At 42.7% G+C, this 72,089-nt stretch overlaps 1 pseudogene; it reads left to right on the top strand.

Moving 5' to 3' along the window:
* The first annotated feature begins 34,321 nt into the window (after positions 1 to 34,321).
* LOC130277944 (U2 spliceosomal RNA) lies at positions 34,322 to 34,392 on the top strand (annotated as a pseudogene).
* Positions 34,393 to 72,089: the final 37,697 nt, after the last annotated feature.

Here is a 72,089-nt window from a genome sequence, read left to right as displayed (position 1 = left end):
TAAAACACCAGCCGGTGGATACTATTGTTTGGACTTTGACGGTATGGAGCACCTTGACAACTTAACAGGTACTAAATTGTACAATACTTGGATGTACCTATGCAGTATGCACTGATGAGGGCAGTAATATGCGTAACTATACGCAGAAAAAACTCTGTATTTTTGTAAAACACCAGCCGGTGAATACTATTCTTTGGACTTTGACGGTTTGGAGCACCTTGACAGATTAACAGGTACTAAATGGTACAATACTTGGATGTACCTATGCGGTATGCACTGATGAGGGCAGTAATATGCCTAACTATATGAAGAAAAAAATCTGTATTTTTGTAAAACACCAGCCGGTGGATACTATTGTTTGGACTTTGACGGTATGGAGCACCTTGACAGCTTAACAGGTATTAAATTGTACAATACTTGGATGTACCTATGCGGTATGCACTTGTGAGGGCAGTAATATGCCTAACTATACGCAGAAAAAAATCTGTATTTTTGTAAAACACCAGGCGGTGGATACTATTGTTTGGACTTTGACAGTATGGAGCACCTTGACAGCTTAACAGGTACTAAATGGTACAATACTTGGATGTACGTATGCGGTATGCACTGATGAGGCCAGTAATATGCGTAACAATACGCAGAAAAAACTATAAAAAAAACAAAACAGCCGGTGAATACTATTGCTTGGACTTGCACAGTATGTAGCCCCTTGACAGATTAACAGGTACAAAATGGTACAAATGCACTACAGTCCACTGAACAATCACGTATTTCTGAACAGCAGTAAGACCCAACAGTGCAGCACCACAAAAAAGCAAAAAATACAGGGATTAAACCCTAAATTGCACTCTGTCACACAATTCTGAGCAGCAGAAGATTTGTGGAGCAAAAAAAAAATAAACTCAATTGGGCTGAAAAATGAGGAGATAAGATGCTTGAGAAAGTTCAGGCAGCTTAGACATCTGTATGAGGCAGCTGACAGCTATCTGCCCCTCTCTGCTGCAATGCTCAATAACGTGAATAGGAGGTTTAGCTATCAATGATCCTTCTCAGTGTTAACAGCAAAGCACTCTGCACTCCTGTCTTTCCCTAATGCTGATGTGACTAGCAGTTGTAGTGTAACGCTGTGGTATGGGCTATTCACACACACACACAGTCCCGTCCTCTCCATCTGAGTGCATAGATGAAATGAAGAGAGGCAAGATGGCCGCCGATTATATAGGGGCTGTGACATCACAGGGGTCAGTGAACACTGATAGACTGCATCTCACATGTGATTCAGGGTCAGCCCGCCTACCTTCATTCCCGCTGCTGTTTCCCACCCTCCCATAATCCCCTGCCCCATGTACTCACATGTGGATCCGCAATCTTAGGTCTCCAATAGCCTGGAATGCTGTAAAATGAAGTTTAACAAAGCGATTCGTGCAATAGAATCGCTGCGATATTCGTATTAGTTGCAAATCAAATTTTTCATGAAATTTGTAACAAATTCGGGTTCGTCAACTTCGATTCGCTCATCTCTACTGATGTTACCAACTCTCTCATTGTGCCATGGATACTGCAAAACATAGTTAAGGTGCTGGTCCCCAGTTTCAGAAATTCCTCTGTATTAGATAGTTACATAGTTACATAGTTAGTACGGTCGAAAAAAGACATATGTCCATCAAGTTCAACCAGGGAATTAAGGGGTAGGGGTGTGGCGCGATATTGGGGAAGGGATGGGATTTTATATTTCTTCATAAGCATGAATGTTATTTTGTTCCAGGAATGTATCTAATCCTGTTTTAAAGCTGTTAATTGTTCCTGCTGTGACCAGTTCCTGAGGTAGACCGTTCCATAAATTCACAGTCCTCGCGGTAAAGAAGGCGTGTCGCCCCTTGAGACTAAACTTTTTCTTCTCCAGACGCAGGGAGTGCCCCCTCGTCCTTTGGGGGGGGTTTAACCTGGAACAGTTTTTCTCCATATTTTTTGTATGGGCCATTAATATACTTATATACGTTTATCATATCCCCCCTTAAACGTCTCTTCTCAAGACTAAACAATTGTAACTCCTTTAATCGCTCCTCCTAGCTAAAATGTTCCATGCTCCATATTAGTTTAGTCGTGCGTCTCTGCACCCTTTCCAACTCCGCAGTGTCCCTTTTATGGACAGGTGCCCAAAACTGAACAGCATATTCCAGGTGAGGCCGTACCAATGCTTTATAAAGGGGGAGTATTATGTCCCTGTCCCTTGAGTCCATGCCTCTTTTGATACATGACAATATCCTGCCGGCTTTGGAAGCAGCAGCCTGACATTGCATGCTATTCTGTAGTCTGTGATCTACAAGTACACCCAGATCCTTCTCTACCAGTGACTCTGACAGTTTAATCCCCCCTAAGACATACGACACATGCATGTTATTAGTACCCAGATGCATAACTTTACATTTATCCACATTGAACCTCATTTGCCAAGTGGATGCCCAGACACTTAGTCTATCCAACTCATCTTGTAACTTATGCACATCCTCTTTAGACTGTACCGTGCTACAAAGCTTGGTGTCATCTGCAAAGATAGAAACAGAGCTGTTAATGTCATCCTCTATATCATTGATAAATAAATTAAACAACAGCGGGCCCAGTACTGAACCTTGGGGTACACCACTAATAACCGGGTACCAATCAGAGTACGAATCATTGACCACCACTCTCTGGGTACGATCCATGAGCCAGTGTTCAATCCAGTTACAAACTAAAATTTCCAAACCCAAAGACCTTAACTTACCTGTCAGACGTCTATGAGGGACAGTATCAAATGCTTTAGCAAAATCCAGAAACACTATATCCACAGCCATTCCTCTGTCAAGGCTTCTACTCACCTCTTCATAAAAGCAAATTAGATTGGTTTGACAACTTCTATCCTTAGTAAACCCATGCTGGCTATCACTTATAATACAATTATCCCCTATGTATTCCTGTATGTAATCCCTTATAAGTCCTTAAAACAATTTACCCACAATGCATGTTAGACTTTCCGGTCTATAATTGCCTGGCGAAGACCTAGAGCCCTTTTTGAAGATTGGCACCACATTCGCCTTGCGCCAGTCCCTTGGCACAATACCAGACACCAAAGAATCCCTAAATATCATGAACAGGGGTACAGATATTACTGAACTTACCTCTCTAAGAACTCTTGGGTGTAGTCCATCCGGCCCTGGGGATTTGCTTACATTTATATCACTTAACTTACCTTGTACCATCTCTACATTAAGCCAGTTCACTACATTACATGATGTGTTACCAGCACTGACCTGGCCAATGTCAGCTCCTTTTTCCATAGTGTATACAGAGCTAAAGAACCCATTCAGTAGCTCCGCTTTCTCTTGATCGCCTGTGACAACCTCCCCATTATCATTATTAAGGGGTCCTACATGCTCTGTCCTTGGTTTTTTTTGCATTTATATATCTAAAAAAATATTTAGGATTAGTTTTGCTTTCTTTGGCCACCTGTCTCTCGTTTTGAATTTTTGCTGTTTTTATTACATTTTTACAGATTTTATTAAGCTCTTTGTACTGTTTAAATGTTATAGCTGACCCATCAGATTTGTATTTTTTGAAGGCTATTTTTTTGTTGTTTATTGCTCTTTTAACATCATTTGTCAGCCATGTAGGATTTAGTTTTAATCGTTTATATTTGTTCCCCTTTGGTATATATTTAGCTGTATAGTTATTTAGAGTTGATTTAAAGATGTCCCATTTACCTTCTGTATCAGTATTTGACAACACCTCCCCCCCAGTCTATGTCCTGTAGTGCAGCCCTCAGCCCAGGGAAGTTTGCCTTTTTAAAGTTATATGTTTTTGCCTTCCCCGTCTGTCTTTGTTTTCCGCATTTTAAGTCAAAAGTAACTATATTGTGGTCGCTATTACCAAGGTTTTCCCGCACAGTTACATTACCAACCAGCTCTGCATTGTTGGAAATGATCAGATCCAACAAGGCATCACTTCTTGTTGGGTCCTCCACAAACTGGCCCATAAAATTATCCTGCAATAAATTTAGGAATTGTCACCCCTTTGTAGTTTTAGCCAACCCCGGACCCCAATCTATATCTGGATAGTTAAAATCTCCCATTATTACCACTGTACCTGCCCGGGCGGCCCTCTCTATTTGTTTATGAAGCCGAACTTCTATCTCTTCAGTGATATTAGGGGGTCTGTAGATTACCCCAAATGTTATTTTTTCAGTATTTCCCTCCTTTTGTAATTCTACCCACAGTGATTCCACCTCCTCAAAATCATCACACACTATGGCATCGTTCACACTGACTTTCATACCACTTCTTACATACAGACAGACTCCACCACCTTTTCTGTTCATTCTATCCTTGCAAAACAATGTAAACCCCTGCAGATTGACAGCCCAGTCATGTGAGGAGTCCAGCCATGTCTCAGTGACCCCAACTATATCAATATGTTCCTCCAGTATCAAGGCCTCAAGCTCCCCCATTTTATTTGCTAGGCTGGCATTTGTGAACATACACTTTACATTTCCATCCTTTATGTTATTGGGGTTAATGGGATTCAAGGGTGTAAGTTTTATTTTCCTATGAAGCCTATTCCTATTAACTATTCTAACCCCTCCCTCCGCTCCACCCCCAGGTACATTTATAATTCCCACCTCTCTATCTACACTATCTTCCCCCTCTTTGCTGTAGGTTCCCTCCCCCCAAGTCCCTAGTTTAAACACTCCTCCACCCTTCTAGCCATCTTCTCCCCAAGCAAAGCTGCACCCTCCCCATTGAGGTGCAGCCCGTCCCTACGGTAGAGCCGGTAACCGACAGCGAAGTAAGCCCAGTTCTCCATGAACCCAAACCCTTCCTTCCTACACCAGCTTCTGAGCCACTTGTTTACCTCCCTGATCTCCCGCTGCCTCTCTGGTGCGGCTCGTGGTACTGGTAGTATTTCAGAAAATACTACCTTGGAGGTCCTTGCCTTAAGCTTGCGGCCTAAGTCCCTGAAATCATTTTTAAGGACACTCCACCTACCTCTTACTTTGTCATTGGTGCCAATATGTACCATGACTGCTGGGTCCTCTCCAGCCCCGCCCAGCAACCTGTCAACCCGATCTGCGATGTGCCGAACTTGTGTGCCAGGCAGACAACACACTGTTCGGCGATCCCGGTCTTTGTGACAGATTGCCCTGTCTGTCCCCCTAATAATTGAGTCCCCCACCACTAGTACCTGTCTGGCCGGCCCTGTACTCCTTCCTCCCTCCTTACTGGAGCAGACACCCCCCTGGCGGTCAGAGGCGGTATCCTGCTGCAGTTCTGCTAGCTCTGTAATGGCACAAGTAAGTGTTGAGGAAATGTATTAGCTAAAACTTAATTTTTCTTAGGATAAAATATATGGACCCAAATTTAATTTTAAATCTAACAAAAGGAAAGGTGTGCAAAAAAACACCATGTTCCACCAATACCACAAAGTATTTATGCGATGCAAAGACCTCTAAAAGGTGGAAGGGAACAACGTATTGTCCATTGTGACAGGTGGGGGTAGAAACTTCCCCTGTTTGGCCCTACTCTCACACTATTAATTCCCTTCTTGGCAAGTGTTACTAGTCCTAAAAAGGGCAGCTCCACACAGGAACCTCTCCCTATTTCCAACTAAAAACCATGGGAAATGGCAGTGTTTTTAGTTGGAAATAGGGAGAGGTTCCTGTGTGGGGCCGCCCTTTATAGGGTGAGTAACACTTGCCAATAAGGGAATTAATAGTGCGAGAGTAGGGCCTTATAGGTGAAGTTTTTACCCACACCTGATACAATGGACCATACATTGTTCCCTTCCACCTTTTAGAGGTCTTTGCATCGCATAAATACTTGGTGGTATTGGTGGCACATTATGTGTTTTGCACACCTTTCCTTTTGTTAGATTTAAAAAAAAAATTGGGGCCATAGATTTTTTTTATATTTTTAAGACTGAGACCCTATGGTCGTCTACGTCATATTACCTGTGAAATTTTCACAAGAATCCAATGAAACATCTTGGAGCGATAACAATGAACCATAACTGACTATGAAACATTCGCACTTTCATAGTCAAGGGGCTGGAACAGGTGGTATCTCGCCTGGCGGAGGACCGACAGCTCGATGCTCACCAGAATGGGTACTCAAAAATGTAAACAAATTTAAATTAAATTAAACTAAATAAAAATTACATTAAAAAATCTCTTTATTCTCTTCAATTTTGACACCATATGGTCTCCCTGCTACCACATCGAAGCTCTGCAGCAGTAATTTTAATAGCAATGCCTGTAATCTGCATGTCATACTGAATAACAGTATTACGGTATTTCACTAACACAGGACACTCCCTATGCGAATTAGGACAAGGCAAAGTGCTCTACACCCCAATTGAGGGTCTCTGTAGGCCAGAAATATCCGTTTTTAATAGCAATTCAACACAAATAAATTCAGCACGAAACCGATTTTTTTCTGAAAATTTGGTGAATTTGGTGAAAAAGCAGCACTATCCCCATCCTATAATACAGCAATGCTGCTGTCTTGCCTACTATCCTACAGTGTTGTCCAATGCCCAAAAAAACATTCTCTGAATATAATGGAGTTTGAGAACAGGGATAGAGATCTTACTGGGGCAAAAACAGGAAATTATAGGCCCTTGCTGAAGCACAGAAGTAATTTAGAGCCCAAATGAGACCTCCATACTTTGTTCCCCATAACCCCTCTCCCCCCTCTCATACAGACTGTTGCTTGTGACCTCTTTCATAGAGTCCTGGAGAGCCCCGAACCCTTCCTGACAGACTCCCTTTGCTGCTACAGCTAGCTCAAGGCCTTTGGAGGACATCATCACTGGTCCTTAAAGGGGTACTCCACCCCTAGACATCTTATCCCCTATCCAAAGGATAAGGAATAAGATGTCAGATCCCCGGGGTCCCGCTGCTGGGGACCCCGGGGATCTACCATGCAGCACCAACCTTTAGCGGCTTCCGGAACCGCTGGAGGTCCTCAGGCTGAGTCCATCTCGACAACGAGGAAGGAGCATAGTGACGTCACGGCTCCATCCCTGTGTCACGTCACGCTCTGCCCCCTCAATGCAAGTCTATTGGAGGGGCGTGACAGCTGTCACGCCCCCTCTCATAGGCTTGCAATGAGGGGGCAGAGTGTGACGTCACACGGGGCGGAGCCGTGATGTCACTATGCTCCATTCCCGTGATCGCCAGTAATCAGACCCGGAGCGAACACGCTCCGAGGACTGATTCTAACGGGGTGTGGCGTGGAAGATCACGGGGGTCCCCAGCGGCCGACCCCCGCGATCAGGCATCTTATCCCCTATCCTTTGGATAGGGGATAAGATGTCTTAGCGCCGGAGTACCCCTTTAAGATTCTAAGTGCTGGTTGGCCCTGTTGTGCTCTAGCTAGAGCCCAAGGGTTTTGATGACATAATGATAGGTCTAGCTGCAAAAATATGTGTAAAACTTTGTGCAAATCATGGCAAAATACAAAAACAGTCCAGGTTTTAATGGCGGGGAGGAGAAGGAGAGTGGCCGATAGAGGACACCGGTCCATTTGGCATTTGCCAGTATTGCCAGATGGGCAGTCTAGCCTTAATTTGTAGGATAGCCTGTGAATATTCTCAAACAAAAAATAGGGCAAACAAAAGGTTATAAACTGTACTAAGCTACTGCAGTGTTTATATTTAATAATAAACTCCAAACTAAACACTACAACACATAATTATAATGCTTATAAATCTTTATTTAAAAAAAAATTCAAAACATAAAAACATATTAGTGAAAAAATATAAAATGTCTCCAAAGACAATCTCTTTAGGAGCACACAGACAAAGAAAGGCAAAATAGTCAAACATATGATTATGGCACCCCATGTATGTAAGTTCACACATCTCCTAATGGCATGAATAAAGTGTATAGAGAAACAGCATAACAAGCCTATTGGAACAAGGATAGGAAGTAAGAAACCAAATATCTCAGCATCTATCATATACACAAAGCCTTACCAAGTAGTGTGCAGACCCCAACATATATTTCACTCATCAAGAGCTTCCTCAGGGGGCGTCAAGGCTGTCTGGCCTTCATTTGTAGAATAGCCTGTGTAATTTCTATGCATGTATAGGGTGGGAAGCCCCATTAAGACAATATATTCTATATTTCTCTAAACTAGGTACAAGTCTTAATCACACATATATAGACAGGACCCAGCCTTCTTAGTTGGGAGCAGACATCGTACATGATAAAGCTGTCTGTTTTCCATTGTTTTTACTTTAAAATGTAAGCGGTGTATCATTTCTCCCGCTTTGTTTTGCAGTCGGATTTGCCAAGAGCGTCTGATATTGAGTTGCCTGCGACAGACAGCCCCTTTTATTTCTTCAGACAGCTTCTGTAAAGCTTGATGTGGAATTTACATAATCGATGAGGTAACCCTGTCACCTTATACATAGAGTCTTTAAAGAGAATAGTTTTATGCAAATTAGATATTGATGGCGTAATGATTAATTGGACCCCAGGCTTTGTTAATATGCAATTGCTGTAGTGCAGTTACGCATTTATAATCATCATTTAGACTAGTGGTAGGCCTAAAGTTGCAGACTATTATACAAGAGTTTAAGCTAGATAGAAATTGGAATTGTTATGCTTTGTTGTAATATTTAATATTGGTTCCATTAAGTCATTGTGACCCCCAAGGGGATTGTGGCTAGACATTTACCCTGGTTGCTGTGCTCCAGATAGTACAGACAAGACACTCTGCCTACGTCGGGGTATTTAGACACAGGTCTAGGACAATAAACTGAAAGTATGAATAAAATAATGCATAACTATCTCTCTTTTGACCCAAAAAGTGAATTTGTACAGTATGGTATGTGCTACAAATTATTAAAAGGGAGGTTTTATACGTTAAGGCCCATTGTCCACATGTCATAAAAACAGCCAACATGTGTCATGTGTACCATTTTACACAGACATTACCCAGCCTGTCAATTATATAGGAATCTATCAAGCAGATGTAACAGAGCTCAATGTATCATTGTTTGTGCATTATTTTAACAAAAAAGGTTTATTGCCAACCCTAGGTAAAGCCACAGGTAAAATTAATTTTGATTTCATGATGGACGGAACCAAATAATAAACTGGTGTCTGCATTTGACAAAGAGCATTTGCATTCATATTATGAGAGTTATAATGCACAATGGATAATATTTATGGTAATATTAATTAAGAAGAAAATTGTGCTAAAGGAATACAGTATCATGGTGTGCAGTAACCAATCCAAACAAGAAGATTTTAATTGGAATTGACTCATAGCCATGGGCAGCGTTGTTTTTTCTCTCCGTTTTCTCCCTTAAATGCTCATCACTGGCTCTACCCATCATTAACGTCACCTAATTAATCTATATACAGAGATACTCGACACCTGATGACATCTAATTAGTATTGCAATGTATAGCAGTAATGCAAACTACCCCATGTAATGCTACTTATAGAAAAAAACTGGGCAGAAAAACAAGAATAAACTGATGGTGTCCTCAGAGGGTAGACAGCTCATTTTCATAGGTTAGAGATTTATTACACCAGTTTAACAACTTATATGAAGGGATAAATCTTTAAAGGGGTTCCCCATTTTACGAAGTGATGGCATGTCTTGTTAACCAACAATAAAAGGTAGGATATATTTTAGTAAGATGAAGTAATAAATATTGTTTGTTTATAGTCTGCAGTCATGGCAACTAATTTTTTTATCTGATTTAAAAATATCCAGTTCACACTAGCCAGTGGAGCACAGATAAAAGGCCAACATTTCCTGATCTCTGAAGCTTACTTTTCAGCTTTGCTGTTTAGCATGGGTCATGCTTAGCAGAGTCATCTCATTATCATTAGATGGTTGAGGTTAAATGGCGGTGGTTTAACCCCTTAACTACAATTAACGTAAATGTACTTCATGGTGCGGTGGTACTTAGGGCACCATGACATACATTTACGCTCTGCAATGACTGTGAGCACTGGTCATGCACGGCATGCACGGCAGGTCCCGGCTGCTATCAGCAGCCAGGGATCTGCCGCTAAAGGCACACATCAGCGATTGCACAGATCATGGCATCTGCAGCAGTGCAGTACTTAAAATGGATCATTGGATCGCCTGCAGCACTGCTGCAGGGATCCGATCATCCAGCATGGCGGCCGGAGGTCCCCTCACCGGCCTCTGCCCATCTCCAGGTATCTTTTGCTCTGGTCTAGCACTGAACAGTATTAGCAATCAAATGATTGCTATAAATAGTCCCCTGTGGGGAAATAAAGTAAAAAAAAAAAGTAAAAATATTTGAAAAATCCCCATCCCCAATAAAAATGTAAATAGTCCCTTTTCCCCATTTTACCTCCAAAAAGCTTTAAAAAAATGAATAAACATATTTGGTATTTCCACATAAAAGTCTGAACTATCAAAACATATTGTTAATTATCTCTTACGGTGAACGGCGTAAATGTAAAAAAAAAAGTAAAAATGGCTGCTTTTTTGTCACATTTTATTCCCAAAAATGTATAAAAATTCATAAAAAGTTAAATATAAGCAAAAATGGTACTGATAAAAACTAGAGATCACAACACAAAAAATGAGCCCTCTTACTGCCCCGTATACGGAAAAATTAGAAAGTTATAGTTGGTCAAAATAGGGCAATCAGACTTGAAGCAGATGATAGGGGGTGCTGCATGAGAGATTGCGGGGGTTCCCAGCGGCAGGACCCCCTTGATCAGACATCTTATCCCCTATTCTTTGGATAGGAGATAAGATGTCTTAGGGCCGGAGTACCCCTTTAAAGAGAAAAAGCATGTGTGATCTATTGACACTTCATTTATTTCATAAACTGCACTAAAATATTACACAGATTACTAAGTTCGGCTAAGTTTCCACTTGTTTTTTTTCTGGCAGTTTTTGGAATACTGCCACTGCAGTTTTTGAGCCAAAGCCAGAAATGTATTCAAAAGGAATAGGACATATAAAGGAAGAACTTAAACTTCTCCTCCCTTATGGATCCACTTCTGACTTTGGCTCAAAAACTGCAGTGGCAGTATTCCAAAAACTGCCAGAAAATAAACCAAGTGGAAACTTAGCCTTCTACAGACATTTTTGAAACTACAATAAATTTATGATGCATTCCCTTTAACAATGTAATATTCCCTCATCCTTAAATTAAACGTATATTATATAATCAACTAACTTTTAGCATTTATCAAAGGGTTAATGGACAATTTCCAAGTTGGTTGATATGCACTTTAAAAGTCTAGTGTTGTGCTTTTTGTGAGTCCCCTTACAATCAGCAAAATAAATACTATCACTGTGCCATCGAAGCCATGATTAAAGCAATGATATAAAGCCGTTCTTAAGCAATTAATATTCATGACCATTTTATGAGTCTATAAAAATATAATGTATAACAATATTTTCCCTTAAGATAGAAGTGGTGCCAAGTCACACAATGATATGTTTAGCAAGTACACTTCTCCAAAAAATAGTCAATCACACTTCTGTGAAATCCCACTGTTCACTCAGGAAGCAACACTGATTGACAATCAATTTCACATGCTGTTGTGCAAATGGAACAGACAACAGGTGTAAATTATAGGCAATTAGCAAGACACCCCCAATAAAGGAGTGGTTCTGCATGTTGTGACCACAGACCACTTCTCAGTTCTTATGCTTCCTGGCTGATGTTTTGGTCACTTTTGAATGCTGGCGGTGCTTTCCCTCTAGTGGGAGCATGATACAGAGGCTACATACAACCCACACAAGTGGCTCCGGTAGTGCAGCTCATCCAGGATGGCACATCAATGCGAGCTGGGGCAAGAAGGTTTGCTGTGTCTGTCAGCGTAGCCTCCAGAGCATGGAGGCGCTACCAGGAGACAGGCCAGTACATCAGGAGACGAGGAGGAGGCTGTATGAGGGCAACAACCCAGCAGCAGGACCGCTACCTCCACCTTTGTGCAAGGAGGAGGTGGAGGGGCACTGCCAGAGCCCTGCAAAATTACCTCCAGCCGGCCCCAAATGTGCATGTGTCCATTCAAACGGTCAGAAACACACTCCATGAGGGTGGTATGAGGGCCCGACGTCCACAGATGGGGGTTGTGCTTACAGCCCAATGCCAGAGAACACCAAGATTGTCAAATTCGCCACTGGCGCCCTGTGCTCTTCGCAGATGAAAGCAGGTTCACACTGAGCATATGTGACAGACGTTCTGCTGCCTGCAACATCCTCCAGCATGACTGGTTTGGCGGTGGGTCAGTAATGTTGTGGGGTGGGGCCGCACAGCTCCCCATGTGTTTGCCAGAGGTAGCCTGATTGCCATTAAGTACCGAGATGAGATCCTAAGACCTCTTGTGAGACAATTTGCTGGTGTGGTTGGCCCTGGGTTCCTCCTAATGCAAGACAATGCTAGACCTCATGTGGCTTGAGTGTGTCAGCAGTGTCAACTATGTAAAGACGAAAGTATTTCATATGATTAGTTCATTCATTCAGATCTAGGCTGTGTTATCTTAGTGTTCCCTTTATTTTTTTGAGCAGTGTATAAAAAACAAAGTTGTAGAACACAGTTTGCAACAAGGAACGTTAACAGATTATCGGATTACAAGAAGACAGGCTGGGATTAGAAAAGAACACCTCCTTCGATTCACCACAAGCAAAGAAGGCCCATATACCTGTGCACCCCTTATATCTACACCCATGCATAATAAAAGTGATGTTCTTCCTTTAATTAGAAAAAAAAACATCGGACCATCGGAAAACCAGCATCGGAAAACATTCTCCGTGCCATGTTTCTGCTGTATTTACTTGTCTTCCTGCTCTGTTATCTGTTGCTGCAATTATCACTCCTGCCATAGGGGCCATGCGCAAGCACTGTCTCAGTTTTATAGAGACATCATGTGCTCCTTAGTAGTTCCCCCTCCAACTCCTGCCTTGCACTCCCTACATAAGTCAGCCACACCTGTTGCCTGATCCCTCAGCAAGGTTGCATTCTGGTTGTTCATCCTACACTGCTAGGTCTCTGTAACCAGCCTGGCCTACAGCCTGTCTGTCTCCCTGTCTGTATGCTGATCCTGCCTGTCTACTGGACTTGCCTGTTGCCTCATCCTTTGTATTTTTTAATCTTTGTATCTTTAGTGTCATTTTGCCCCATTCTGCCTGTCTGATCGGCTGCCAATTGTGGCACAGTGGGTCCACACCCGTGGGGCATTACAGTTAAAATATATATTTCTATAAAAAACTAAAATAGAGAAACAGAAACACAGTTGCACATCCACAATTTGTATTTTGATCTACTTGCTTCTCAACATAATTTCAAAAACTAACAGGTTATACATTTTGATCAAAAAGTACAACCCCACTCACCATGTCAAGGCCACCTAGTCAGAGTGGGTCCCTAACCTAACACTAGCGTAGCGCCTGGCAGCGACCACTTCCTCCACGACACCAAGCCCACAGAGGGAATGACCAACTGTGTTGTGTTGCTGTGATTCTCTGTCTGTGGGGTAATGTGGCCCAGAGCCGGGGGCTTGGTCGGGCAGCAGTGGGGATGCCTGGCCACTGGGTCATTCCACCTGAGGGCTTGGTGTCGTGTAGGCAGTGGTCACCGTCCGGCATTATGCCAGTGTTAGCTTAGGGACCCATTCTGACTAGGTGGCCTTGACGTAACGAGTGGGTTTGTACTTTTTGATCAAAATGTATACTAACAGCCTGTTAGTTTTTGAAATTATGCTGAGAAGCAAGTAGATGAAAATACAAATTGTGCATGTGCGGCTGTTTCTGTTTCTCCATTTTTGTTTTATATTTGTAGTCTGTCCCCTCTTTCATGGCCAGGTCTCCACTCCACCCATTCAGCCCAAGGGTTTTTAATTAGCATGAGACTCCATATGGGTTTCCTCCTACCATTCTCCCAGCCCTCTGGCAAGGAACAAATGGTAGGTGTTCAAACTGGTGTGGTGCTCTGTGGAGGCCATTGTTGCTGTGATTCTTTGTCTGTGGGGTGGCGTGGCTGGGAGCCGGGGGCTTGGTTGGGCAGCAGTTAGGTTGCCTGACCACTGGTCATTCTACCTGTGGCCTTGGTGTCGTGGAGGTAGTGGTCGCCGCCCGGCGCTACGCCATTGTTACCTTAGGGACCCACTCTGACTAGGTGACCTTGACGTGGTGAGTGGGTTTGTACTTTTTGATCAAAATGTACACTAACAACCTGTCAGTTTTTAAAATTATGCTAAGAAGAAAGTAGATCAAAATAGAAATTGTGCATGTGTGGCTGTGTTTCTGTTTCTCTATTTTTGCTTTATATTTCTATATAAAATTGAGGAAAATTTGAGCATTCAAGTAGGTTAAATAAAAGAAAGCTATGGATGATGGAGGGAAAGGAAGGAAATGGAGTTAAGCTGGTAATACACTTCTGATAACTGTTGGCCGACTACTTGTTTGGTCAACATCTATCTTTCCATATATATTCATGCTAAGCCAAGTGGAAATGTGTTCTGAATGGGGATACTAAAGAAAGGCACTGCCAGACACCTCTGGTGGGGGCTCATCTCCCTGAGAACATAAGGATTGAACATGTTGAAATCCAATGTGCCATTCTAGAGAGTTAGGCAATCCAACCTATTTGAGTTAATTTGCCCAACGATATAGGGGTATTCCCATAGACTATATGTCTATGTGAAGAGCATGGCAGCATAAACAAGTTTGCAGCTGGCTTCATTTGGCATAATTGCCTGGTTTTGTAGATATCTCTTCTTTTCCTGTCCTTTGTTGACAGTTGGTAGTCACGGTTCCCATCCACAAGCTCTGCTATAGAAGCAGTTGTGATTTGGCCGGAGGAGCTCCTGAGTGCACATGAGGCTCTCTGCTTGAGCTTATCCTTAGGCATAGTTGTTTAGCTTGGGAAATGTCAGGCACAGAAGCAAATGACCTGCCTCTGATCCCAGTACCATCCACTAGCAATCCCAAGAGAGCAGTAGCCAGATGAGAATACCCCTTAAATCTAATATGTATGGCCAGCTTTAAGTCGCATGCATACCATATATCTGCTCCATACATGATTTTAACAGTACAGAGCAATAATACAGTCCCTACAGAAATCTATGGACACTATTTGTACCTCTGTACTGCTTCAATTTTATACAGGCATATTACAGCACCTCAGCTAAACATCAAAAGATCGTTTAACTTGTGTATTTCCAACATCTACGTTCACGAAAGGGATTTTTCCATAAAGAATAATAGGACTAAACTGATGCATTATGTGGAGTTAAATAGGCACTGTCAGATTCAAAAACCTTTTATATGTGGTACATCTTGACAAACCATTAACCTTTCTAATATACTTTATAATAAAAGTTTATTTCCATTTTATAGAAATCATGGCTTATAAAATAATGACTTTGTCCAAGCTGAAGCACAGGCATGGACAAAGTAGAGTAAGTGAGGGTGGGCTAGCACTGTCCTGTGCTCTGTCCTGTCTGATAGGACTCCATTGTGCTCTCTCCTGTCTGATAGCACTCCTCTGTGCTCTCTCCTGTGTGATAGCACTCCTCTGTGCTCTCTCCTGTCTGATAGCACTCCTCTGTGCTCTCTCCTGTCTGATAGCACTCCTCTGTGCTCTCTTCTGTCTGATAGTACTTCTCTGTGCTCTCTCCTGTCTGATATTACTCCTCTGTGCTCTCTCCTGTCTGATAGTACTCCTCTGTGCTCTATCCTGTCTGATATTACTCCTCTGTACTTCTTCCTGTCCGATAGTACTCCTCTGTGCGCTGTCCTTTCTGACAGTAGTCCTCTGTGCTCTCTTCTGACTGATAGTGCTCCTCTGTACTCTCTCCTGTCTGATAGCACTCCTCTGTACTCTCTCCAGGCTGATAGTACTCCTCTGTGCTCCCTCCTGTCTGAGAGCACACTTCTGTGCTCTCTCCTGGCTGATAGTACTCCCCTGTGCTCTCTCCTGTCCTAATGTACTTCCCTTTGCTCTCTCCTGTCTAATGACACTCCTCTGTGCTCTCTCCTGTCTGATAGTACTCCTCTGTGCTCTCTCCTGTCTGATAGAACTCCTCTGTGCTCTCTCTTGTCTGATAGGACTCTTCTATGCTCTCTCCTGTCTGATAGGACTCCTCTGTGCTCTCTCCTGTCTGATATTACTCCTCTGTACTTCTTCCTGTCCGATAGTACTCCTCTGTGCTCTGTCCTTTCTGACAGTAGTCCTCTGAGCTCTCTCCTGTCTGATAGGACTCCTCTGTGCTTTCCCGTCTGATAGAAATCCTCTGTGCTCTCTCCTGTCTGATAGCACTCCTCTGTGCTCTCTCCTGTCTGATAGGACTCCTCTGTGCTCTCTCCTGTCTGATAGGACTCCTCTGTGCTCTCTCCTGTCCGATAGCACTCCTCTGTGTTTTCTCCTTTTTGATAGCACTCCTCTGTGCTCTCTTCTGTCTGATTGTACTCCTCAGTGCTCTCTCCTGTCTGATAGAACTCTTCTGTTCTCTCCTGTCTGATAGCACTCCTCTGTGCTCTCTTTTGTCTGAAAGGACTCCTCTTTGCTTTCTTCGGTCTGATAGCATTCCTTTGTTCTCTCTCCTGTCTGATAGTACTCCTCTGTACTCTCTCCTGTCTGATAGCACTCCTCTGTGCTCTCTCCTGTCTGATAGCACTCCTTGTGTTCTCTCCTGTCTGATAGGACTCCTCTGTGCTCTCTCCTGTCTGAAAGCACTCCTCTGTGCGCTCTCCTGTCTGATAGTACTCCTCTGTGCTCCCTCCTGTCTGATAGCACTCCTCTGTGCTCTCTCCTGTCTTAATGTACTCCCCTTTGCTCTCTCCTGTCTAATGACACTCCTCTGTGCTCTGTCCTGCCTGATAGCACTCCTCTGTGCTCTCTTCTGTCTGATAGGGCTCCTCTGTGCTCTCTCCTGTCTTAATGTACTTCCCTTTGCTCTCTCCTGTCTAATGACACTCCTCTGTGCTCTCTCCTGTCTGATAGCACTCCTCTGTGCTCTCTTCTGTCTGATAGGACTCCTCTGTGCTCTCTCCTGTCTGATAGCATTCCTCTGTGCTCTCTCCTGTCTGATAGTACTCCTCTGTGCTCTCTCCTGTCTGATGGCACTCCTCTGTGCTCTTTCATGTCTGATAGTGCTCCTCTGTGCTCTCCCGTCTCATAGTACTCCTCGGTGCTCTCTCCTGTCTGATAGTACTCCTCTGTACTCTCTCCTGTCTGATAGGATTCCTCTGTGCTCTCTCCTGTCCGATAGGACTCCTCTGTGCTCTCTCCTGTCTGATAGCATTCCTCTGTTCTCTCTCCTGTCTTATAGGACTCCTCTGTGCTCTCTCCTGTCTGATAGGACTCCTCTGTGCTCTCTCCTGTCTGATAGTACTCCTCTGTACTCTCTCCTGTCTGATAGCATTCCTCTGTTCTCTCTCCTGTCTGATAGGACTCCTCTGTGCTCTCTCCTGTCTGATAGTACTCCTCTGTTCTCTCTCCTGTCTGATAGGACTCCTCTGTTCTCTCTCCTGTCTGATAGGACTCCTCTGTTCTCTCTCCTGTCTGATAGGACTCCTCTGTGCTCTCTCCTGTCTGAATGCACTCCTCTGTGCTCTCTCCTGTTTCATAGTACTCCTCTGTACTCTCTCCTGTCTGATAGCACTCCTCTGTGCTCTTTCCATTCTGATAGTACTCCTCTGTGCTCTCTCCTGTCTGATAGCGCTCCTCTGTACTCTCTCTCCGGTCTGAAAGTACTTCTCTCTGCTCTCTCCTGTCTGATAGCGCTCTTCTATGCTCTCTCCTGTCTGATAGGACTTTTCTGTGCTCTCTCCTGTCTGATAGGACTTCCCTGTGCTCTCTCCTGTCTGATGGCACTCCTCTGTGCTCGCTCATGTCTGATAGTTCTCCTCTGTGCTCTCCCCTGTCTGATAGTACTCCTCTGTGCTCTCTCCTGTCTGATGGCACTCCTCTGTGCTCTCTCCTGTCTGATAGTACTCCTCTTTACTCCCTCCTGTCTGATAGTATTCCTCTTTGCTCTCTCCTGTCTGATAGCACTCCTCTGTGCTCTCTACTGTCTGATAGGACTCCGATGTGCTATCTCCTGTCTGAAAGCACTGCTCTGTGGGCTCTCTTGTCTGATAGTACTTCTCTGTGCTCTCTCCTGTCTGATAGTACTCCTCTTTGCTCTCTCCTGTCTGATAGCACTCCTCTGTGCTCTCTCCTGTCTGAGAGGACTCCTCTGTGCTCTCTCCTGTCTGATAGTACTCCTCTGTGCTCTCTCCTGTCTGATAGTACTCCTCTGTGCTCTCTCCTGTCTGATAGTACTCCTCTGTGCTCTGTCCTGTCTGATAGGACTCCCCCGTGCTCTCTCCTGTCTGATAGTACTCCTCTGTACTCTCTCCTGACTGATAGCACTCCCCTGTGCTCTCTCCTGTCTCATAGTACTCCCTGTGTTCTCTCCTGTCTGATAGCACTCCTCTGTGTGCTCTATTGTCTCATAGTACTCCTCTGTGCTCTCTCTTGTCTGATAGTACTCCTCTGTGCTCTCTCTTGTCTGATAGTACTCCCCCGTGCTCTCCTGTTTTATAGTACTCCTCTGTGTTCTCTCTTGCTATTTTATTATGAAGTATATTAGATTAGGATAATGTTTTGCCAAGATGTACAACATGTACTACTCACGTTTCAGAAGACAGGAATTAGGTGGATTAGGATCCGCTGGACCTGTGTGGCAGATGACTCCAGGGAGCAGAGTCTAAGGTGCCGCTGGTTTTCACCAAAGCTTGCCACAAAGCAGGATGGACTTACTGCGGCAGGCGGCACCCAGGTCGCTACCCCTGGCATGGCTTGACCACACAGGCAACTAAGGAAATGCAAGGCACAGGAGGGCTAAGGCAGCTCATAGTCAGGATAGCAGAAGGTCGAGGCAGGCGGCACAGTAGCATAGTCAGGACGTAGCAGGTGGTCAATAGGCAGGCAGCAGAGGAGCAAGGTCAAGTGACAGAGCAAAGGATCAGATGCACGGCAAGGAAACTCTCAGGTATGCTTTCTCTCAAGCACAAGGCAACAAAGATCCGGCAAGGAAGTGAGGAAGGTGGAGGAATTTATCAATGAGCCAAAGGGGAATTACACTAATGAGCGCACTGGCCCTTTAAATCTTAAAGCTCTGGTGCATGTGTGCATGCCCTAGGAGATGGGGACACACGTCCGGAGCAGAGATGCAGAGGCGGGGGCAGGAGAAGCACCAGGTGAGTGACGGACTGGGGCTCACATGCGGGCGCGTCCTGCGATGCGAGTCCCAGCCCCTTTGGCAGCAGCAGGCAACGGGACCATACGCTCACTGCCAGTGTCTGCGTGTGGAGCGCATAATGTAACAGCCCCCCCCCCTTTGGTCTCCCCCTCCTTTTACGAGTCAGAAAACTCCTGAGAAAGTCACAGTCCAGGATATTCTCCTCAGGCTCCCAAGATCTCTCCTCAGGACCGTAAACCTCCCAGTCTACCAAAAAAAATTGTTTACCTCTAACAGTTTTTGTAGCAAAAATCTCTTTAACCTTGAAGATGTCAGAAGATCTGGAGACAGGTGTGGGGACTAGATTCTTCTGAGAAAACCGGTTTATGACAAGAGGCTTGAGGAGAGAGATGTGGAAGGAATTGGGAATACGTAACCTAGCAGGTAGACGGAGTTTGCAGTACACAGGGTTGATTTTTTGTAGAACCTGGAAGGGACCAAGGTAGCGAGGACTGAGCTAGTAACAGGGGATCTTGAAGCAAATGTATTTGGATGAAAGCCATGCCAGGTCACCAGAAGAGAAGGACTGAGGAGGTCTTCTACTTTTATCAGCTTGCGCCTTGAAGAAGCCTGGGATAATGACTGTCAGGTCTGTTGCCAGATTGTGGAGAAGTCACGGACCAACTCATCAACAGCAGGCACTATGGAGGAAACTGGGAGAGGAAGAGTAGAACGGAGATGGAGTCTGTAGACAACAAAAAAGGGAGATGACCTCGTGGACTCGGAATCCTTATGATCATAAGAGAATTCAGCCAAGGGGAGAAGGTTGACCCAATCATCTTGGCGAGCTGAAACAAAATGCCGAAGATAAGTCTCAAGGATTTGTTTAACCCTCTCCACATGACCGTTTGACTGAGGTTGGTAGGCTGAGGAGAAGTCCAGCTTGATGTCCAGACAGTTACAAAGAGCTCGCCAGAACTTAGAGACAAACTGCACACCATGATCCGAAACAATATGCTGAGGAAGACCATGTAAATGAAAGACATGCAGCACGAAGTACTTTGACAGCTATGGAGCAGAAGGAAGACCTGGTAGAGGAATGAAATGAGCCATCTTGGAAAACCGATCTACCACGACCCAAATGACAGTGTTATTATGAGATGGTGGCAAATCAGTAATGAAATCCATGGCAATATAGGACCAGGGAGTCTCCGGAATGGGTAAAGGCTGTAAGAGTCCTTCAGGTCTCTGTTGAGGGGTTTTGTCACAGGCACAAGTTTCACAGGAACTAATTAAATCAGAAACATCACGTTCAAGATGGGGCCACCAGTAATGCCGGGAGATTAGAAGTAGAGTTTTGCGTATTCCAGAATGTCCTGCTGTCCAGTACCTTGCGTCTCAATCTGGCGGGCACAAAGGATTTTCTCGGAGGAACTTGCTGTATTTTGGCAGGAGCAGCAGGAATGAAACGGTCAGGATGAATAATATGCCTAGGCGTGGAGTACAAACCAATGACGTCAGAGGACCTGGAGAGAGTATCTGCTCTGATGTTCTTGTCTGCTGGAAGGAAGTGGATGAAGAAGTTGAACCTAGAAAAGAACAGTGACCACCTTGCCTGGCGGGGGTTCAAATGCTGAGCAGACCGAAGGTATAGAAGATTCTTATGGTCGGAGTAGATGCAGACCGGATGAGAAGAACCTTCCAATAAATGTCTCCATTCCTCCAAAGCTAGCTTGATAGTGAGGAGTTCACAATCTCCATTGGAGTAATTCCTCTCAGCAGGAGAGAATGTCCTGGAGAAGAACCCACAAGTAACAGTCTTGCCCTTGGCACCCGCTCCAATAGATGAGGCATCAACATCCAAAGCAAAGGACCTCTCTGTATCAGGTTTTGTAAGCACGGGAGCAGAGGCAAATGCAGACTTTAAACGGGAGAAGGCCTCTTCAGCCTCTTGAGGCCAAGACTTAGAATTAGAAGCCTTCTTCGTGAGAACCACAATTGGAGCAACCAAGGACGAAAAATGTGGAATAAATTGACGATAATAGTTAGCGAATCCCAGAAAGCATTGAATAGCACGTAAGCCCGAAGGACGAGGCCAATCTAACACTGCAGACAATGTATCTGGATCTATCTGCAGGCCCCAATGAGAGACAATGTAGCCAAGAAATGAAAGACTAGACTTCTCAAACAGACATTTCTCCAGTTTGACGTAGAGATGATTCTTCCATAGTCGCTGAAGAACCAGACGAACATGAGTACGAAGCTCCTCTAAGTTGGAAAATAAGATTAGGATGTCGTCTAGGTATACGACAACACAGGTGTAGGTGTAGAGAAGATAACGGAAGATATAATTGACAAACTCTTGAAAATGGCTGGAGCATTGCAGAGACCAAAAGACATTACGAGATACTCAAAATGTCTGTCACGAGTATTGAAGGCTGTTTTCCATTGATCTCCCTTGCGGATTACGCTCTACGTAAGTCCAACTTGGAGAAGACCTTGGCACCACGTAGACAGTGTTCTGTAGACAAGTTCTGAGATAAGAGGTAGTGGGTAACGGTTCTTGACCGTGATTTTGTTAAGTCCCCTGTAGTCAATGCATGGGCAGACTGAGCCATTCTTCTTCCCTACAAAGAAGAAACCAGCTCCAGCAGGAGAAGAGGACTTACAGATAAATCCCTTTTGGAGATTCTCCTGGATATACTCAGCCATGGCTTTGGTCTCGAGAACCTGTAGAGGGTATATCCTTCCACGAGGAGGAGTGGTACCAGGCAGAAGATCAATAGGGCAGTTGTAAGGACGATGTGGAGGCAGAGACTCAGCCTGTTTCTTGCAGAATACGTAAGAGAAATCTTGGTAAGGTGGAGGCCGACCAGGCATAGGAGGAGGACGAGAAACAACCTTAGGCTGGACTGGACTGAGACAAAGATTTTGACAGAACTGTCCCCAGCTTATAATTTCTCCAGTTCTCCAATCTAGTTGCAGAGAGTGACGCCGGAACCAAAAAAGGCAAAGAAGCAGCTCAGAAGTACAGTGAGGCTGTACATAGAATTCAATATTTTCTTTATGCAAGACACCCACTTGCATGACGAGAGGCTCAGCACGGAATAGCACCTTACAGTCTAAATTTTGTCCATTAACAGAGGAGATGAACAAAGGCTTGGCGAGCCGAGTAACAGGAAGATGATATTTGTGGACGAAAGAAGCATCAATAAAAGTCACCTGCAGATGCAGAAACCAAAAATGCTGTAGCGCTAAAGGAAGACTAGGCAGAAGCAAAGACTTGTACAAAAATGGTCAAGCGAGGAGAGGTGGTATTCACACTTAGGGACGCCTCTCCTATGTGCCCTAGGTGTGAGCGTTTTCCCAGATACTGTGGACGAACAGAACAGTCTTTGAGGAAGTGCTCCGGGCTAGCACAATACAAACACAACTTCTCACTGCGTCGTAGTGATCTCTCCTGTTGCATAAGACAGGAATGATCCACTTGCATAGCCTCTTCGGCAAGAGGCACAGGAAGCTGCAGAGGTGGACGTTGAAACACGGGTGCCAGGCGAGGATATCTCCATTTTCGAGCAGATTCCCTCTTTAAACGCAGTTCTTCTTGCAAAACGCACATCAATACGTGTGGCCAAGTGGATAAGTTCAGTCAGAGAAGAAGGAGGATCACGTGCAGCTAGGGCATCTTTAATCCTGCTTGACAGTCCTTTTTTGAATATGGCACACAAGGCCTCATCATTCCATGCAATTTCTGAGGCTAATTTCAGAATTGAACCGCGTAGTCATCAATGGAAGAATTCCCTTGACAGATGTTCAGCAAAGCCGTCTCAGCAGAAGAGGCACGTGCGGGTTCCTCAAAGACACAGCTGCCAGAAAAGCCGTCAAGTTGGAAGCTACTGGATCACCGCGGACCCAAAGGAGTGTAGGCCAGGGCTTTCCAGGACAGTAGGCTAATAACAAAGGCCACCTTAGCACGTTCCGTCGGAAACAGTTCAGACATGAGCTCCAAATGCATGGAGCACTGTGTAACAAAGCCTCTGCATAACTAGGAATCATTGTCATATTTAGAGGGTAATGGCAGGCATTGCTGGGGAAGAAGAAGACAGAAGACACTGCAGAAGCTGGAGGAGGGAGTGGGACAGGATGCGGGTGCTGCTGCTGTTGCAAGGCCAAAAGCTGATGTATCATAGCAGACAGTTGGGTAAGTTGCTGCGCCTGTCTCGCCAATTGCAGAGACTGAAGTACCACAACGGAGGGAAGATCCACGACTTAAGGCAGGGGTACCTCAGCGGGATCCATGGCCGGATCTTACTGTAGCACTCACGTTTCAAAAGACAGGAACTCCGGTGGATGTGGATCCGCTGGACCTGTGTGGCAGATGACTCAGATCGTACCAGGGAGCGGAGTCTAAGGTGACACTGCTTTTCACCAGAGCCCGCCACAAAGTGGATGGACTTGCTGCGGCAGGTGGCACCCAGTTCGCTACCCCTGGCATGGCTCGACCACACAGGCGGCTGAGGAGATGCGAGGCACAGGAAGGATAAGGCAGCTCGTAGTCTGGATAGCAGAAGGTCAAGGCAGGTGGAGCAGTAGCGTAGTCAGGACGTAGCAGGCGGTCAGTAGGAAGGCAGCAGAGGAGCAAGGTCAAGTGACAGAGCAAAGAATAAGATGCACGGCAAAAAAACTCAGATGCTTTCTCTCAGGCACAAGGCAACAAAGATCCGGCAGGGAAGTGAGGAGGGTGGAGGAATTTATCAATCAGCCATTGGTGAATTTCACTAATGAGCGCACTGGCCCTTTAAATCTTAAAGCTTCAGTGCGTGCACGCCATAGGAAACAGGGACACATGCGCCGGCACAGAGGCAGAGGCGGGGGCAGGAGAAGCACCAGGTGAGTGATGGACTGGGGCTCACATGCAAGCGCGTCCCGCAATGCGAGTCCCAGCCCCGTCGGCAGCAGCAGGTAACGGGACCATGCACTCACGGCCAGTGTGTGCGGCCGGAGCGCATAATGTAACACAACATATAAAAAGTTTTTGTATCTGACAGTGCCCATTTAAACATATTTACAAACACAAGTTATTATCATGAATGAATCTTTTTTTTAAACCCGGCCCTACCAACACAGGCTGCATGCTCTCTTGTTTCTGCTTGTTGTCATGTGATACGTCCTGTAGGCAGTTTATTCTTCTGGTCAGGCATGCTGAGTTGCCCAGTTGTACACACATACACACTAAATATACAGCCACATAGACTGCAGAATACAGCTGCTACACTGCATAAAGTTTATTTACATAACTATGTATGAGGGAGTCTGCTTGTTTGGCTGAATATTTACTGGCCAGGATGAGGTAAATATAAATGATATACTACTATAGCTGTCTATATTATGGCCTGTAACACTAAATTCGCTAAGCAGGAGGGGAGGGGGAAGGTTATTATTCTCAATAATAACACTGCATGCTGTGTGAGGAGAGATGAGATAACTCTACCCTTATGAAGATTAGAATCTTGATTCTGCACAGAAATGAGCATTTGCAATAGTGACTGCTGGGAAATGAAGTACCAAGCAAATCATGTGACAGTTAGAAGCTCCACCCACCACACATATTTTTATTTGAAAAGAGAGCATAAAAAGAACATAAAAACAAGAAAATAAGGTCAGGTCTGTAATTTTCCAAAGGCAGACAGCTAATTTCATTCAACCTAATCGTGGGAAGTGGAGAATATTAAAACCCCTTTAACCTATAAAAGAATGCAAAATACCAATGCAAATCAAGTCACCAACTTGGTAAGTTGGCACATGCACAACTGGGCACTAGGGACATAGAAGAAGAGGTGGCAACTGTAACATCTTTTTGTGTAATCCTTGGTATTCATACAGCATAGGCTGGTGATCCCCAATGTATATCCTCACCATTGTGTCTCAGGTCATCCTAAGAGTTGTAGTTGTGAAACAGCTGGAGAACAACATGTTGGTGATCACTGTCCTCTAGAGTGTAGAGACACTAGACACTAAGGTCACTAAGAAGACATTGCAGCTGCTAAAATTTGCATTGTTACCTGACAGCCACTGGCAGGGTATTGAGATTAAGAAGAAAAAAAAAGACCAGTGGGCTGAAAACTTACTTTGTGATCTGGTGGTTGGATAGGAGGAATTCTTGGCTATGAGGAGACAGAGATTCAGATGTTTTAACCAAGCCTTTTCGTGTCATTGGCCAAGGATGCTCTAATTCAGCATGAGGGCGTCTTTAGGTCCCTTTGCCGGCTGGGTATTCAGATGTATAAGTCCATCTGGCCTAGGGACAGAGATAGAGAAATGGGGACTGTTAGAGCTGGAGACATGGCGAGATTGGGACAAACCAGGAGAGACAGAATTAGTCTTAGCAGGGGAGATGGGGAAAATCAGAGGAGGGGAGATGGAAAAAAAACAACAAACACAGTAAGATGGGTAAGATGGGGACAGAACAAAAGGAATGGGACAGTCAGAGCAGGAGAGATGGGAAAAGAGCAAGGGACATGGGCAGATGGGCACAGAGCTGGGTAGATAGGGCCAAATCAGATAACATGGCCAGAAAGAAACAGAGCATTGAACATGATAACGCCAGGCCTTTGTGGTGGGTTCAGGTGGGAGGGTACTAGTGGGGCCACCAAAATGCACCTCTGCCTCTGTAAACCAAAATACTTGCACCAGCTCTGAGTACATATTTAATAGATAAGTGCATTGTCTGCTTTCAGCATGAAGCCAGACTGTTCAGGGAAATGCTTAAGGTTTGAACAAACTAGTAGTGTAGTAGAATACATTCAATAAGCCCACAAATTTGATGTAGGAGCCAGGAAATAAAGGCAAATTCTTTCCAAAGAGGAGTGGGCATCTATAGTTCACTTCAAGTTCAGGTACAACCATAGGAAATCAGGTTCCAATAAAACATGGGTGGTAGCTTATTGGAATTCTTGTTAAAATTTCAAACTCTGGGCAGAAAAATCCTATCGTAGACTATGATATTAAGCTAAAGCATAACCGTCTGCTAGGAGTATTTATTAAACCCAACCAAAAATGACATCTTCAAATTGTCATTTAACCCCTTAAGGACCGGAGGTTTTTCCGTTTTTGCATTTTCGTTTTTTGCTCCTTGCCTTTAAAAAATCATAACTCTTTCAAATTTACACCTAAAAATCCATATGATGGCTTATTTTTTGCGCCACCAATTCTACTTTGTAATGACGTCAGTCATTTTGCCCAAAAATCTATGGTGAAGCGGGAAAAAAAATCATTGTGCGACAAAATTGAAAAAAAAAAACGCTGTTTTGTAACTTTTGGGGGCTTCCGTTTCTACGTAGTACATTTTTCGGTAAAAATGACACCTGATATGTATTCTGTAGGTCCATACGATTAAAATGATACCCTACTTATATAGGTTTGATTTTGTCGGACTTCTGGAAAAAATCATAACTACATGCAGGAAAATTAATACGTTTAAAATTGTCATCTTCTGACCCCTATAACTTTTTTATTTTTCCGTGTATGGGGCGGTATGAGGGCTCATTTTTTGCGCCGTGATCTGAAGTTTTTAACGGTACCATTTTTGCATTGATAGGACTTATTGATCACTTTTTATTCATTTTTAAATGATATAAAAAGTGACCAAAAATGCACTATTTTGGACTTTGGAATTTTTTTGCGCGCACGCCATTGACCGAGCGGTTTAATTAATGATATATTTTTATAATTCGGACATTTCCGCACGCGGTGATACCACATATGTTTATTTTTATTTTTATTTACACTGTGTTTTTTTTTTTATTGGAAAAGGGGGGTAATTCAAACTTTTAATAGGGGAGGAGTTAAATGATCTTTATTCACTTTTTTTTTGCACTTTTTTTTTGCAGTGTTATAGGTCCCATAGGGACCTATAACACTGCACACACTGATCTTCTATGTTGATCACTGGTTTCTCATAAGAAACCAGTGATCAACGATTCTGCCGGATGACTGCTCATGCCTGGATCTCAGGCACTGAGCAGTCATTCGGCGATCGGACAGCGAGGAGGCAGGTAGGGGCCCTCCCGCTGTCCTGTCAGCTGTTCGGGATGCCGCGATTTCACCGCGGCTATCCCGAACAGCCCACTGAGCTAGCCGGGATGCTTTCGGTTTCACTTTAGACGCGGCGTTCAACTTTGAACGCCGCGTCTAAAGGGTTAATAGCGCGCGGCACAGCGATCAATGCCGCGCGCTATTAGCCACGGGTCCCGGCCGTTGTTAGAGGCCGGGCCCGACCCGCTATGACGCGGGGCCACGCCGTGGCCCCGCGTTATAGATCGGGAGTGGACACATGACGTTCCAGTACGTCATGTGTCCTTAAGGGGTTAAGAAAGGATACATAGATCAACAATGTGCATCTGTCAAGGCTGGCAGACACAATGACGAGAGCTGATGTGGCAGGGCCTGTCAGATGGAGGCTATGGCTGAAATGCACACATCTAAGGCCAGGTTTAATGGAAACATTGAAAGGAATAGAAAAGCGCAGTGCATCTCCAGGTTTCTATTGAAGTGTTTGTGACAAGGGTGATGATTGTCAATGATTATGACACCAAACCTCTCACCTGTTCACTCTGTTAGAATTCCTTCCAGACCTTGAAAATTCACACACAAAGCTCTCCTATATGAATTTATAGTCCTGTAAAAACATATCAGTGCAGACATTTCACATGTGCAATGCCTTGGAATTATATAATGGCAACATTTATCAAACTGGGAGTAAAATGATCCAACTGATGTTCGCTTTATTTTATTTATCAGCCAGAATTGTATTAGAGTGGTTACAACTGCCAGAGGAGGGGGTGGGTGGGATTGATTACCCTTTACCCCTTCATTGGCCCAGCCTATTTTGACCTTAAAGGGGTTATCCACCATAAGGTGATTTTAGTACGTACCTGGCAGACAGTAATGGACAGGCTTAGGAAGGATTTGCGCTTGTCTTGGGGCTAAATGGCTATTTTGTGAGATTACCATAATACCGTGACTAGCTTTTTGTGGACTGGTATTTCCTGTTTGACTTTTCTTTTTTTGACTACAAATCCCATAATTCCATTTTCCTCCCTCCCGCACATCAGCCACCCCATCCATTGAAACATAAATGAGCTGCATCCATTCAAAAGACCTGTGGTTTTCAATCAGGGTACCTACAGCTGTTGCATTAGTTGCAGTTTGATCTCTCTCCCACCAAGCAATTCCTCCACCCATTGAAGCAGACAGGCTCCCTGTCATCAGCTGACTAGTGAGTCAGGTCTCGGCCGCATTGCAACCTGGGAAAATTCTGAGACAGCAGTCCTTTTGTATGCTGATAAAAATAAATGTTGGGGTGAAAATCACATAAGAATTGTGAGAAAACCGTCACACACAGGTACAAACAGTATATTATGAACTACACTAACTTTACAGCCTCTTAAGCATAGTCAAATAATAAAAAAAAAACTGGAATACCCCTTTAAGGACTAGGACAATAATTTTTTTTTCCTTACCTTCTAAGAGACATAACTCTTTTGTTTTTCCATCTACAGACCCCTGTAATGGCTTATTTTTTACATTTCCAGTTGTGTTTTGAATTGACCAAAAATGTAAAATCGCACAACTGAAAAAATAGGGGAAATAAAAAAACAGCGTTTGCGTTTTTACGCAGTGCACTTTAGGGGAGATTTATGAAAACCGGTGCAGAGAAAAAGTTCACCAGTTGCCCATAGCAACCAATCAGATCGCTTCTTACATTTTGCAGAGGCCTTTTAAAAAATGTAAGAAGTGACTTGATTGGTTGCTATGGGCAACTGGTCAGCTTTTCCTCTGAAGAGGTTTTGATAAATTTCCCCCATTATGTAATTTTTTTTGTGGGTCACTAAACTGAAACCAATAGCTATATTTACATAGCTTTTCTATTAATGTTTGACTTTAAAAAAAAAAATCTGAATTTTATAACAAAATAACTATTCTTAAGATTGCCCTATACTACCTCTATAACATTTTTACTTTTCTGTCTCTGGGGCTGTTAGCAACGTGATCTGTAGTTTGTACCTGTGGTAATATAGAAAAAAAGGAAGACCGCGAACGGCGCCTTGTGTATTACCCTTGGAGTAGGTGTGAAGCAATATAGCCCCTTATGAGTGGCTGCTCACCTTGGAAAAGAGGAAATAGAGCATATCACCTCAGTAAGAGGTATATAGGTGGAGCAGGCTGCTCAGCCGGAGGGTCCGCAGGGGTCAGGAAGTCCTGTCCTGTAGGAAAGTGCGAAGTGGTAGAGAAAAAGGACCAACTGTTTCCAGGCGCTGCTAGCTCAAAACACCAGAGGCACGAGTAGTAGGTGAAAGATCCTTGCAGGGATCATGTTTATTAAAAAGTAACAAATATGGGATGATGCGTTTCGAGGGTAACCCCCTCTTCCTCAGATCAACTGGAAACAGTTGGTCCTTTTTCTCTACCACTTCGCACTCTGTAGTTTGTACGGATTGGTTTAGGTGAGACTTTTTGATTATTTTTTATTCTGTACGGGATCAATAATGTTATAATTTAGTAATTTGGACAATTATGCAAGCAACAATACCAAATATGTTTATTCATATTTTTGTTTACAATGTTTTAGTCCCTCTTTGAGACTTTTACTTTGCTTATACTGATCATTGCTATGCGCAGCTTCTGCACTTGCTTCATAGGCAGGATTCACTGCATGACGGATGTATGGCATGGTGTATTAAGACACAGGCAACCATGCCAGTCATTTACATTCATTGTTGGAAAGGAGTTAAAGGGGTACTCCGCCCCTAGCATCTTATCCCCTATCAAAAGGATAGGGGATAAGATGTCAGATCGCGCGGGTCCTTCCGCTGGGGACCCCCGAGATCTCCGCTGCAGCACCCCGCTTTCCTTACTGCACAGAGCAAACTCGGCCCCGCCTCATTGTGACGTCACAGCCCGCCCCCTCAATAACAGTCTATGGGAGGGGGCGTGGTGGTCGTCACGCCCACCCCCATAGACTTGCATTAAGGGGACTGGTCGTGACCTCATGAGGGGCAGAGCCGTGACGTAACGATGCTCTGGCCCCTATATTGCCTGTCATTACCCACAGAGCGAATTTGCTCTGTGCAGTAATAAAAGTGGGATGCTGCAGCTGTGATCCCGGGGGTTCCCAGCGGTGGGACCCACGCGATCTGACATCTTATCCCCTATCCTTTTGATAGGGGATAAGATGTCTAGGGGCAGAGTACCCCTTTAAGGTAGAATATATAGAATATAATGAAATTCTTAAAAGCGAGATTAATCATTGGCAGGGTTAGACTGACATACCAGGAAACTCTGTTAGGCCCTGACATTGTAATGTGTCATTCTAACTGCTTCCATCATTTATTTATTTATACAGCACCAACATAATCCACAGTGCTGTACAAAGGTTGTTGACTCATATCAATTGCTGTCCCGTTTGATTATCTAAATTTCAAATAAATATGTCAGTATGTTTTTTCTCCTAGTAATATTGAAACTAGTGTCTCAAGTGCTGCAAGGCAATAATGCTGACCACTAAGCCATATTAGATGTATAATAGATGTACCTATACTGTAATAGGTAATGATCAGTCATAGTCTGTAACCCAATTATTTTGGATTCTTTAGTGTTTTGTTCCAGACAAGAGAGGACAAGAGATGGATGACACAGGAAGAGGTTGCAGTAGTACCTAGTCCTTAGAGCCTAAGTGGGCTCAAAAGGCCCTTCTGCCTTATACATTAGTCAAATTCCACATTTTCATGAGGTTCTTCATTATATTGTATGATATATATTCCATTGAGTGTATCAAATAAAATTGCCCCTTAGTCCCTGATCCAGCAGTCAATACCTTCATTTCAAAATCAGTCTTCAGAAACTTCCTCTTCCAAATTGATGGAGGTGTAACTTGATGCTCCTGTGCCCCAATGCAAAAACTGTAAAAGACCCCCCCACCCTACTATCTCTGCACTCTCCATAGCTTTACCACTATGCAGATCCTACTGGACAAGAGGGAGCTGACATTTGGGCATGTATGAGCTTCTACATTCATATCTCTCAGAACCTAGATTCGTAACATGGCTTTTTCACTTAATAGCTAAAGATAAGTGGATGCCAGGTGAGGCTCAACATTTTGTCCCCAGGTACCTTGGTATGAGCCATATAGCATTATAATGAAATGTTTATATGTGTGTTCCCCTTACTTTTAGACTCTGTTGTAGGCAGAAATAAGCTGGATACAAAACCCATAGCTAATGTATAATTTCTCACAATAAAGCAAAACACAAAGAAAATGCTTATCTGATCAACACCAAATCCTGTCAGAAAGTTGACATGTTATTCTAAACAACTTCCTGATGTCACGTTGCATAGTCTCACAGAATAGGAGAGTTAATTATCTTTGACAACTTTGCCAGATAATTTCCCATTTTCCGATACCAAACCAGGGCCCTTCTTCATACTCTCTTGTCACAGTGAATTCATCAAGTAAATCAAGGCCTACGCTAGACTGCCAAAGTGTTCTGGCATCCCAAGGGGGGTTATCTGTTTGAAATATTTCCAACTACCTAATGACAGCAGCACTGACATTAGACATAGTAGGTAACAATTTTTTTTTCTTTTTCTTTTTAACTTCTTTGTTTCTTTTTCAATTCCATCTTCCTACGTGTACAATGCGCAGTCCATATTGTGTAGTTATTCGAGTCAGCTATCACAAACTGCATTAGAGGAAAGCAGCAATTATGTAAAACTAGATCAGTTCTAGGTGTATGAACTCTACAGTCCTAAACACACATGATATCAAGGAACTTGCACATGACCAGAGTCATATAAACATATTGGTGGACCCAGGGCAAATATTTCACAAATGACCCTCTTTTCTCTAATTTTAGACAATGTAATAACCCACACTACATTTTTTCACCTTCATGCCCCATGATGTACTGTTACATCATGGCACGGGGTCTACTAGTGTACCATGACATAATAGTACATCCTAGTGAACAAGCAGGCATTGGAACTGTGTTTAACTGCAATGATCGGGACTGGAGATAACTCCAAACCAAACCATTTAACCCCTTAGGTGCAGCAGTCAAAAACAACTGTAGCATCTAAAGAGTTTGACAGATGAAGACAATTCCCTTTATCAACCAAATGCTACCTTTTGTGCCTTACACAGTAATAGTGATCCTCAAACAATAATTAGCCCCCCCACACACACATAGTAGTTAGCCCCCAATAGTGCCTCCACACAGTAGTTAGCCCCCAATAGTTCCTCCACACAGTAGTTAGCGCCCAATAGTACCACCTTGTTACCAACAGAAATCAGGGACAAGCCGATGGGGAGTGCCCCAATAACTTGTGGTTCAGGCTGCCTACAAGTGATAAGAGGGTCTCTTTAAAGATATACCATATAAGCTTACATAAGATAAAAAATTGCAGTAACCATTCTTTAAATGCAGTAACTATTCTATAAATATTTATAAGTATTTATTATACTCTCCCTTTTAACAGGAAATCTTCAACTAACAAGGCTGACCTCATACTCTATAATGACTTTATTCCACATAGTGTTATTAGGGTATTACAGACCCCATTGGCCTCTCTATTAAGTAATGGACTTTTGCTGTGTTGCTCTCATAGTTTGTGAAAAAATGATATTTGAGGGGAAAAAAATAGAAAGACAGGCTGATCACAGAGGGATCACAAAACATTGATTCATGCTGTAATGCTGCCTTCCAGATCCAAGTTAATAAGATCTGCATTTATCACAGTAAATTATGACTCATTGTTGGGATGAAAAGTGTGAAGTCTGTTTCCTACTTTCCTCCTTGTTAATGGTTACATTTTCTCAGCAGACATTGCTCCCAACACTGTTCCTTCTAAATATTTACAATAAATCTCGCCAAAACCTTGATAGGATTTGACATATTCTGAAAAAATGATGGAATGTTAAAATACATTTCCATTAGTGTTTAATACGACCAGTGCTGGTTTCCATCAGTGATTGAATAAGATTGGGTTTCTTTTAAATGTGACTTAATAGCTTTTCATCACTGCCTGTTATTGGTGATTTAAGTCCAAGCTTGCACGTTGGGAGGACTTATAGCAACCAAATAGCCTTAGACTTGGCTGATAGAAGCCGATTACATACACGCTGTGGTTATTTAATGAATTATTTTTAAAGGGGTTCTTAACATCAAGCCTGAAGTATTGGCACAGTGAATATGACCTTATGATGATATCATATGGGGCCTAAAAACTGATTTTAGCTTATCCATTACTCTTAAAGTTTTGCTAACTCTATTTGGTACTTGAGTGTGTTACATTGTTAGGGTGTGTGTGCAGTTCAAGAGGAGCAACAATGAGATTGGGGAATTTGAAGAGGATCAATCGACCCTTTTATAGGTCTATTTTTACTCAATACTTGTATTCCCCCAAATTAACAATGCTTATTCATCTTCCTTAGAACTCGTCCTTAGAACTCTTAGAAATGTAGGAAATAATTGACAACTGTCATAGTGTATAGGGGAATTCCCCATTTATAAGGAGATTGACATTGTTTAGTTGTCAATTTATTCATACATTTACAGAAGGAATACTAGAGGAAATGAGTCCTAAGTATAGGTGACTTAGATTTTTTTTTATTTAACTAGGGAACTTAAAGAGGTTATCCAGCTGTTGAAAACATATCCCCTATCCACAGTACGGGGCTTGAGACTCCCTACCTTTACTGAACCCTCCAGCCCTTACCTTCTGTGACGTACTCATCTTTGCAGTGACGGCCTGCTCAGCCAATCACGGAGTAAGGCAGGACATCATTGCAGCTGACTGACTGAGCAGGCTGTTATCAGGGAGAGTTGGGCCCTGTTTTGGAGAGAGGGTATACCTTTTTTAATAGTTAGATAACCCTTTTAGCTACTTACTATAAGAGATTGCTGACAGGTCATCTTTAACCGCTTTATTAAGCCATAATTCTCTAAATATTTAATCTAAAGGGCCATATTAGGGTTTGCATTATGCTGGACCATTTGTACTTTGCAATTACACCATTCATTTTACCACTAAATCTACAGTGGTATCAATTCTCGGCCTTTTGGCTAAGATCAAGTGTAGTATCTGTTCTTATCGGTGGTCTAGTCCGAGCCATTGATGTAGGATGGATGCTGCATGGAGGGGGCAGGTGTACCGGGGTGTTCCAGGGCTGGTTCTGAGGAATCTGCTCGATGGCTGCCCAGATGTGACCTGTTTCCCTCCGGGTCACGCCATGAGGCTGAGAGGGTCTAGAGCCGGGGTACTTTAGTGCCTCGGGGAGTGGTGACCCCGAGGTGCCGAAACTCGCTGGGTGTACTGGCTCACTGAGTGGAAGCACTGGCACCATGAACGCTTCACCTTGTGGCACTCACCTCTTGATTCCCGGCCTTCTGGCTAAGATCAGAGAATTGTTTATAGATACGGCTGGATGTCCGGGCAGTATATCTGCGCCCATTCACTTATTTATTTCTTTTTTTTCACTGTGTCACTTTTTGTGTGTCCACAGGATTGTTAGGATGTGGTAGCCCTTCTTGGTATTCGTCCTAGCGGTCTATCGGTGTGTTTGGCCATTAGGTTCCACACCTCCCTGCAAAAACCCTGGGTACTCCTGCATGGGCAGGGTACCAACCTACCAAATTACGGGTCTGCGGGCAGACCCGTACCAAATGCCAAGGGGGATGCTGGGAGAATCTGTTGTCCCTTAGTAGCTTCGGTGAAAAGGGACATCGAACCTGGAATCTCGAAGGTACCTTTTGGTCCAGAAGCGAAGGGTAAGGTTTGTTGGGGGACCTCTCTCCTGTTGGAGAAGGGCTTGTGATAGGCCGCATCCTTTGTGCATGTTTTTTTTTTAGTGTAACACGTTTGCACTTTTTCTTGCACTTTGGGTGATTCGAGAGCACGTTCCTCGGCTCTTAGATTAAAAAATTAAATAAATAAACAAATCTAAAAAATATTTGTGGGGTCAAATTTGGGTAAACAGTACAGTTTTTAGGGGTTTTGTTTTTATACAGAGCATGTTAAAGTAAAATTGACATGTTATCTTTACTATGTAGGTCAATGCAATTACAACAATATATAATTTATATAGGTTTTGTTCTACTTTAGTACTTTTAAAATAATGAAACTAAAAAAAAAATGCTATACAATAGCTATAAATTATTCTATAGGGGTTCAAGTCAGGGTACAGCTGTGTTTTTCTCAGAGTGTTCCCAGGGTGTTCTATGTGTATAGCAAGAGAAACAAAGGTTGTCTGGGGTCATATAGGTATTGCAAGTGGGAAATTTAAGCTTTCAGGGATCATATAGGTATTGTACATGGTAAATGTAGATCGTCAGGGGTTCTATAGGTGTTGAACATGGGAAATGGAGGTAGTCAGGGGTCTACACAGATATAGTAGATGTATGACATCTTCTGGGAACATGGTTATGGAGGTTATCAGGGTAATTAAAGTATTGTACATGGGAAATGAAGGTTGTCTAGGGTCACATGGGCATTGCACATGGGAAAAGGAAGTTATCAGGGGCCATTGAGGTATTGCACATGGGAAATGGAGGTTGTCAGGGATCCTAAAGATGTTGCACATGGGAAATTAACATTGTCCAGGGTCATATAGGTATTGTACATGGGAAATGGAGGTTGTCAGGGGTCCTATAGATGTTGCACATGGGAAATGGAGGTTGTCAGATGTCTATACTGATGTAGTAGATGTATAACATCTTCTACGCTGGCTAGAGTTATAACATTTTATGTATGAACGTTTAGGTTCACTTTAGAGGGGATTCCTCCAGATAGACATTGGTGGAGTATCACTGGGATATACCCCCAATTTCAGAACAGTGATGGTCAAACTGTTGTGAACTCAATCTATAATTTATATAATGTAGCAGCAGTGCTAGGACAGTATTGTGTCACTTTATTCGGCTTAGATTTCAATCTCGTATCTATCTGATATTTTTTTTGTCTAAAACGTTACATTATTTATTTTTAATCAGGTTGAGTCCAAACCTTCTCATCTATTTCCAAATGTTAGAACAAATTGTAAATGTGTACACATAATTTCAATTGACTTGAGAGCGAATTTCCTCCTTAACTAATTTGCACTTGCATATCTTTTAAAGTTAATTGAAATATAGCTGTCTATAAATATAGCTCTGTGTGCTGCTGCACAGCGTACTGCTCAGTAAGTGTCGTAAATCTCACAGGCAAGCGCCATGGAAAACGGATATTGATGTCAGCTCAAAAAAATCAGAAAATTGACATGTTACCATTAATACCCATTAACATGCATCCTGAATCACTATTTACTATCACTCTCGGTCTCCTTTGTTCTTGTTTTTTTTTTAACCAACTTTCAATTTTGGAGAATAAGTTAAGAGAGAATATATGAGAAAAAAGGAATCCATACATACTGACAAGATTGTTCTTAATGCAGTTACTCACCCGAGTATTTTGTGCTTTTGGGCCACTCTAAATAAATGTATACATCTTGTAAATAGCCCGAACATGATCGGCGTACATTCAGCCCATTAAACTAAATTGGCCCACCCCTGTACACCACAGTATTTTTGATCATTGCCTTTTTTCCAAGATTCTGAACTGTTCCCTATAAACCCGGCCTAAAAGAGAGGCTCAGACGCTACAGCAAGCTCAAAACTTTGCCAAAGTGACTGCAGGTATAGGTTTACAAGCAGATGCATAGCTTTTAGCTTCTGGGCCCGAATGCAAAATCTGTAATCATGTGCCATTCATACTACTGATGTCTTCTTATGTTCCCCCTTCGTCACAGGGTCTATGGACAACAGAGTGGAGTGCTATTGTGCTTGCTGTTGAACTCTCAAAGATCAAGAGAAGCTACATATAAATCCAGCAGATCATGGAACACAACATTGACTAGACTTATGGTTACACTTCCAGTCAAGATCTTTATATTGATACAACTACTGTACCAACCTGACTATTATATCTTAGTTCATGCTAGTTAAACAAACTAAATTTGACACGTGACCCCTCAATATAAAAGGCCATTTTTTTTTACATATGCTTCTTATCTAATGATCAATCACGTTTTCTCTCCAGATACCTGAACCACCACTGCAGTAGCCCTTAAGCAGAGATTGTATGTTGCATGCACAGTAACATTAGTTTTCTTGTCTATGAGCCAAAGATAAGATGGCTCTACTATTGAGAGCAAGAATAGAATTCTAAAGAATTCGAGAATTTTGGCTACTTCTGTGAGGCTATGTTTTTTTTTTTCTTGACGTCCCAAGCAAAGTACACTTAGATATGATCTTAAGATACATTTTTATGGCAGACGGATTAGAATAATAGAGACAAAAGTAATCTTCTCGAAGCTACTTCTTGCCGAGCTCATGTAACAGAGCTTCTTTGTAGCAATCTATATATACAGCTGTGTCTACTGGATTGTGCCCAAGGGGTTGTACATCATAGTTTACTAAATTTTAATCATGCTAATGTTTGCATTTGTGTAGAGTTCACATGTCCCACAAAGCTCTTAATCCTCAGTTTGCAATGCTAGGCAGAATGCCCAGACTCACTTGGGTCCTCCCTAGCAAATGACACTTTTTCTATTCACTGCTACAGCGAGTAATACATTTATGTATCAGATAAGAGCTCAGCCAGGAGAACTGCCCCCATTAGGCTATAAGCCTCTACCTCAGTAATATTGGTAATTAATTACAAATTAAAATGGACTTTGCTTTTTTGTACTGTGGATCGAGATAGACTGATCATAGTGCTGGAGAGCAACAGAGCAGGTACTGGCTTGCCAATTTAACTCTGTAGCATACATTTAGTTTGGTATCACAGTTTGGTTTCACAGTTATTTTTTCCACAGTTTTTCGATATTTCATACATGAACAACTATGGGGGAAATGGGCTTTTAGACACTCTAAGGCATCTGCTTCTGGTGAGTAATAAGTATAGCCATGTTAGATTTACTTGAGTAAAGATAAGCACAAAATATTGTGCACCCCTAGTGCAGTATTAACCCCTTAAGGACCAAGCCCATTTTCACCTTAAGGACCAGGCCAATTTTATATTTGCGTTGCCATAACTCTTTTATATTTTCATCTACAGACCCATATAAGGGCTTGTTTTTTGCGTGACCAATGGTACTTTTTTACCATAAAATGTACGACGAACCCCCAAAAATATTTTATGAAATTTAAATGAAAACCACAAATGTGCACATTTTGGAGGGTTTCGTTTTCACACTGTACAATTTACGGTAAAAATGACATGTGTTCTTTATTCTGTGGGTCAATACGATTAAAATGATATCCATGGATAGATACTTTTATATTTTTGTACAGCTTAAAAAAAATCTAAAACTTTTTGTACAAAATCAATCATCTAAAATCGCCCTATTTTGACCAGCTATAAATTTTTCATTTTTCCGTATATAGTGTGCTCATTTTTTGTGCCGTCATCTGTACTTTCTATCGATAGCACATTTGCATATATAAAACTTTTATATCATTTTTTATAAATTTTTTGGGGAATAAAATGTGACATTTTTTTTACTTTTTATTTTTAACTCTTTTTTACATTTTTTTTTTTTACACTTTTTATGTCCCCATAGGGGACTATCTATAGCAATCATATGATTGCTAATACTGTTCAGTGCTATGCATAGGACATAGCACTGATCAGTATTATCGGCTATCTCCTGCTCTGGTCTGCTCGATCTCAGACCAGAGTAGGAGATGCCGGGAGATGGACGGAGGCAGGTGAGGGGACCTCCGTCCACCATTACAGATGATCGGATCACCGCGGCAGCGCTGCGGGCGATCCGATCATCTATTTTAACATGGTAATTGCCGCAGATGCCGTTATCTGAACTGGTCATCTGAGGGGTTAATGGCGGACATCTGCGCGATCGCGGATGTTGGCCATTACTGGCTGGTCCCCGGTTGCTGATAGCAGCTGGAACCTGCCGTGTATGACGCAAACACCGCTCCGATACTCGCGGTCAAACACAGGACGTAAATGTAAGTCCTGGTGTGCGAAGCAAACCCAAACTAGGACATACTTTTACGTCTGTGGTCGTTAAGGGGTTAAGAACAAGATGTATGTTCTTACTGGTTAACATTGACCTGTGGGCGCAACACCAATGTAAACCTTTGGAATCAATGTTGTGTTAGCTGCCTCCGATCCCTTCGATTCTTATTCCTACAGAGAGGTTTCAAGTACAGTAAAATATTTCATGTTAGATTCACTTGGCCCATACTATGGATTTTTGTTGTGTTTCAACTTCTACTCACCAGCAATTTATTATGGGAATTCTGAAGCACAAGGTGCCCAGTCGGTATGGGGGTCTCTTTTCATTTCAAAAGCAGTCCTACTATCAGACTAAATATAAAGTACTGAGCTATTTAGTAACATGGCTTACTGGATCATTTTAGAGACATTTAGGAACAAAGGAATCCATCCTGTTCTCGTACAGGTTTAAATGATCAACAATTTAAGGTTTATTGTAAGGCAAAGCCAACAGCAGAGATTTGTCATCAATATCCAATGCCATTATTTTTCAGGCCTGTAACTAGACTGCTGTAACTAGACTTGGCAGATAAATTCAGCTTACTACCGTCAAAGTTTATTGTAGAATTCGGGTTACTGTATACAGGATTCACAATGTTAACAAGTTATCAAAAAACTGTAATCTAAAACAATAACATGTCATGCTTTCAATGAGGTGTAGGATCTCTGCTCTGCAGTTACGTGATATAACCTAAGGTAGACTTATCCAGTCATTTGCCAACTTTACTACTTATTGGTTGAGTCTACAAGAAAAAACAGATTAAACCACATAGCACATAATATGTCCCAGCTTTAATATCATCAGAGTTGCCAACTAAAGATGTTACTATGTTCTAGTATAACATTTACTTAATATTAACCAGAGTGAACTGAGGCGGCTCTGTAAAACTTTGAAAAACAAGAAAGCACCATAGACTTTTGCCAGTATAATGAAATGAAGCACATTGGGAATTTTAGGTCCATTTAGCCCTTACAGGCTTTTATAGTAAAAATCTGGCACTCCATGGCAGGGATCTCAAACTGGGGGCCCTCCAGATGTTGAAAAACTTCAACTCCCAGCATGCCTGGACATGTCCGGACAACAGTTGGCTGCAGCTAACAGCTGTCTGGGCATGCATGGATTTGAAGTTTTGCAACATCTGGATGGCCACCAGTTTGAGACCCCTGCTCTATGGTAACTAAGGAATCAATGGAAATTTAAGATTTTGGTTAAAAAGTAATAAACCTATATATAGTTTATTATTGGGGACAAGATGAGATTTTATTTTCATTTTTATGTCACTTTTCTTATATATTTTTTAATATTCTCGTTTTCACAATGGCCACTAGTGCACACATCTAGGCTGAAAATGCATGTTTTCTTCAGCTCACTTGTTAGCTTTGCTGTGTAGACTGGGACAACTTCAGCAGAGTAATACCTTGATCAATAAAGGACTAGGAATTTAATTGAAGGTGACAACTTTATTAAAACGCTGGAGATGTAAATAGAACAGTAATGCTGTAACCATTATATCTACATTGATAGAGCTTTGTATGGAACTACTTTGTTTTCTGGACAAGGGGCTGTATTAAATCCCTTTCTGTATATTTTATTTGCTAGTTAACTTCCATATATTTTAGCTACCATAAAGCACGCGCACGCACAAACACACACTCACTGTGACACTAAATATATAGACTACATAAGATGAAAGTGTGTGTCTGCCTGCCCCCATGGAAGCTCCTCACAATACTGGTGCTTGTGATATTCACCAATGTACTAGATAGTAGTATGTAATATGAACCCTAAAACACAAGGCTATGTCAAGAAGCTCTTAAGGGCAAATTGCTTATCTTGTTTTAGAAAAGGTCAATTATTTTATAGCCATATCCTTTAATGAGGGTATGTATGTTTTAGATCACATAGGCTGTCTTCACCCTGATGGCATGTATTCTATTTTTAAGGGATCTGGAACATACATAACATAATGGTTCTGTTTTGACAAGTTCATTTGATGATGGCATGTCAAAACAATGGAGACCTGACAGAACAGATGGATGGGGTTTACAGGAAACACATGCATACAAATGTAGCAGCATTCATTTAATAGTTTATCAATATGAATACAAACATGCTGTATACTGCACATATAAATGAGATTCATTATGTTTTTATTCAGACCTACAGGCTTACTGGGGATTATTTACAATACATTTGAGGGTTTAGTAGCTGGAAAATAGTGGAAGAAATTCCAGAGAAAACAAAAGACCCATTTAGGACATGGGAGGACTGAGCTCGGGGCAGCCCAGAGAGAGGGCAGAAGGAACAATAAGGAGAGAACTGTGGGAATGCTGTGGGTAGAAGCCCTTATGTTGGTCAAGAGTGGCTAAAGGTCTTCCACAGGAACTCCCATACTCTGGCACAATGACAAGGGTTTGCATGTAGGTTGGATGGTATATTTGGTCCCCCACGGGACTCCTTGTGTGAGTGAATCCCGCATTATGGTGTTTGGTTCTCCTTAGTGGTGAAGTGCAAAAAAAGCCAGAGAAAAGATAGAACTTTCGTCTGCCTTACCAGAACAACTCACAGTTCACTGGTAAGTAGAAGAAAATCCTCCAAAATGGAGGCACCATTATAGAATGTGAGTTCAGACAGACTTAGCCTCAGCTGGAGCAGGGTTACTTTACTCTTTACTCTTAGCTCTTCCTACTAGTCCTATTGTTTTCTCCCTGTGTCAGGTTATAAATTGCTTGGCAGTATTAGTCTTGCACCAGGCAGTAGTGGACTCCTCTTACAACCTCTCACAGGGATGTTGGAAAAGCATTCCTCTCAGTGGAGAGGCTTCCATAAACTTGATCTAGCTCTCACCAGGGAGGCTGGGTGAGAGCAAGCTTCTCCTACACTACTGAAAAAGTTCAGCTGTGTGTGTTTGTGTGTGTATTACCCTTAAAATAGCTCTCAGCTTTGCCTGCCACATACAATTACAATTTTATTGGCATAACAGTAAAAAAAAAACTATGGATTCCAGTGGGACATTGCATTCTGAAGGCCACTTTACATCCATAAAAATACAATTTTCTCCTGATATTATGTGAATATACCAAAAATATTTAATATGGGAATAATTATATTATTTGGTAACAGCTAACATAAGAGTATAAAGGTATTTATAATGGTGAAGTATACCTTCTTGGAGATCCATAATTTTCCAACACATGTATTTATGTAGGCCTATTTATATTAAAATAACACAATTTACTGATCATTCAGAATGCAGCTCTGAAACTCACCAGATTCTAATAGCTTTGTGACTGACAGTAATGTAGAGGTAAAGTGCAGTCCAGAATTCCATACTGAATGCTGCATCAGTAGTGTTCATCCTGGAATTGACAGCATTAAAGTAAAAAGGTTTAAAGTATTGAAGGATGAGCAACATGATACAAAGTACTTTGGAGACAATAGTTTTTAATTGCATACAATCCATAAATTACTATTTCCTCTCATTATTATGGCGGCCATTTGTACTAAATGATTTTTTTCGAGAGGATTTTGGAACAGAAATCCTTTCTATTGAACCATAAGACTCACTGGCTGCACAGAATAGCAAAAGAGTACAACTTTATTTCTGAAGAAAAATAATATATAGGCTTGTAGTTTCTAAATATCCATACAGTACCCACAGCTATATCTATCTATCTATCTATATATATATATATATATATATATATATATATATATATATATATATACATATATTGTATTAGGAAAGCTGTCAGACCCTTTCAGTTTTTTCATTTTGCTATATTGGGGACTTGTCCCTGAGTCCCTGTGTTATCTTGTCTGCGTGCTTAGGGTCATTGGGGGAGCGGGCAGGGATTTATCAAGACATTCAGAAAGCTTTTTAAATGGCTTTTTTCTCTATGCTGCACAAAATGCCGCTCAATGGGTCCGTGCAACTTTTTGTGCGACAATTGCTTTAGAAATGTTTCCATGATTTTTACCCATTCAGAGCGCTTTGTGCAGTGGTCACTGATTTACTAAGTGCGAATATCGCAAAATTGTTGCACGATCCCAGAAATAGCGGTTTCTCAGGTCAATTCAGGCCTGCCCTATATTTTCTGAGCGACTTTGGAGTCAGGGTATATGTGACTTTTCACACAAAGGCTGCACGTCCGCACAAAATCTGCAACTTTTTTAGAAGTTTCATCAGCGAAATTTATCAAAATCTGTGCGCCGTTTCATAAATTTGGCGCACGTCCACAACCACCACCACAACATTTGTGCTCTAAAACAGTTAAGAATTTACACCACTCTTTGTAACTGTATACAGAGAGATTGGAGTTATAACACCACCTTAAGTATAAACATATAAATCTTTATTGAAATGTTTTACATAAAAAACATATGGATGCAAAAAAGTGAAGTATTGCAATAGAAATCCTACACAAGAATATCTGTCACAGAGTAAGAATAATACATACAAATGAGTACATGAAAAATGTCCACACACTATATATAGCAATCTATGGAATAAAGCAGTTTAGCCACTGTGGGCTATCCATACAAATGCTGCATAATAATGTATCAAGATTAACTAATAATAAAACCTAGAGCTGGTGTATAGCCAGGTCTAGGAATACATAGTGAAATACAATGATATTGGGGACAACATATCTAAGTACCCTCAGTCGCAGAGTTTGCTATCCCACATGGGTAGGTTACACATTGACTTTTATTGAGTACTTAGATATGTTGTCCCCAATATTATTGTATTTCACTATGTATTCCTAGACCTGGCTATACACCAGCTCTAGGTTTTATTATTAGTTAATCTTGATACATTATTATGCAGCATTTGTATGGATAGCCCACAGTGGCTAAACTGCTCTATTCCATAGATTGCTATATAGAGTGTGTGGACATTTTTCATGTACTCATTTGTATGTACTATTCTTACTCTGCGACAGATATTCTTGTGTTGGATTTCTATTGCAATACTTCACTTTTTTGCATCCATATGTTTTTTATGTAAAACATTTCAATAAAGATTTATATGTTTATACTTAAGGTGGTGTTATAACTCCAATCTCTCTGTATACATATATTTATGGAGTTCCCCTGTCCTCAACAGGATTAGTACACACTCTACTATGGGTGTCATTGGGGCACATGGGAGTGTATGGTGCATTTTTTTAGGACTTTGGTGTTCCCTCTTTGTAAATGCCCCCCCAGTGTCCTGTTTGAAGGTAAACCTTTGGTTTTCATTAAGAATGTCTCTGTTCCCTTCAACTTTCCCTCATCCCTTATCAGTCTCACTGTCCCACTACCATGCTTTACTGTAGGAATGGTATTGGCAAGTGATATTGAGCAGTGCCTGCTTTCCTCCAGACATGATTCTTATGAATTGAGGCCAAAAAGTTAAAGCGCAACTGTGATGAAATCTGGATGCAATAATCTGCACACAGCCTTTGTACTGTGTGCAGGTGGTGGGTATAGCAATGTTTTTACCTGATATTTGTAGGCTTTCATGACCCCAAAAAATACTTTTGATCAAAGCGACTGATGGTCAGATAGGTGTGGCGTGAGGAAAGCGATGCCCCGCCGCCACGCCCACTCCCTGTATGTCAGTGCTAGGACCGCTGTATGATTGACACACAGGTCCCAGCACATGTGCCCTTCAGTTCTCCTTTTTTGGCTGGTTATTATCTTCTTTCTTCTCTCTGGTGGAGGTGCATATGCAAACAGGACTGTGCCCAATACTAGGGGAACAAAGGAAGCGCATTCTCTGCACATAGAACTGCGCAAGTGCACTGAGGAGGAAGACGGCGACGGGAGCGAGCGCTCGCTGGGGGAGCACACATTAGATGAGCTGAAGGGCGCATGTGCTGGGACCTGTGTGTCAATCATACAGCGGTCCCAGCGCTGACATACAGCGGGTGGGCTTGGCGGCAGCGGGGCATTTCTTACCTCGCGCCACGCCTATGCGACCATCAGTGGCTTTGATCAAAAGCATTTTTTGGGGTCATGAAAGCCTGCAATTTTAGGTAAAAACATTGCTATGGACACCACCTGCACACAGTACAAAGGCTGTGTGCAGGTTATTGCACCCAGATTTCATGACATTTGCACTTTAAATCTTGGTTTCATCAGACCAGAGAATCTTGTTTCTCGCAGACTAAGAATCCTTTGAATGCTGTTTTTTTTTTTTCAAACTCCAGTGGAGCTGTTATGTGTTTCCTCATGTGAGGAGAGGAATCTTTCTGAACATTGGTGGAGAACCCAGATTGGTGGAATGTTGCAGTCCATTGGGCTCTTGATGACCTCTCTTACCAAAGCCCTTCTCCTTTCTTATTTAGCTTGGTTGGGGCAGCCAGCTCTAGAAGGGGTCCTGGTTGTTTCAATCTTCTTCTATTTAAAGGGGTACTCCAGCGGTAAGACATCTTATCCCCTATCCAAAAGATAGGGAATAAGAAGCCTGATCGTGGCGGTCCCACCGATGGGGACCCCCGTGATCTTCCACCTGCATCCCGTTAGAATCAGCCCTCAGAGCGTGCTCGCTCTGGGTCTGATTACTACCGATCACGGGGACTGAGCAAAGTGACGTCACGGCTCCGCCCCGTGTGATGTCACGCTCCGCCCCCTCAATGCAAGCCAATGGAGAAGGCGTGACAGCTGTCACGCCCCCTCCATAGGCTTACATTGAGGGGGCGGAGCGTGACATCACACGGGGGCAGAGCCGTGACCTCACTCTGCTCTGTCCCCATGATCGCTAGTAATCAGACCCGGAGCGAGCACGCTCCAGGGGCTGATTCTAACGGGGTGCGGTGTGGAAGATCACGGGGCTCCCAAGCGGCGGGACCACCGCGATCAGGCATCTTATCCCATATCCTTTGGATAGGGGATAAGATGTCTTAGCGCCGGAGTACCCCTTTAAGAATTATGGAGGTCAGAGTGCTCTTGGAAACTTTCAGTGCAGCACATGAAAGGCAAAAACACAGAGAAGAGCACATCGAAAATAACTGGTGAATGATCTAAATGCTGCTCCACCCTCTGAGACAATAGACAATTATTTTTAGGTGTGTGGCTGATAGTGTTGCTCACGAATATTCGCATTTCGAATATTCTCAGCGAATATCGTATATTCGCGAATTCGTGAATATTGTAGGGATTGTAGGGATCTCCTTCTACTGATAAATGCAATGCTTGTATCATTAAAGACCCAGGGATGAGACTGTGAGGCGAAAGGTTTAAGCATGCGAATATTCTTTGAAATTCCGCCCTACTTATGCCTGTGAGCCAATGAGAGTTCTGCAAGCACAGTTGTCAGAGCTTAGCAACATCCCTAGCAACCAATAGAAACTTGCTGGCACGACCAGTATATAACATCACTCCCCACCAGCATTCCTTTGCAGATTCACATGGTGGTTTAGAGAGGAGAGTGTTTCTGTGCTTTTGCTTGCGTCCTTTGGGCCTTGTATCCTGTGACAACCAATTGCTTTTTAAAAGCAGAAGAGAACCCAATTGTTTTTTTTTTAAACAGAAGAAGCACAAATGATAACACCGTGATAACTCTCTCAGTACAGATAATGTAGTAGATGTGACCTGAAGTCCTATGTAACACCACAGATAACACAGTGATAACTCTCTGAGTACAGATAATGTAGTAGATGTGACCTGCAGTCCTATGTAACACCACATATAACACAGTGATAACTCTCTGAGTACAGATAATGTATAAATGTGACCTGCAGTCCTATGTAACACCACAGATAACACAGTGATAACTCTCTGAGTACAGGTAATGTAGTAGATGTGACCTGCAGTCCTATGTAACACTACAGATAACACAGTGATAACTCTCTGAATACAGATAATGTAGTAGATATAACCTGCAGTCCTATGTAACACCACAGATAACAGTGATAACTCTCTGAGTACAGAAAATGTATAGATGTGACCTGCAGTCCTATGTAACACCACAGATAACACAGTGATAACTCTCTGAATACAGATAATGTAGTAGATATAACCTGCAGTCCTATGTAACACCACAGATAACAGTGATAACTCTCTGAGTACAGAAAATGTATAGATGTGACCTGCAGTCCTATGTAATACTACAGATAACACTGTGATAACTCCCTGAGTACAGATAATGTAGTAGATGTGACCTGCAGTCCTATGTAATACCACAGATAACACAGTGCTCCAAAGTGAGAGCGCCATGCGCATTTGAGGACTGAATTAGGGAATTGCATAGGGGTGGACATAGGGGTATTGTACGCTAGTGATTCCCAAACAGGGTGCCTCCAGCTGTTGCTAAACTCCCAGCATGCCTGGACAGTCAATGGCTGTCCGGTAATACTGGGGAGTTGTTTTGCAACAGCTGGAGGCTCCGTTTAGGAAACAGTGGCATACCAGACATTTTTCATTTTTATTGGGGAGGGGAGGGGGGCTGTGTAGGGGTATGTGTATATGTAGTGTTTTTTTTACTTTTTATTTTGTGTTAGTGTAGTGTAGTGTTTTTTTGTTTCAGTCACACGGGCGGGTAGTATGTGTGACTGATGTGGGTTGTAGAGTCAAGTGGCTGAAGTGTAACAATCCTGTAGTTAACTGAAAGTTCTCAACAACCTATTCCTAGTGGTATGTGCTGGGTTCAGAGGTGTGTGTGGCCGTTATGGCCTTCTCTACACTGCACTGACAGATACACTTGAAACTTTAGACTGGCTTAAAGGGGTACTCTGGTGGAAAAAAAAAATTTCAAATCAACTAGTGATAGAAAGTTAAACAGATGTGTAAATTACTTCTGTCAAATCCTTCCAGTATTTATCAGCTTCTGTATACTCCAGAGGTGGCAGTAGAGACCACTGTGGTCATACTTTAAAAGGCTACTCAACTTCCTGTGGAGCATACAGTAGCTGATAAGTACTGGAAGGATTAAGATTTTTTTTATAGAAGTAATTTATAAAAGTGTTTAACTTTTAGAAACCAGTTGATTTGAGAAAAAAAAAAGTTTTCAACTGGAGTACCCCTTTAAGACTGAATTAACTTGTGACTGACTTGACTTAGCTATACTTCTGTTCAGGCAGTTATCCAAGTGTGAATGTTTACTTCAGGGGTATACAAGACTTTGCAATGTCTCCCTCTAGCAACGTTTCCTTGGGTTGCTCTGAGACGTCACTGGCCTCAGGAAATCCAGAAGCGAGACCCCAGACGTTAGTCAGTTGATTTGAGAAGGCTGGCCCAGAGGATACTCGAACCTTGTCCTTCCTTTGCTAGAGGGTCTGTCAGCTGTGCTGTTGTGCCTAAAGCATCCACTTTAGTTGGTACTACCCCTATAGTGGGACACACCAGGAAGGTTGCAGCTTGTTGCCTAGACCTGGAATATTGCAGTTAGAAGCCGACTCTCCTCAAAGGTGTAAGAGCTGCTGCTGGGTGATTTTACACCTTCATTGCACAAGACATTTACTTGTCCATGGGCAAACGTGCTTGCCTACAGAATAGCTTGTTTCTCAGATGCATTATTGGCTGCAAACTTGATGAATATATTTGCTCATCTCTACCTTTCTCTAGAAAATATCCCTTTTACAGTTATAAAATGAAGTCTGAAAGAGGAGGCCCCAAGACTGCTGACAGCAGCACTGTGCGGAGACGTTTCGTTGACCCATTCCATTGGGGAGATATTTGCAAGCTCCTGAGCTTAGCACTGAATGTAAATGAATTAACCTATGCTCAATTATTTAATTTATGTGAAAGGCTTTTATGTCAATTAATTCATTAAGCTTTCCTTTTTTCTACAGACTGTGTTAGGTCCTGAGGCAAGAAAATATCTGCCATATGGAATAAGTCAAACTGACATCTCTATCAGTATATCTTTGCTTTGGGAGACTCTGACCTATATGTATGCTCTTGCTAGGATGTCTATGTCTTCCTCTCGGATGACATTTTCTACTCTTACCTCTGTTAGCTATATCATTTAGTGGATAGGGTAGTGCATTCTGACACAGCTAGGTATGGACAATGATGCACTAGTAAGCCTGGACAGTACTAATTGACAATTAATCTTAGACAAATACAGGTGGTGGAAATTTTACAATACTGTCTTCCATGCATTTCTGCTCCTTATGGTTCACAGCTATGTGGTCCAATGAACATTACTATGTGTTATGGCTGAACAAGTTGTTTTTCTAATGTACAAATGTAATAAGAATTTAAGTTACCTTTTCCTTACTGTGAATAATTAACCGATAACCAAAAGGTCACTTGCTCTTGCTTTGGCTTTGATGTGATTGACTTGAGCATCTTTTTAACTATAGGAGATTATCCCATAACTTTTCAGTTATGCATGAAACAATTCTAATAACCAAAGAGAACCTTCAACCTTGTTCTAATAGGATGGTTAAAAAAAAAATCTGAGAATGCAATCCAACTGGATATGATAGATTGTTAGACTTGTTCATATCATGGAGTCAGCACACACAACTTACATGAGGTAATTGAGAAGATGTGGCCCAGCTAGGACCATGTTATACATGTCATCTAAGAAGCAAAAATGTGTATGAACAGAAGATTATAATCAGAGTCCTAAGGTAAAATCTGAAACAGGGCCATCAATTTACCATGGGCCATTTATAATATTGGTAGTTTGTTATTTGACAGAAAACCCTTGTGGACACCCTCAGACACCATTTGTGGTTGCTACCTTTACACCCCTTATTTCTATGCTGCTGTTTATAATGAATTGTTGCCCTCACTGGAGCACATATTCTTACATGTATTGAACATGTTTATAGCATGTTTCCTATAGTTGGCTATAGAATGCTGTATAATGATCTAATATCTTGTTACTGAATGATTAAATCTTCCAAAATGATGGCCCTACGACTCCACCTGAGCAACACTGATCATCTCGGCCCATGGGGTACACCCTGTTCCTAGCTGTAGAGGCTATGTATACAGATTTACTACCCTGGACAGTGGATTGTGAGAAGTAGAGCCTTCACATATTAAGGAGGGAAGAAAATGGCACATGGGAAGACCATGGTGATAGTAGGTGTCCACAGGCTTTATTGGGTTCTAGTTATGTCTCAAGCTCTGTATGTAGGCTTAAGAAACTTCAACCCAAAAAAATAAAAATAAAGCACTTATATTCCGTCTCAGCACGTGGCAGGTCAGCTCAAAGAAAAGTAACATGCTCGAGAATCATTGGTTAGAGAATTAAAAATCCTAAATTGTAAAATTATGCGATGGGGAATTCCCATTTTCTAAGTGCCCATGCTGTGTTAAGTTGAGTAGATGAAATAGAGGCCCCTTCAGCTTCTTTAGTACTTACTATCTACGCTACAGGTTTCATCATTAATTTCTGAAGGAGTAGATAAGACTTTGTATAAAGTCATGCAGCTCACATGGAGAAATCGGAAGTAGCCCTTATTTTTTCCTTATTTTCATTCCCTCAGACCTGTGGGTCTTAAATTAGTCATAGTCTATCCCTGCTCTCATTTCTTTGTTCATTAGCATGTCGGAAAACCTATTAAAAGAAGAAAGCAAAATTAATTTAATTTGCAGGCCTGGCGTCTGATGTTGCACGGCTTGAAATTGAGAGGCAGACGCTTCCCGTGTAAGTTAAAGGCAGTTTTTATTCGCATATTCAACTTTAAAAGCAAAATCATTTTGTTTTAGATCAAATAACAAAAAAAAAAAAACTCTACTATATCAGCACTCTATTTAATAAAATGGCAACTTGAAAGAGGAGAAAGGGGGTAATTATGCTGTTACATTAAAAGAGTGAAAATTGCTTTATGGAATAAAAAATGGCAGCATAGAAGATTCTTTGACTTCAATGAATCCAAATGAGTGTCCCGCCGAGTGCAAGGCTTTGTGAGATGCATGTTATTTTTTTGTGCAATTTTATGGTCAAAAAGGTGTCAAATTGTTTCTCATCCAGGTCATATGCTTTTGTTGCTGCTCTTTTGTTATGATGATGATTATTATTATTATTATATGGCCATGTGCTTGCTGCTTAACCACCTCACTACCATCCTGGTTATGTAAAGTTTAAGGGGAAGGGAAACACTTTTCCCCATTCATTGAAGTTTACTTGTGATTATGATCTCACTCAATCAGCCTTAGAGAAGACTGTAATGTCTAGACAGTACTGCGAATAATCCTATTAAATAGAATAGGACCTGTCCATGTACTCTCCAGGTGCCGTAAGGTGAATAGAACCAGTGCACGGTGGTCCTGTGCATTGCCTACTTACTACAGTAGACAGCCAGCTATAATTTGTGGTGAAACTCAAGAGCCGATGTTCGTTTTGTCTAGAGTGCCATTATAGATAAAGTCCCAGAATTTCCAGTGGGATTATAATTGCCTATGAATCTTGAAACAATGTTATGGTGTTCTCCTCAAGGAGAAATCTTACCCTTTGATCCATATGGCTAGGCCTTTTACCAGTCAAGACAGCACACACTGTCTGTACTGGTGGGTGAAATCACTAGAAACAGCTGTCTGTGGGTGTGTACTCTCTTATTTTGGAGTGATTTCTGGCTTAGCATAACCTTCCAATCAGTTTTTAGTACTCTGAAGTTGGAGTGAAACACTGATGTTATGGAAAGCAAACTGATGGTCGTGTGATTGAGCTGATTTGCATGTCCTTTCTTCTCAGATTTTTCAGTGGAGTGCTAATGGCCTATGAATCTCCACACCATTATGGTGTTCTCCTCAAGGAGAAATCTTACCCCATTAAAGTTCAATGGGCTGTCTGTGTAATGCACAGCTCTGGTAGATCTTCTAGAATGAGGGATGATCTTTGTAGATTAGGGTCCCCCCCTCTACTTATGAAATATTTCCTAATGGAGTGGGGAAATTTGGCATACCCCAATATGTCATCATTATTATTTACAGCTCTCAGTAACACCTAAAACAAACATGTTCACTCCCCATCTCATCTGGGCTTTCTATTGGATCAAGCACTGTCCTATTTAAGAAATATAAAACTCCTATCTTTTGCAAAACAGGAGGTCGGGATTTGGTTGACCCCTAGACAACTCTCTTTGGTATGTAGAATGTTTGGATGACTGCAGTGCAGGCTGAGTCTACCTGGCAGCTAATAGTTGTACCGATCTCATTCCTGAAATAACTTTTCCATTTTCAACCAGTTCCGCTACTGATTCATTTTATTATGTGCTAGGAACCAGCAAGGCTAGGAACACAGAATAGCTTTGGAGAATGACCAGATGGATAGATCTGTTATTTACAGCAAAAGTAATGCCAATGACTACTTCTACAACATCTGCAATAAAGCTATGAAGTATTCAAAAATCATTTTAGGAGACTTTGTAGAATGCAGGGATAGAGGAGTATCTCCTGGTAACAATGTATATAGAAATATGTTTATTAAGTCCAAACATTTACTTTTGATTGTGATCTACAGTTCCATGCACTATGTTATGGTATGAAGCACTTTTCGAAAACCTTGGTCCTCCTGATGCATGTCTGGTGGATGAATATAATGCAAGAACTCAAGTGAAGACTGACACTAGGCTGTGTAAAACAAGATTCAGGCAGCTGTAATAGGGACTGCATTCTAACGTCTGCCTAAAGAAAAGCTGTGGCCAGTCCAAAAAAACACAGAATTTTTTTTAAATATTGTTTTTCAGTCTTTGTTGCCCAGATTTCAACAGTGTTTTTTAACCTTCCTGCTTTTCCACAGGGGTCTCCACACAGTCTGTTCCATGTTGGGAGAAGTAGTACAGGGGCTGAGGGATTGATTGCATTGGGTTTCACTTCTGAATACATCACTCCCCAGGGATGTATTTTTTACTGTCAAAATTCATATTCAAATACCTTGCCAGGAGCCCTGAATGGCCGGCACAAAGTAGCCATTCAGGGCTCCCGGTGGGGTTTTTAAAATTCTAGAGTGCGGATCAGGTTTATTATATAGATGGCCAGCCAGGGATTGCAGCGCAATTCCACCCACTTCCCCAGCAGGAGGCATTTCTCCTTCTACAGCTCCCATTAGGGACAGTTGATTCCGCACCCATTCCGTACCAATTCCACACAAAATCCGCGCAAGCCAGAAACCAACTAAATGAATGCGCAAGCGGAATTAGTGCAGATGTGCATAAAATTCATATATATTGGAAATTGATGGGAGGGAGGGGTAATTGCAAAAAAAAGTGACATACTGTTTGAATCAGGCACCTGAGACTATAAAATGATTTAAATAATAAATACATTTTTTGACTAGTTCTTTGACACAGTTTTTTTTTACTTAGTTCTTCTTTAATCTAAAACGCTCCTTCCACAGTTGCAGTTTTTCATGTCAGCTGAGACCATATAGACCATTTTGAAGGCCTCTCTATATAGAACGTATTCACAGCCATGTTTATTTCCATTTTATACTTTGTTACATATCAGAAATAGATTGTAGACTCCAAAGGCAGCTCCAAATGGGGTAGTCTTTTCCTGGACCTTTAAGGCCTATGATGGTGTCAGAGCCTGGGCTTAATAGAGGATATTCTAGTATGCTTATGGGCCAGTTCAGTTCTGCATGTCAGCCCTATTGTTAGTTAGAAGAGCCTGGTGCTCAGTTGGTGAGTGCTCTTTTGGCACTTTGCATCTTTAATTACTATGATTGATACATATTCATCCATACATAAGGGCTGTTCTATAGGTGTGATATTCATATAGATCAAACAATCACTAAATATGTTTTTGAAACATTCATTAAAATGTTTAGGAACTAATTGTTGGAGAATGTTCACATTCCTCATACAAGTTAGAAGATATGTGTAATCCATTCCAACAACCAGGCCCATAGGTAAGGAAACCAGTAGTCAGTTGTGTTACTTTATGTTATAGATGTTTGATATTGGAGTGTTTCCTAACCAGTGTCCTTCCAGCTGTTGCAAAACTACAACTCCCAGCATGCACAGACAGCAGAACATAATCCAGTCTGGCCGCAGCATCATAATTTTCTCATGTGAAGCACAAGCTGGGACAAAGTTCAGGGGATCACTTATCTGTGCTCACTCCTGTCCTGTCCTATCAGACTGCTGCATGAAAACAGAGAGGAGGGGGTTAAAGAGCAGCTTGCTGTGATTGGATGAAGAAACCCAGCACAATAGACTCAGAGAGAATGCATAGAGAGTGAGGTCGGGCTCAGTGCTTTGTTGGGACATGCCGCATCCCGAGCAGTGGATATCAGAATGAATGAGCAGCAGAACAGAGGGATTTGTAAGCCAAATACAGAAGCTAGACATAAAAAAAAGACATGTAAAGAATCTGCATGACATAATGAGTAACATATATAAGAACTATATTTTTCTGTGATATAACAAGGATACTTTTAGGCATAACACACATATTAACCTAGGTCTCTGGGTAGGTCTCCCTTACAATTGTGCAGGTATTACAGTTAAAATTTAGACTATTTTCTAGCAAATTGTTCATTGTAGGAAAACACTAGCCTACTTGAAAGGTTCTTGGTTAATACTCTCCATTAATAATGAGTTAAAGGAAAACTGAAATGTTAATAGTAGGATGCATTTGTTAATGTGTAAGTGTTCTGTAAAGTTCTTGTACTTTGTATCTTCTGACAACACCCAGGGTGGAGCCCTGATAGCTGGCTTTCTTCTGAGCAGTAAACAAGTGGTAAAATAATAAATGGTTCCACTAATATCATGAGGATTCCAGGCCTTGGCAAGAGTCTGAGATTGTGCTCAGTCCATCTGAGTCTTCTGTCACATCTCCCTCACTCCCACTGCAGCTAAACTTCTACTTCCTCAATACTAAATGTTCATTACTAAGACCGTCAATAGTTTGGAGGTTAGTAACACTATTTACTACAAGAGATCCTGTATACAGGAGAAGAGGATATATGGCTCCTTCCATAAGTTTGCTCATACATTACCTGCTCCTCACTTGGCATCAAGAGAGCCCAATTCTCTTTGGGGGACCATGGCACCCTCATGGATTCCCTGTATGGTGTGAATACCCTTGCTAGTGACATACATATATTGGGGGTCCCATGGCAATTGAAACATTTATGGATATGGGAGTGGGGTCTTCTGCTATATGAAGCTGTATAGAGGTGGGTGCCTACTGCTCTATGGGGGCTATATGGGGGAAGGGGCCTACTGCTATAGAGGGACCAATGTAATATGGGTGTCTACTGCTATATAGGGCATTATGAGGGCCTACTGCTTTATGTGAACAGTATTGGGGCTTACATTGCCTAAATGGTGTGAATACCCATGTTAGTGGCATACATATATTGTGACTCCCAAGGCAATTGTAAAATTTAGGGATTTTTAAGGGATGCTTGACACCACCATACTATTAAAGGGGTACTCCACTGGAAAACATTTTTTTAGATCAACTGGTGCAAGAAAGTTAAACAGATTTGTAAATGACTTCTATTTAAAAATCTTAACCCTTCTAGTACTTCTCAGCTGCTGTATGCTCCAGAGGAAGTTCTTTTCTTTTTGAATTTCTTTTCTATATGTCCACAGTGCTCTCTGCTGCCACCTCTGTCCATATTAGGAACTGTCCAGAGTAGGAGCAAATCCCCATGGCAAACCTCTCCCGCTCTGAACAGTTCCTGACATGGACAGAGGTGTCAGCAGAGAGCACGGTGGTGCAGAAAATAAATAAAAAAAGAAAAGAACTTCCTCTGGAGGATACAGCAGCTGATAAGTACTGGAAGGGTTAATATTTTTTTAACAGAAGTAATTTACAAATCTGTTTAACTATCTGACACCAGTTGATTAAAAAAAAAAAATAATAATTACACTGGAGTACCCCTTTAAGCACCTAGGATAGGGCTCTGGTGCACACATTACAGTTCTTTTCTGTTGTCCCATGAGGACCACATCCTTTTGCATAGTTAAAAGAAAAGACCAATCTGGACTGGACCTCCCTTTTTTCAGAAGCCCCACTGCAGATGCAGAGGTAGGTAGGTTATTTGCTAGGTCAAAAAGGCTCAGTATGGAAAGAGGGACCTTCACCTATACAACCCCCTGCAAAAATCATGGAATCCCCACACAGTATCAAAGTGGGACTATTCCATCCTTTTTACAGGGCAAAGAGTTCTTCATGCCTTCTGCTTGTCCTCCTAATTTATCTGTATTAGGTAATCTCATAATGTAAACAGTTACAGCTAAATATGAAGAATATCTAATAAAATCATATCCAGTCATTTAACAGCACAGATCAAAGATCTTTAAACACGTCCCATTTCTTTTATAGTCACTTTTCATTTCTGTGTGAAAGTCTAAGGATTGGGCATTAGAGGGCAGTGTTTTTCAAAGCTGGCACATTTCTGTGGAATTATTAAACAAGAGAACTGATCATTCATTACCGCTTTGTAGGAATTCCCAGGCCCCAGGCCTGTTGTCTCTTTGGGACTGCTGTCATTAACTCTTTCAGCGACATTTCTGTCTAGAAAGGAAACAAATTTATATTTCAATAAAATCCATAACATTGCATATATCACAGAACGCATGAAAACTGTATGTACTTGGATGTGACTAGACATTGTACTGTACATGCATCAGAACAATTATTCTGTACCCCAACAGCAATAGTGTAGCATGCCTTTTCTTATTTCAGAAAATATTGCAAACTGAATCTCAAAGGATTGGTCATATAAATCTTTCATTTTCTCTATTCTTTTTTTCGTTTTGGCAACAATGGTGAGTGAATGTAACATTAGAATCTCACATACTTTTAAGTTATGTAAGTAATAAAGATATTTTCAACTCCTAAAAATAACCTCCATTATATAAAAAAAAAAAAAAGAGTGTGCAGGAACGAATCATTTGAGTTCTACATTGACAACACGCAACAGTCAATTTCTGGCCGTAATATTGATATACATATGGGCAGAACATCATCCAGCTATAGGCGGCCACATCCGTGACATCCTCCTCATTACATTGCAGATGAGAACAAGACACAGAGGGGACCACAGCCCCAATATAGATGAATAACTACTATATGCAGGGCATAACTAAAGGGCAGGGGTGGCCAAATCGCAGCTCGTGAGTTGCATGCAGCATTTTTCTAGATAAAGTTGGGCTCCGGCCAGGGCTGCCACATTAAGAATGCACTGCCACTATAAGAAAGCAGTGGTTGCTAGTAGCAGACTTGCCACGTGCAGGCACATCTGCTTGAAGATGTTCCAGTGACATAGCAGCTGACCTGTCTCTTCTTCTCCCTGCCTGTCAAATAGTGCTATTAATTTAGTACATTATTTATTAATATGTAGGTGCATTCTACATACAATTAAATCCTACTACCTACACATCTTTTTTTTATTGTTTCTATGTACAGTATATCTCTTGTGTCTTGTAGCAGAAGTCTATCAAATGGGACTGTTATATTGAGCACATTTTCCCACCCCTGCTATAGGGATGCAAGGGTGAACAGTTTCTCCTGGACCCTGGTAATCCCAAGGTCCCTCTGCCGCAAGAAGACACTAATGTTATAAATGACACCTGGCATATGGGGGCCTTGATACTTATTTTGCAGTGGAGCCCAGGAGCTACAAATTACACCTCTGAATGTTAGTACACTACTATATGTCAGAGGCATTCCTAAGAGTGAAATAGGCATCTCATTGTGGTGCTAAATTTTATAGCTCAGGTCAAAAGGTTTTATTCCTTCATGCTTCTTCAAACTAAACTTTTTCCCATTCCCGACCTCATCTGGAAAGGGGAGTCCTGCACATGTTCCCATCATACAGTAGCACAGGAGATGAAACCAACCAGGACGGGGCTATTCTCCCCAATCCTCATAGCACTTGTAGGTAACTTATTGGCATGTCTGCCTGGATAAAGGACATTCCAAATTCCAGTGGCTTCTCTATTAAACAGTTGTGGAGACTTTATTAAATATTTTGCAAGTCTGTAAACTGTTTCTGAGTGCTTTCCTTTTAAAGAAACAGTTACAAATAGTCACAAATCAAAATAAAAGAATTGAAAGTGAAAGCAAAACGATCTTTACTGTGGCAACCACTAGGAAGGCCAAACTGCAACTCCCAGCATTCCCAGACAGCCAAAGGCTGTCTGGGCATCCTGGGAGTTGTAGTTTTGCAACATCTGGAGGGTCACAGTTTGGAGACCACTGTTACAGTGGTGCCCAAACGGTAGCCCTCCAGATGTTGCCAAACTACAACTCTCAGCATGCCTCGACTGCCCAGGCATGCTGGGAGTTGTAGTTCTGTAACATCTGTCCCCTCAGATTTAGTAATTTTCATGACATTTTTGAAAATTCCTGCTCTACTTTGAAGCCCTCTAATTTTTCAAAAAGCAAAAATATGTCCATTTTTTGATGCCAACATAAAGTAGACATATTGTGTTTGTGAAGAAAAATAAAATGTATTGGGAATATCCATTTTCCTTACAAGTAGAGAGCTTCAAAGTTAGAAAAATGCAAAATGTTCCAAATTTTCATGAAATTTGGTGATTTTTCACCAAATAAGGATGCAATTAATGCCGAAATTTTACCACCAAAATAAAGTAGAATATGTCATCTCAGAAACAGAATATTCGGTAAAAGCGCTTTCGCGTTATTAATTCGTAAAGTGACGGTGGTCAGAATTCCGAAAAAGGGCTCAGTCCTTAAGATGAAAAAGGGCTGCGTCCTTAACCCCTTAACGACGCAGGACGTATATTTACGTCCTGCGCCGGCTCCCGCGATTTGAAGCGGGATCGCGCCGCGATCCCGCATCATATCGCGTTGGTCCCGGCGCTCATCAATGGCCGGGACCCGCGGCTAATACCACACATCGCCGATCGCGGCGATGTGCGGTATTAACCCTTTAGAAGCGGCGGTCAAAGCTGACCGCCGCTTCTAAAGTGAAAGTGACCCGGCTGCTCAGTCGGGCTGTTCGGGACCGCCGCGGTGAAATCGCGGCATCCCGAACAGCTGACAGGACACCGGGAGGGCCCCTACCTGCCTCCTCGGTGTCCGATCGGCGAATGACTGCTCCGTGCCTGAGATCCAGGCAGGAGTAGTCAAGCGCCGATAACACTGATTACAGGCGTGTTAATACATGCCTGTGATCTGTGTAGAAGATCAGTGTGTGCAGTGTTATAGGTCCCTATGGGACCTATAACACTGCAAAAAAATTTAAAAAAAAGTGTTAATAAAGGTCATTTAACCCCTTCCCTTTGAATCACCCCCCTTTTCCCATAAAAAAAAATAAAACAGTGTAAAAATAAAATAAAAATAAACATATGTGGTATCGTCGCGTGCGTAAATGACCAAACTATAAAAATATATCATTAATTAAACTGCACGGTCAATGGCGTACGCGCAAAAAAATTCCAAAGTAAAAAAAAGCGCATTTTTGGTCACTTTTTATACCATTAAAAAATAAATAAAAAGTGATCAAAAAGTCCAATCAAAACAAAAATCATACCGATAAAAACTTCAGATCATGGTGCAAAAAATGAGTCCTCATACCGCCCTGTACGTGGAAAAATAAAAAAGTTATAGGGGTCAGAAGATGACATTTTTAAACGTATAAATTTTCCTGCATGTAGTTATGATTTTTTCCCGAATTGCGACAAAATCAAACCTATATAAGTAGGGTATCATTTTAACCGTATGGACCTACAGAATAATTATAAGGTATAATTTTTACCGAAATATGCACTGCGTAGAAACGGAAGCCCCCAAAAGTTACAAAATGGCGTTTTTTCTTCGATTTTGTCTCACAATGATTTTTTTTTCTGTTTCGCCGTGCATTTTTGGGTAAAATGACTAATGTCACTGCAAAGTAGAATTGTCGACGCAAAAAATAAGCCATAATATGGATTTTTAGGTGCAAAATTGAAAGGGTTATGATTTTTAAAAGATAAGGAGGAAAAACGAAAGTGCAAAAACGGAAAAACCCTGAGTCCTTAAGGGGTTAATTGGTTAAAGGGGTACTCCGGTGGAAATTTTTTTTTTTTTATCAACTGGTGCCAGAAAGTTAAACAGATTTGTAAATTACTTCTATAAAAAAAAAAAATCTTAATTATTTCCAGTACTTATTAGCTGCTGAATACTACAGAGGAAATTATTTTCTTTTTGGAACACCGTGCTCTCTGCTGACATCTCTGTTCATTTTAGGAACTGACCAGAGCAGCATATGTTTGCTATGGGGATTTTCTCCTACTCTGGACAGTTCTTAACCCGTTAAGGACCAAGGACGTACAGGTACGTCTTTGCTCCTGGGTACTTAAAGGAAATCTGTCATCAGAATCACCCGCAATAAACCTGTTACACAGACTTGTAGTGCGGGTGATCCTGATTAAAACGCTTCTTACCTGGTTAAAAATGGTTCAGCGGTTCCTCAGATATCTATATTTTTAGTTTTCTGTTATTCTTTGGCTTGGGACTCAGTAGGAGGTGTTATCATCTGGGACTCGGCCACACATCATTCTACCTGGGCGGAGCTGCCGCCCGGCTCATGAATATTCATGAACTTATCCTCGTAGCCTAACTCCTTTTTCTAGGTCTGGTGGGGAGGGCCGCGAAGATAAGTTCATGAATATTCATGAGCCGGGCGGCATCTCCGCCCAGCTAGAATGACGTGTGGCTGAGTCCCAGATGAAAACACCTCCTACTGAGTCCCAAGCCAGGGAATAACAGAAAACTAAAAATATAGATATCTTAAGAAGCGCTCAACCATTTTTAACCAGGTAAGGAGCGTTTTAATCAGGATCACCCGCACTACAAGCCTGTGTAACAGGTTTAGTGCGGGTGATTCTGATAACAGATTTCCTTTAAGGACCAAGGGCGTACCTGTACGCCCGTGGGAATTTCGGAATCAGAATGAAAGGTAAAAGCATCTCAGAGTTATTAATGCTTAAAGTGACAGTGTTCAGATGTGCAAAAAACGCTCTGGTCCTACAGTGAAAATTGGCCTGGTCCTTAACCCCTTAAGAACCTGGGGTTTTTCCGTTTTTGCATTTTTGTTTTTTCCTCCTTACCTTTAAAAAATCATACCTCTTTCAATTTTGCACCTAAAAATCCATATGATGGCTTATTTGTTGCGCCACCAATTCTACTTTGTAATGACTTCAGTCATTTTACCCAAAAATCTATGGCGAAACGGTAAAAAATCATTGTGAGACAAAATTAAGAAAAAAAAACACGATTTTGTAAATTTTGGTGGCTTCCGTTTCTACACAGTAAATTTTTCGGTAAGAATGACACCTTCTCTTTATTCTGTAGGTCCATATGATTAAAATGATACCCTACTTATATAGGTTTGATTTTGTCGTACTTCTGGAAAAAATCATAACTACATGCAGGAAAATTTATATTGTCACGATGCCGGCTGGCAGGAGGTGGATCCTCTGTGCCAGAGAGGGATTGGCGTGGACCGTGCTAGTGGACCGGTTCTAAGTCACTACTGGTATTCACCAGAGCCCGCCGCAAAGTGGGATGGTCTTGCTGCGGCGGTAGTGACCAGGTCGTATCCACTAGCAACGGCTCAACCTCTCTGACTGCTGAAGATAGGCGCGGTACAAGGGAGTAGACAGAAGCAAGGTCGGACGTAGCAGAAGGTCGGGGCAGGCAGCAAGGATCGTAGTCAGGGGCAACGGCAGGAGGTCTGGAACACAGGCTAGGAACACACAAGGGAACGCTTTCACTGGCACAATGGCAACAAGATCCGGCGAGGGAGTGCAGGGGAAGTGAGGTATACATAGGGAGTGCACAGGTGAACACACTGATTAGAACCACTGCGCCAATCAGCGGCGCAGTGGCCCTTTAAATCGCAGAGACCCGGCGCGCGCGCGCCCTAGGGAGCGGGGCCGCGCGCGCCGGGACAGGACCGACGGAGAGCGAGTCAGGTACGGGAGCCGGGGTGCGCATCGCGAGCGGGCGCCACCCGCATCGCGAATCGCATCCCGGCTGGAGGCGGTATCGCAGCGCACCCGGTCAGTGGATCTGACCGGGGCGCTGCGGGAGCGAGAGTGTAGCGAGCGCTCCGGGGAGGAGCGGGAACCCGGAGCGCTCGGCGTAACAGTACCCCCCCCCTTGGGTCTCCCCCTCTTCTTGGAGCCTGAGAACCTGAGGACCAGATTTTTATCTAGGATATTGTCCTCAGGTTCCCAGGATCTCTCTTCAGGACCACAGCCCTCCCAGTCAACCAAAAAGAAGGTTTTTCCTCTGACCTTTTTAGAGGCCAGTATCTCCTTTACAGGAAAGATGTCTGAAGAACCGGAGACAGGAGTGGGAGAGATAAGTTTAGGAGAGAAACGGTTGATGATGAGTGGTTTAAGAAGAGAAACGTGAAAGGCATTAGGAATACGAAGAGAAGGAGGGAGAAGAAGTTTATAAGAGACAGGATTAATCTGGCACAAAATTTTGAAAGGACCAAGATAGCGTGGTCCCAATTTGTAGCTGGGAACACGGAAGCGGACATATTTAGCGGAGAGCCATACCTTGTCTCCGGGAGAAAAAATGGGGGGAGCTCTTCTTTTCTTATCAGCAAACTTCTTCATGCGTGATGAAGCCTGTAAGAGAGAATTTTGGGTCTCTTTCCATATGGTGGAAAGATCACGAGATATTTCATCCACAGCGGGTACACCAGAGGGCAAGGGAGTAGGGAGGGGGGGAAGAGGGTGACGGCCGTACACCACGAAAAATGGGGATTTGGAAGAAGATTCAGAAACTCTGAAGTTATACGAGAATTCGGCCCATGGTAGAAGATCTGCCCAGTCATCCTGGCGGGAGGAAACAAAATGCCGTAAATAATCACCCAGGACCTGGTTAATTCTTTCTACTTGCCCATTGGATTGAGGATGATAAGCAGAAGAAAAGTTTAATTTAATCTTGAGTTGTTTACAGAGAGCCCTCCAGAATTTAGACACGAATTGGACGCCTCTATCCGAGACGATCTGCGTGGGCAACCCGTGAAGACGAAAAATGTGTACAAAAAATTGTTTTGCCAACTGAGGCGCAGAAGGAAGACCAGGAAGAGGGATGAAATGTGCCATCTTGGAGAATCGATCAACGACCACCCAAACAACAGTGTTGCCACGGGATGAGGGTAAGTCTGTAATAAAGTCCATACCAATCAGAGACCAAGGCTGTTCGGGAACAGGCAGAGGATGAAGAAGACCAGCGGGCTTCTGGCGAGGAGTCTTATCCCGGGCACAGACAGTGCAGGCTCGCACAAAATCCACAACATCCGTCTCCAGAGTCGGCCACCAATAGAAACGAGAGATGAGTTGCACGGATTTCTTGATGCCCGCATGACCTGCGAGATGGGAGGAGTGACCCCATTTGAGGATTCCGAGGCGTTGGCGTGGGGAGACGAAGGTCTTCCCTGGAGGAGTTTGCCTGATGGAGGCTGGAGAAGTGGAGATCAGGCAGTCAGGAGGAATGATGTGTTGCGGAGAGAGCTCTACTTCCGAGGCATCCGAGGAACGAGAGAGAGCATCGGCCCTAATGTTCTTATCGGCAGGCCGAAAGTGAATTTCAAAATTAAATCGGGCAAAGAACAGAGACCACCTGGCCTGGCGAGGATTCAGCCGTTGGGCAGACTGGAGATAGGAGAGGTTCTTGTGATCGGTGTAAATAATAACTGGAAATCTTGATCCCTCCAGCAGATGCCTCCATTCCTCAAGTGCTAATTTAATGGCTAGTAGCTCTCGATCCCCGATGGAGTAGTTCCTCTCCGCCGGAGAGAAGGTCTTAGAAAAAAAAACACAAGTAACAGCATGCCCGGAAGAATTTTTTTGTAGAAGGACCGCTCCAGCTCCTACTGAGGAGGCATCAACCTCCAATAGGAAGGGTTTAGATGGGTCAGGTCTGGAGAGCACGGGAGCTGAAGAAAAGGCAGACTTGAGCTGTTTAAAGGCGTCTTCCGCTTGAGGAGGCCATGACTTAGGATTGGCATTCTTTTTGGTTAAAGCCACGATAGGAGCCACAATGGTGGAAAAATGTGGAATAAATTGTCTGTAATAATTGGCGAACCCCAAAAAACGTTGGATAGCACGGAGTCCGGAGGGGCGTGGCCAATCTAAGACGGCAGAGAGTTTGTCTGGATCCATTTGTAGTCCCTGGCCAGAGACCAAGTATCCTAGGAAAGGAAGAGATTGACATTCAAACAGACATTTCTCCATTTTGGCATAAAGTTGATTGTCACGAAGTCTCTGAAGAACCATGCGGACATGCTGGCGGTGTTCTTCTAGGTTGGCAGAAAAAATCAGGATATCGTCCAGATACACAACAACACAGGAATATAAGAGATCACGAAAAATGTCATTAACAAAGTCTTGGAAGACGGCAGGGGCGTTGCACAGGCCAAAGGGCATGACCAGATACTCAAAGTGTCCATCTCTAGTGTTAAATGCCGTTTTCCATTCATCCCCCTCTCTGATGCGGATGAGATTATAAGCACCTCTTAAGTCCAGTTTGGTAAAGATGTGGGCACCTTGGAGGCGATCAAAGAGTTCAGAGATGAGAGGTAGAGGGTAGCGGTTCTTTACCGTGATTTTATTAAGACCGCGGTAGTCAATGCAAGGACGTAGGGAGCCATCTTTTTTGGACACAAAGAAAAATCCGGCTCCGGCAGGAGAGGAGGATTTGCGGATAAAGCCCTTTTTTAAATTTTCCTGGATGTACTCAGACATAGCAAGAGTCTCTGGGGCAGAGAGAGGATAAATTCTGCCCCGGGGTGGAGTAGTGCCCGGGAGGAGGTCAATAGGACAGTCATAAGGCCTGTGAGGAGGTAGAGTCTCAGCTTGTTTTTTGCAAAAAACATCCGCAAAGTCCATATAGGCCTTAGGGAGACCGGTTACAGGGGGAACCACAGGGTCACGGCAAGGAGTACTGGTAACCGGTTTAAGGCAGTCCTTGAAACAAGAGGGACCCCAACTCTTGATCTCCCCTGTGGACCAATCCAGGGTTGGGGAATGGTGTTGAAGCCAGGGTAGTCCAAGGAGAATTTCGGAAGTGCAATTGGAGAGGACCAAAAACTCAATTTTTTCGTGGTGAGGTCCGATGCACATTAGGAGGGGTTCCGTGCGGTAACGCACGGCACAGTCCAATCTTTCATTGTTAACGCAATTGATGTAGAGAGGTCTGGCGAGACTGGTCACTGGGATGTTGAACCTGTTGATGAGAGAGGCCAAAATAAAGTTTCCTGCAGATCCGGAGTCCAAGAAGGCCTTAGTGGAGAAGGAGAAGGTAGAGGCAGATATCCGCACAGGCACAGTAAGACGTGGAGAAGCAGAGTTGACATCAAGGACTGTTTCACCTTTGTGCGGAGTCAGCGTACGTCTTTCCAGGCGGGGAGGACGGATAGGACAATCCTTCAGGAAGTGTTCGGTACCGGCACAGTACAGGCAGAGATTCTCCATGCGGCGTCGTGTCCTCTCTTGAGGTGTCAGGCGAGACCGGTCAACTTGCATAGCCTCCACGGCGGAAGGCACAGGAACGGATTGCAGAGGACCAGAGGAGAGAGGAGCCGGGGAGAAAAAACGCCTCGTGCGAACAAAGTCCATATCCTGGCAGAGCTCCTGACGCCTTTCGGAAAAACGCATGTCAATGCGAGTGGCTAGATGAATGAGTTCATGTAGGTTAGCAGGAATTTCTCGTGCGGCCAGAACATCTTTAATGTTGCTGGATAGGCCTTTTTTAAAGGTCGCGCAGAGGGCCTCATTATTCCAGGAAAGTTCTGAAGCAAGAGTATGGAATTGCACGGCGTACTCGCCAACGGAAGAATTACCCTGGACCAGGTTCAGCAGGGCAGTCTCAGCAGAAGAGGCTCGGGCAGGTTCCTCAAAGACACTTCGAATTTCCGAGAAGAAGGAGTGTACAGAGGCAGTGACGGGGTCATTGCGGTCCCAGAGCGGTGTGGCCCATGACAGAGCTTTTCCAGACAGAAGGCTGACTACGAAAGCCACCTTAGACCTTTCAGTAGGAAACTGGTCCGACATCATCTCCAAGTGCAGGGAACATTGTGAAAGAAAGCCACGGCAAAACTTAGAGTCCCCATCAAATTTATCCGGCAAGGATAGTCGTAGGCCTGAGGCGGCCACTCGCTGCGGAGGAGGTGCAGGAGCTGGCAGAGGAGATGATTGCTGAAGCTGTGGTAGTAGCTGCTGTAGCATCACGGTCAGTTGAGACAGCTGGTGGCCTTGTTGCGCTATCTGTTGTGACTGCTGGGCGACCACCGTGGTGAGGTCGGCGACAACTGGCAGAGGAACTTCAGCGGGATCCATGGCCGGATCTACTGTCACGATGCCGGCTGGCAGGAGGTGGATCCTCTGTGCCAGAGAGGGATTGGCGTGGACCGTGCTAGTGGACTGGTTCTAAGTCACTACTGGTATTCACCAGAGCCCGCCGCAAAGCGGGATGGTCTTGCTGCGGCGGTAGTGACCAGGTCGTATCCACTAGCAACGGCTCAACCTCTCTGACTGCTGAAGATAGGCGCGGTACAAGGGAGTAGACAGAAGCAAGGTCGGACGTAGCAGAAGGTCGGGGCAGGCAGCAAGGATCGTAGTCAGGGGCAACGGCAGGAGGTCTGGAACACAGGCTAGGAACACACAAGGGAACGCTTTCACTGGCACAATGGCAAGATCCGGCGAGGGAGTGCAGGGGAAGTGAGGTATACATAGGGAGTGCACAGGTGAACACACTGATTAGAACCACTGCGCCAATCAGCGGCGCAGTGGCCCTTTAAATCGCAGAGACCCGGCACGCGCGCGCCCTAGGGAGCGGGGCCGCGCGCGCCGGGACAGGACCGACGGAGAGCGAGTCAGGTACGGGAGCCGGGGTGCGCATCGCGAGCGGGCGCCACCCGCATCGCGAATCGCATCCCGGCTGGAGGCGGTATCGCAGCGCACCCGGTCAGTGGATCTGACCGGGGCGCTGCGGGAGCGAGAGTGTAGCGAGCGCTCCGGGGAGGAGCGGGAACCCGGAGCGCTCGGCGTAACATATATGCTTAAAATTGTCATCTTCTTTTTTAATTTTTCACGTATGGAGTGGTATGAGGGCTCATTTTTTGCGCCGTGATCTGAAGTTTTTAGTGGTACCATTTTTGTATTGATTGGACTTTTTGATCACTTTTTATTCATTTTTTCATGATATAAAAAGTAACATAAAATACACTATTTTGGCCTTTGGAATTTTTTTGCGCACACGCCATTGACCGTGTGGTTTAATTAATTACATATTTTTATAATTCGGACATTTTCGCACACGGCGATACTATATATGTTAATTTTTATTTTTGTTTACACAGTTTTTTTTTTTAAATGGGAAAAGGGGGGTGATTCAAACTTTTATTAGGGGAGGTGTTAAGTGATATTTATTCACTTTTTTTTGCAATGTTATAGCTCCCATAGGGATGTATAACACTGCACACACTGATCTTTTACATTGATCAGTGGTTTCTCATAAGAAACCACTGATCGATGATTCTGCCGCTTGACTGCTCATGCCTGGAACTCAGGAACTGAGCAGTCATTCAGCAATCGGACAGCATGGAGGCAGGTAGGGACCCTCCGGCTGTCATGTAAGCTGTTCAGGATGCCGCGGCGATCCCGAACAGCTCCCTTAGCTAACCGGCATGGTTTCACTTTAGACGCGGTGTTCAACTTTGAACACCGCGTCTAAACGGTTAATAGCGCGCGGCACCACGATCAGTGATGCGCGCTATTAGCCACGGGTATTAGCTATTAGCCACGGGTCCCGCGTTATAGAACGGGAGCGAACTCATGACGTACCGGTACGTCATGGGTCCTTAAGAGGTTAAGAGGTTAAAGGGGTACTCCGGTGGAAAACTTTATTTTTTTATTTTTTTGAGGCGTGACCAAGTGGTTTTTGCCGTGAAACGTTGCCGCAAGGGCTCCTTGGAGCTCTCTTTCCTGTCCTCCCCAGGAACCTCACTGTACTTGGATCATCTCATGGATTGTTTATGGATCTGAAATAAATCACTGGAAAGGGTGAGTGCTGCGCTGCGATTCTTTTCTTCTACATTGTCGCATCTCTGTCTAAGTGCCATTGCACCACCCAAGTGTATAGTACAGTCACCCCTGATTACAAAGACTATTGCAAGACCCGGTGCCGAGCAATTTCCTTCTCTGTGTATATAGGAACACAATGTTATTTGCTCAGTCTTTTTCACTATTAGGTTTATTAGCCACAATGCTGAACGTTTACAAGCCAAGATAATAGTTTTAGGAATATGTATCTTTGTTTTGTATCAGAACACAATAAGCCTAATAAATACATTACTGGTTAAAGTTCAAGGTAATGTACACACTTACTTTAGAAAATAACTGGTTGTTCATAATATGACTTTTTCGGGGAAGGTTCAAACACTGGGAATGAAATAATGCCTCTTATAGTATAATGCCTCAAAGTATAATGATATCAACCAGATCATGTTTATTATTATTATAAGCCAGTAAAGATATGACATGTTTAGAGATATAAAGTACTATTGCTAGTACTTTATTGTAATTGTATTTATTGTAATATGGCTGGTGTTATTATACAGTATGTTGATTGGCCATTATATTAAAAAATTAATAACATTGCTTAATGTGTGACAAATGCTGTTGTCAAGGGGTTGGATATATTAGGCTACAAATGAATAGTTCATTCTTGATGTTGATTCATTGGAAGCAAAAATATATGTCAGGATCTGAGCACCATCTTTGCACTATTTTCATAATGTTTCATTTTTTCATACCATTGTAACTGTCTGTTGCTGCTGCTGATGGAGGGGGGGGGGCATCACACTTTATCACAATGGACATATAGCAGTACATTAATTTGCTATTTACACAAGGATTAGCTGTACAGAGCTTTATGAGTGGTGAGAGATGAGAAGGAAGCATTGATTTACCTTTCAGGAATAGTGCACATCATCTTTCGCAGACAGACTGGCTCAGTTTACAGGAACACAGCCCAGGCTCTCTCAACTGCACATAGCACATGCTAAGCCCCTCCTCCACACATAATGCAGTTTGTCCTGATATAGCTATTACTAGAGACAGATTTCACCTGACAACTGGCAGGCACATATGGTCAATATTTTAGAGCTGTTTTCTTGGAAACAGATACGGCAAGACAGCTTTAGCTGAGCTGAAACAGACAACATTCTGTCTCCAGAGAGAGAAAAAGAGAGAGAGACAAATGCACACAAGAAAGAAGCTTACACTAGTATAGATTCTTTCCATGTAAGTGGTTGTCAGAAGAGACTAGTCTAGGACAGTGGGGATAATGCATGCTTCTTCTAATAATTCAGTACATTCACACGGGCATATTTTATTTCAAATTTCCCACTGTGAGTTTAAAAGGGACAGGCTCTCTGGGGCTGTCCGTGCAAAATTTTGGGCAGCAGAATCTCCACTGCGGAAAATACGCCAAATACCCTATTGAAGTCAATAGGGTCCGCAAAGAATTTTCAACAGTGAAGATTCCACTGCTGAAAGTCTGCTGTGTATAGCCCACAGTGAGACTGTCCCTTTCAAACTTGCAGCGGGAAACACGCTGCGAGTTTGAAAGGAAATACGTCCGTGTGAACGTACCCTTAGACAGCTTGGGTGAACACCATTTCTTGATAAAAACTCCACACAGTTTACTATCCTAACGTAGTACTAATCTTTTCACAGAAAGGAAAGTAAGTTTCCTTCTGTAGCCCGCATTTGGGAATTGCAGTTACGGTGAGAAAAGTGGATGGGGGATAAGTAGTCTTAGGGCTGGAGTACCCCTTTAATCCTTCAAATAAACTAAAACCTCCGATGGCGTTCAAGCAGATGTCAAAATGACATAATGTCACACCTTTGGACTGATTTATCCTGATGTATGGATATCAACAGCTGAAGGAGACAGAGTGAAACCGGCACTGCAATCCACAATGAATACCGTCCAGGAAATGAGACTCCGGCAAAAACATTTGTGGGGCTGCCACGGGGGTGCACTCCAACCTAAGAAAATAAAGCATACAGTTCAAAGAAAGATGTGGCTGCACTCACACAGGGGTCTTGCCAGATAAAATCTTTATTCAATTATCCATATAACGGTATAGCGGGTGGACGCAGAGGAGAAGCCTCACAGCGACAGACTGTTTCCTGCGCCCTAAGCGCACTTCCTCGGGCTGCCGATCGGCAGCCCGAGGAAGTGCGCATAGGGCACAGGAAACAGTCTGTCGCCGCGAGGATGCTCCTCTGCGTCTACCCGCTATACCGTTATATGGATAATTGAATAAAGATTTCATCTGGCAAGACCCCTGGATGAGTGCAGCCCCTTCTTTCTTTGGGCTGATGTATGGATATGTTTGCAATATGTGTCTGAATCAGCTTCTTTGTTAAGAAAGGGGCATTGATGGTAAGACGGTACTTTGGGAGGCAATCACTTTCTCCGATGGGTAATAAACTAATAAGTAATGAAAATAAATAATTACATATAACATCCATAAAATGAAGTATTTATTTACTCTCCTTTTTTACATTTCATTTAAAGGTCAGAAAGCTTTCCATATCCCAAATATGCATTATTAGGAGACATGTAGATGGGGGCACATACATTTCTCATCACTGTAAAAAGAGAAAAAAAAATCTTCAGTAATTAAAGTGGCTCAGCTTGCATCATTTAACCTATGTATAGTTTGTTTCTTGGAAACAAGAGCTGCCAAAGTCTACAGTAAGCAGAGTAATATAAATCATTACTGTAGATTAGAAAGCAGTTTGTACTGGTTACTACTGTACAAAGTTTTACACGTTGTAAAATGACAGGTTGTCTTAACCTCTATGATAGGAGAAGTGACACTTCTGTGTCAATTGTTTTTTCTTCATTGGAACATCAAATCCACAAGATAAGAGAAAAAATTCTGACTGTATATTATTACCTGGAAAGAACACGAGCCTTCATGTCTACAGGGAACTTGTGGACTAAGAATAATTAGATGCCCTGGTTATAAAAGCCCCTTACTTAACACGAAACCCATGATACACTTGACTTGAGTCAACAAATTTAATTCCATAAATGGGCCATGTTATTGTACTACCATATTCCTGGTAAATAAACTTGTCACCATTCATTTGGAGAAGTGGTTGGCACCTATGTGATTATTGAGCAGTGCCCTATTGAAGGTCACGGTTAAAAATCTGACACAATCTTACATGGGTTTGTCTAAGCAAAACTTTGAATAAGTTCCCCAGAATGTGACTGCAAATCAGCTGCTTAGCTGTTGGGAGTAAAGTGGAGAGTTAGTAGGGTTTTTTTTTTTTTTTTTTTTTGTACAAACAACACATGAGACCCGAAAAACCCTACAAAATCTATGTGGAAAAGCCTTAGTGAGGCCCAATGTGGGAATATTGAAAACCAAATTTGCCTTTTTTTTTTTTTGTAAACTGTGCCAGATTGATAAAAAAAAAATGGGTTCAGCACACATTTTCAAAATAATCTTACCTTGTTTGCACTATGTGTGCCAATTTAAAAAAAAAAGAGCTGTGGCTTTGGGAAAAGGGGCAGACAGGGGGCGGGTCGTAATTTTTAAATGTATGCACAAAAATACTAGTCCTTAAAGGAAAACTGTCAGATATTTTCTCCCGCACTATCCACACTACTGGTGGATAGTGTGGGAGACACTTATTAAAATGAGCCCTACCTTGCCCGGATCCGCCAGGCCGTTCACCCGCAATTGTAGTTTTAATCTATGTGTAAATCTTGCTGTAACTGGCACGGGCGGGGCTTCTGCAGGTTACCTGGCACTGACGTCAGCGCCGCTTATGAATATTCATCCCCCCT

Source organism: Hyla sarda, chromosome 6, assembly GCF_029499605.1.
Source record: "Hyla sarda isolate aHylSar1 chromosome 6, aHylSar1.hap1, whole genome shotgun sequence".
NCBI lineage: Eukaryota > Metazoa > Chordata > Amphibia > Anura > Hylidae > Hyla > Hyla sarda.
This window is presented reverse-complemented; position numbering and strand designations above follow the sequence as displayed.